Here is a 69,902-nt window from a genome sequence, read left to right on the forward strand (position 1 = left end):
CCAAGTGCACCCATTGAATAAAGGCAGAGGTACCCAGACTGGCTTCAGCCACCACATTTGCTAAATTTCTCTTGCCAGGGCCCTGGGGAGTGGCCTCTAAGGCGGGGGCACTCACCCCTGGGTGCAAAACAATTACCTGGTTGGGGGGAATATTCAAATTTTGACTTCTATATAAGGAAGCTGGGCTTTAGAAATACTTAATATTTAGATTGCTACTAGTGCCCTCACTGCCTTCATGTCAGATGGTCCCGGTGCACTGACAGGAAAGTGTCCCCAGGAGATGTGGATGGAGGTCCTGAGAGGCCGCACAATATATTTGCTTGTTTGTTGCTTTTCTATGGGGTATATCTCAAACAGGGTCTTGGCAGGAAACAGGAGCACTCAGTGGAAATTATTGAGGAGAGTTTAATAAAGGAATTTTACAATGGATTGGGCAGGGTTAAGGGAAATTGATGAGAACAGGCACACTCTCCGGGTGGCGGCAGTTACCACCCCAGGGGGAAGGGGCTTAGGAGAGGACCACAGTGCAGGGCGAAGGGAGTGTGCAGAGTGGACGTGGAGGGGCTGTGGGCCTCTCCCCGGCTAGCTGAGTAATGTTACCTAGTTTTAACAAAACTAACCCACACAGAATAAACCGTGGCTGCAAAAGATTGCTGAGAAGAAAGCAGGGATTGATGACAAGGCTAATACTGCGAGAAGAGTGAAAAAACAGAGCTGGCATTTCCATCCCTAGTTGGAGCTCCTTGTCAGCAACATTTCCTGGTGAAACTGGGGACCGGCTCGTCAGACCTGACATATTCAGTTACATTGCTCATACAGGTATTGTCTTTTTTAACTGGAAGCAAAAGGTGTGTTTATCTCATCTTTAGAGCACTCCTCTTAAACTCTTTTTGTATTATTATGTGGTGACTATATTTTATTATTTGTATAGTCAAGTATGTGTATAATTTATAAGCGAATATGTCTACCTGTGTGTATTACCTAGTTTTAAATTTTAATTTGGGTGCCATTTGCAATTCAAGTGGCAAATTTATATATATGTATATATATATATTTCTTAAAAGTTATTTTAGTGATGGGATTTGTGATAAAGTTTTCTAGACAAGGGGTTAAGAGGCCTGTGGGAAAGGCTGTATGACTCCAGGACAGTGACTAGGATTTGACCAAACTGGTGCCTGGTTGAACAGAAGCTGGTGACAAGAAAGAGGCTTTGTGAGGGCACTGTCACAGGATGAGCCCAAGACTGTCACCCAGGACAGGGTTCAGAGCCTGAGCTGTCCCAGCCTAGGGAGGAAGAGGGAGCTGCATCATGGGATCCCTGCTGTCAGATGCAGTCGGCCTCATCCGCACCCAGACACACGGCTCCGTGGCTCCCTCACCCTCTCCTTGAATTGCAGAAACGAGGACCCAAATGCCTACTTGACATCTTCATTTGGATGGCAAATAGGCACCTCAAACTTAGGGCATCCAACCAGAGCTCTTAATTAGTTAGCCTGGATCTTAATTAGCCTGGATCTGCTCCTCCCCAGGTGTTTCCAATCTCAACAAAAGCCACCCCTGTCATCTGAGCGGTTCAAGCCAAAGCTTGCAAGTGTCCTTCACTTCACTCACTCTCCTTCTCTGCTCCTTGCGTCTGATCCATCAGCAAATCCTATCGGCTCTCTGCACAGAATATATCCGGAATTCTGCCACTTCTCCCTGGTCTAGCTGGATTTTCAGTGCGATCGTCCCAAGTCTGCGCCCCTGGTGCCCTGCACAGCCTCCGAGCACATGGGTGAACACCTAAGATTTTCTCGCTTTCAAATCCAAAACCCTTTTTTAACCCTTATGGGATGTAGTCCCTGGCTACTTCTTTGCCCTTATTTTTTCACTTCTTGCTCACTTTTGTTAACCAAGGTGCACCTCTCCGCTGTTCTGGCTTCCTAGCCCTGTGCCAGTGTCTTTAGCCCGAGGTCAGGTGTCCCCAACTATCCCAAGTTTCTTAACATTCTTTTTCATTCTCTGTCTCCTTCCGTGACTCTTAATCTTCACAGCACGGATCCACCTGACATTAGAGTTAATCATCTGTTTGCTGTGTTAGTTTCCTGTGGCTGCCATAAGAAATAACCACAAACTCAGAATCTTAAAACAACAGAAATTAATTTTCTCACAGTTCTGGAGGCCAGAAGTCCCAAATCAGTTTTCCTGGGCCAAAGTCAAGGGCCACACTCCTTGTGTAGGTTCTAGAGGAAAATCACTTCCTTTCCTCTTCCAGCTTTTTTCTTTTTAAATTGCGGTAAAGAACACATAATATAAATTTATTATCTTAGCCATTTTTAGGTATGCATTTCAATAGTGTTAAGTATATTCACATGATTGTGAAACTGTAATGCAGAAGGTCGAGCCCAGGGAGCCGAGAAACCACATGGAGGACTGGGTGGAGCAGACACAGCCTTTATTACTCACATTACAGGGAGCGCCGACAGCGGCACATGGGCAAAGCAGGACCGCACCTCCCTGAGTCCGAGACTCGTTTCAAGGGGTCCCACACAAAGGGGGCGTGTGTCTTGCGCCTGACTCTAAACCGCATTACCTCAGTGTGTACGTGCAGAGAGAAAAGGTCAAGAAGCAGTCACACGGGACGAGACGCTGCTCCAAAAGGAGATAAGGTGGGAATCACAATCCATTTCCAAAGCAGTACACATTCCTCCGGGCCGGCGCCCTGCGGCCAGCCTGCCATTATGGGGGTTGGAGGAGCCGTGTCCAGCACGACCCCACAGAAACAGATCTCGAAAACTTTCTCATGATGCAAATACAAAACGCAGTACACATTAAACAACATCTCCCTTCTCCGCCTCCCCTAGCCCATGGTGACCCCATTCTACTTTCTGTTTTTATGAATTTGACTGTTTTAGACACCACATATTAATGGAATCACACAATATTTGTCTCATGACTGGCTTATTTCACTTAGCATAATGTCCTCTAGGTTCATTCATGTCGCAGCATGTAACGTTTACTTCCTTTTTAAGACTGGTAATATTGCATTGTATGTGTGTATCACAGTTTGTTTACCCATTAATTCATCTGTAGACATTTAGGTTGCCTTCACTTCTTGGCTATTATGAACAGTGCTGTTAGGAACATGGGCGTGCAAATATTTCTTAGAGACTTTGCTGTCCATTCTTCTGGGGATATACCCAGGGGTGGGAATGCTGTATCATAGGAGAGTTCTATTTTTAATTTTTTGAGGAATCTCCACACTGTTTTCCATAGTGGCTTCACCATTTTACATTCCCACCAAGAGCGTCCAGGGGTCCCAATTTCACCGCATCCTCATCAACACTTGTTATTTTCCGCTTTTTTTGACAGTAGCCATCCTAACGAATATGAGATGATACTTCTTTGTGTGTGTGTGTGTGTGTGTGTTTAGAGATTGATTCAGAGTTTTTATTCCCCTATAATCACAATGTACATTTGCAAATGTGATATAATTTAAATATACACATCAGAAAATATAGCAAATAGGTTAATTAATATGTAAGTATCTAATGAGAGAAAAAGTAAATAAGGATGTTTAACAGAGGAAAAGGTTTAGTGGAGATGGGTTGTCAGTTTAGACAACTTCTTTTCATCTTTTTTTTTATCTTGAACTGTAGAGATTCTGTAGAGATAGCTGATAAGCTTTAATTTTTTCCTGCAATACTTAGGCTATTTTTTGAGAGGTCAATTAGTACTTTGTGCTTTTGATTTGCGTTCCTCAGCTGATTGGTGATGCTGGGCATCTTTTTACTTGTTTGTTGGCCATTTGTATATCATCTTTGGAGAAATTTCTATCCAGGTCCTTTGCCCATTTTTTAATTGGGTTGTTTGATTTACAGAGGGCACCCACAAAAAAACCCCAGAATTTTCTTCTGGAGGGCCGGCCCCTTGTAAGATAGATAGGCTTCCCTTGCTAGGTAAGTGTTCTAGGAACACATCTGTATGAGTGTACCAGCTGGTGTTGTTGTGAGAGGCTGCATTCAGCTTCAGTGATTTTTTTTTGAAGACTCTTACAACGTGTGTGCCCAGTTCATGGTGGGTGATTTATGAGCATACCTACCCATACTGTGCTGAGTGTTCAGCAGTTTTTGACCAAAAATGGCATGACCCCCATGCCCCACTCTCCTTATTCACCCAAACTTGCCCTGAGTGACATTTTTCATGTTTCCCCAGATGAAAAAAGTCCTGAAATGGAAATGTTTTGCCAAGGTGGAAGAGGTGAAACAATAACAGCAGAAGCACTAAAAGGCATCACAATCAACAAGTTCAAAAACTATTTTGAGCAGTGCAAAAAGCATCTCGATACACATTAAACAATAGCTCCCTTCTGCTGCCTCCCTTCTCCCTCATTGGTCTATTTGTCCCTTCAGTTACATGAGCGATGTAACTGAATATGTCAGGTCTGACGAGCCGGTCCCCAGTTTCTCCAAGAAATGTTGCTGACAAGGAGCTCCAACTAGGGATGGAAATGCCAGCTCTGTTTTTTCATTCTTCTCGCAGTATTAGCCTTGTCATCAATCTCTGCTTTCTTCTCAGCCATCCGAAAAGATTGCTGCAGAGGTGCACTGCATCAAATGGAGAGTACTTTGAAGGTGACTGGAATTTAAACATGTAAGAGTAAATACACAATTTTTTATAACTAAATTCTGGGTTTCGTGGGTCCCCCTCTTGTACTGTTGCTGAGTTGTAGTTCTTTGTATATTCTGAATGTTAATCCTTTACCACATACTGGGCTGGGCAAATGTAGGTTTACAGTTATGGGCACACGAAGCAGAGTTTTTTCTTGTATTAGTACTTGTTAGTTATTGTATTATTCTGCATAGGAACAACTGTAAAGCTACTTTTGCCCACCCCTGTATGATTTGCAAACACTGTCTCCCACTGTTGGTCGTCTGTCCACTCTGTCGGTCACATCCTTGGATGCACACGAGTTTTAAGTCTGAGGTAGTCACATGTGCTTTTTTCTTTTGTTGCTTGTGGTCTTGGTGTCATACCTAAAAAATCCCTGCCAATTCCAACGTCATGAAGCTTTTCCCCCCGTTTTTTTCTAGGAAACATAAAATTTTCCTAGAGGAAATTCAGTTTGGAGACTTACGTTTAAGTCTTTGATCCAGTTTGAGTTAATTTTTGTCTATGGGGTAAGCTAAGGTTTCAACACCCTTTGCAAGTGGATATCCAGTTTTTCCAACGCAATTTGTTGAAGAGACTGTCCCTTCCCCATTGAGTGTTCTGTCGTCCTTGTCGAAAATCCTTTGACCAGCCCTGGCGGGGTAGTTCAGTTGTCTAGAGTGTTGTCCTGGTATGCCAAGGTTGCAGGGCAGTTATTTGGTCAGGGCCCCTACAAGAAGCCACTGCTGAATGCATAAATAAATGGAACCACAAATAGATGTCTCTCTGTCCCTGCTTCTGTCTCTAAAATCAATCAATAAAAAAAATTTTTTTTAAAGAAAATCATTTGTCCAAATATGTGAAAGTTTATTTCTAGGCTCTGTATTCTATTCCATTGGTCTATTTGTCTGTCTTTATGCCAGGACCACATTACTTTGATCCTTGTAGCTTTGTAATATGTTTTGACATCAGGAAGTGTGAGTCCCCCAACTTCATTTTTGTTTTTCAAAATTGTTTGGTCCTTGATATCTCATATGAATTTTAGGATGAATTTTCTATTTCTGTAAGAGGTGCCATTGGGATTTTACTGGACATTGTATTGACCCTGTAGATGGCTTTGGGTAGTGGGAACATCTTAACAATATTAAGGCTTTCAATCCATGAATATGAGATATTTCTATATATTTGTATGTTCTTTAATTTTTTCAGCAATGTTTTGTAGTTTTTAATGTGTAAGTCTCATTTCCATGGTTAAATTCCTAGGAATTTTATTCTTTTTGACATTATTATAAGTGGAACTGTTTTCTTAATACCCTTTTGGATTGTTCATTGTTAGTGTATAAAACCACAAATGATTTATTTTTAATTTTTTATCATTTTATTTTACATTTTTTCTGATGTTTTTGGAAACTGATGTTTTCTGTGTGTGTTAAGTTTCTATCCTGTAACTTTGCTGAATTCATTCATTAGCTCTAACGTGTTGAGGGTGTGCGCTTATGTACACGTGTATAATCTTTAGGATTTCCTCCATAAAAGATTGTGTCATCTGCAAACAGAGGTAATTTTATTTCTTTCCAATTTGGATGCCTATTTTTTCTTTTTCTTACCTAATTGTCCTGGACAGAACTTCTAATACTATGTGCAGAAGTGGCGAGAATGGGCATCCTTGTGACATTCCTGATCACAGAGGAAAGCCTTTGTCTTTCTTCAGGGAGTGTGTTAGCCCTGGGCTCGTCATATATGAACTTTATTATGTTGAGGTAGCTTCCTTCTATTCCTAGTTAGTTGAGTGGTTTGGTTTTTTTTTTTTAATAATGAAAGGGTATTGAATGCTTTTTCCACATCTATGAGATGATCATGTGATTTTTGTTCTTCATTCTGTTACTAGGTGTGTTATATTGGTTAAATTTTATATGTTGAACCATCCTTGCCTTCTAAGAATAAATCCCACTTGGTCATGGTGAATAATCCTTTTAATGTTCTATTAAATTCAGCTTGCTAGCATTTTATTGAGGATTTTTGCATCAGTATTCATCAGGGATATTGGTTTGTAGTTTTCTTTCCCCTAAAAAAATCAATCAATTAATTAGTCAATTAAATATCTAGCTTTATTGAGATATAGTTGCCAAATAAGATTGTATGTATGTATGTATTTATTTATTTTTAGAGAGAGGTGAAGGGCAGGAGAAAGAGAGGGAGAGAAACATCAATGTGTGGTAGCTTCTTGCGTGCCCCCTACTGAGGACCTGGCCCGCAACCCAGGCTTGTGCCCTGCCTGGAAATTGAACTGGTGACCCCTTGGTTCGTAGGTTGGCACTCAGTCCACTGAGCCACACCAGCCAGGGCATGCATTTGCATTTCTTGGTGATTGGTAATGTGAGTTCCATTTCCTATAACTCTTGGGCATTTGTATGTCTTCTTTGAGAAATGTCTATTCAGGGTTCTTTGCCTATTTTAAAATCAGGATATATATATATATGTATGTATATATATATATATATATGTATGTATATATACACACACATATATACATATGTATGTATATATACACATATATACGTGTGTGTGTATGTATATATACATATATATATGTATGTATTTACTACTGAGTTGTTTGAGTTCCTTATATGTATTAGATATTAGCCTATATCAAATGTGTAGTTTGGAAATATTTTCTCCCATTCCATAGGTTGTTTCTTCATTCTGTTGAATTGTTTTCTTTTGCTGAGCAGAAGCTTTTTAGTTTGATGCAATCCCACTTGTCTATTTTTGCTTTTATTATCTGTGTTTCTGGGGTCATATTTAAAAAAAAAAAATCATTGCTGTGACCAATGCCAAGAAGCTTTTCTCTATATTTTCTTCTAGTAGTTTTATAGTTTCAGGTCTTCTGTTTGTCTTTCATCTGTTCTGAGTTGACTTTGTGTATGGTATGAGGTCAGTGTCCAATTTCATTCTTCTGCATCTGAATATCCAATATCCAATTTTTCCAACACCAGTTACTGTAGAGACTATCTTTACCTCATTGTGTGTTTTTGGTACCCTCCTCAAAGATCAGTTGATCGTAAATGCATGAATTTATTTCTGTACTCTCTATTCTGTTCCATTGGTCTGTATGTCTGTTTTTATTACTATAGCTTTGTAATATACTTTGAAATCAGGAAGTGTGATGCCTCCAGCTATGTTCTTACTGCTCAAGATTTCTTTGGCTGTTTGGGGTCTTTTGTGGTTCCATATGAATTTTAGAGTCCTGTCTGTAAGGGAATGTGGGCTGAAGACCTCCTATTCTGCCGTCTTGCTAATGTCACTTCTCTACAGGTTTTTCTTCTTGTGGTGTCTTTGTCTGGCTTTGGTATTAGGATAATGCTGGCCTGTTAGAATGAACTTCTAAGTGTTCTTTCCTCTTCGATTTTTGGAAGAGTTTCAGGAGGATTGGTGTTAATTCTTCTTTAAATGTTTGGTAGAATTCACCAGTGAAGATATCTGGTCCTGGCGTTTTATTGGGAGGTTTTTTTTTTTTTTTTTTTTAAATTACTGATTCAATCTCCTTAGTTTTTATTGGTCTATTTCTGCATGACTCACTCATGGTAGATTGTCTGTTTTTAGGAATTAATCTTAATCCATTTCTTGCAGGTTATCCAGTTTGTTGGCATAGAACTCTTTCAGCTTCTTATGAGAATGCATGTGATTGCATTCAGGGCCCACCCTGATAATACTGGATATCTCCCCCAGCTTAAGATTCTTAACTTAATCACATATGGGCTGAATTGTGTCCCCGCCCCCGAATTCATATGTTGAAGTCCTAACCCCAGTACTTCAGAATGTGGCTGTGTTTGTTGATAAAGTCTTTAAAGAGGCAACTAGGTTAAAATAAGGTCAGGAGGGTGGAACCTAGTCCAACAGAACTGATGTCCTTATAAGGAGAATTTAGGACACAAACGCACAGAGGGAGCAGCATGTGAGGACACAGGGAGAAGATGGCCATCTGCAAGCCAGGGAGAGACGTCTCCGAAGGAACCAACTCTGCCAACATCTTGATCTTGGACTTCCAGAACTGTGAGAAAATAAATTTCTGTTGTGAAAACCACCCAGTATGTGGTCCTTTGTTGTGGCAGCCCAAGCAAAGGAATACAGTAATATTTATAAGGCTCCAGGGATTAGGAACTGGATATCTTTAGGGCTATTATCAGCACATTATCTCTCTACCAGAGTGTATAACTAATGGAAGCAGGGAGTTTATCTATTTTGTTCTTAAAGCAGTGTCTTTCCTCAGGGAGTTTACATTCTGCTATGGAGAGTCAGATGATAAAAAAAAGAAGAAGGAAGTCTACTTTGCCACATGGGTGCTCTGGAGAAAGAAAGGCAGGGGTGTGTGAGAGACTGCTGCACAGGGAAGGGAGCAGTCTGCTGTTCTAGAAAGGGGATAGGGAAGGACCTTCTGAGAAGGTGACATTTGAGTCAAGACCTGAAGGAGATGAGGAGCGAAGCACATTGATGGCTGAGGCAAGAGCGTGCTGGGCGGGAGGGACAGCAGATGTGGCGGCCTGCAGTGGGAGGCCTGCTGCCTACAGAAAGAACAATAGGGTCGGTCCATGGAACCCCATGGCCTGCTGGAGGGCTGGGTAGCAGGATGTGAAGTCGGGACAGCTGGTGCAACTCAGGTAGGGGCTTCTAGCCATTGAAAGGCTGCTGGCTTTGTGCCCGGGCGAGACGAGAGCCACTGCAGGATTTTGAGCAGACGCGTGACCTGAACTGACTTAAGTTTTGGGAGGATTGTTTTGGCTACTCTGTGGAGAGAAGGCCGCTTGGAGAGCCAGGGCAGAATCAGGGAGCCCACTTAGGAAGCCGTGTCAGTAATTCAGGCACAGGCTGCTGGCGGACCAGAGCATGACCCCTGGAGGTTGTGAGAAGCGGCTGGACTCTGGATATCTCCTGAAAGTAGATTCACTGCAGGATTTGCTGGTCAATCTCCTATGGGGAGTGGGACGAGAGGACTCGGATGGCTCCAAGCTGCCGGCCTGATCCAGCTGCTCATTTACTGATCTGGGGAAGGCTGGGGCTGGGGGTGGGAGGGGGGACCATGCTATGCAGGGAGATGAGACCTCCAGGTAGAGATATTAAGAACTGGCCGTGGGCGGGCAAGTCCGCAGCTCAGGGTAGAGGTCTATGCTTGAGGTGTCAGTTTGGGAGTTGCCAGTTCATAGATAGTATTTAAAGCCATGAATCATAAGAAACCAAAGCAGGGATGCCCCCACCTGGGGTTGGCCAAATTTTGGAGGCCAGAGAACTTAAGAGGGATCACAAAGGGATATTTTTGTTGAAGGAATAAATGAATGAGTGAATGAGGGAATGAATCTCCTTTGCCACTACTCAAGCTAGCTGTCGTCCCTCCTCATGGATTATCACAGTGGCTGCCTGTGGGTCTTTATGCATCCACCCCCTACCAACTTCCGATCCTTCCTCCGTCTTTCTGGTCCCCCTGGGGCATTCTCACTGTCCTACCCTCTAGGCCTCACACAGGCAGCTCTCCCTGCCTGAAAGGCGTGACCCTCTTCTCTGCTTTATTCTTCGGGTGATAAATTACTCTTTGTGCTCTACTACCCTTTAGGAAGCTGCCTCTGAGCATCATCCATCCCTTTTCTCTTTTCAGCCCGACTCCCTCTGGCACTCCGAGGGCCCGTGAACAAATACAAGATAGTCAGTCTGCCTACTCCACCCACACTCCTGACAAATAGCTCCTGTGCCGCCCTTCTGGCTTAGGAGCGTGTCACTGGCCACGGGTCTGCCCTCAGGAGGCCACCTGTGGCATGAGACCATGTGGTTCCTGGAAGTGAATTTGGTGGTTTGGGGAAGGAATTCCAGAGTCTGGTATCCAGAATAGTCCAGGAGGAAGTTGTAGGCCTGTCCTCAGGCCCCACGGGTTTTTGGCTGCAAAGGGAGGGGGATATCCCTGGGGATGGGTACATCTAAGAGTGGTACTGGGTCTCCCAGTGCCGCCTGCAGGGTGACATTTATTACATTTTATAAATGGCTGTGCGTGAGAGTGGATGTTTCAGGGGACCATTTTCTCCTCTCTGTATGGCTGTTCTCCAAGGCCAAGGGTCTGGTCTGGATAGAAGGGTCCCTTTTGTTCACTCTACCCCTCCATCTGCACCCTTAGTGCTCAGAGGCCCTGTGTTCATCTTAGTCCCGTGGGGCAAGGGCTGGGGCAGGTGTGGCTGGGCAGGTGAGCCCCCCTCCGGAGGAAACCCACTGTGGGCAGATGTGTGTGTGGGGCTGGCTGGCCCCGCTTCCCCTATAGAGAGGCTTTAATTGTTAAAGGACAGTCTGAACTTGGAGAAGGACCATACACCGGAAGCCTACGGCAGGGGACTCTGGTAAGCAGCCCCCCAAATACACCGTGAACAGTGGAGGTTCCCCAAGGCCAAGGCCCGTTTCCCTGCCTGTGCCAGGAGCTGCCAGCAGATGAGGGATTGCAAAGGAGGCCAAGACACAGTTTCCTTTAAAATGTTTTCATTTATTAGTCTTTTTTGAAGCAGTTAATTCTCTTTTCTTATTTAAAAAAAAAATGTGTGTTTCATCCAGAGTTATACCAAAGTGATTAAAATGAATTTTCTTCTGGGCTTATAGCTCCCCAGATCAGAAAAAATATATATTTTTTCAATTAACCACAAAAGTAAAACCAAGAGAAAACATCAACAATCAAAAATAATCCCCAAATATCCAGGACAAAAAATAAAATATTTATTGATCTATCACAGCGAGACACAAAGAGATGGGCGGGGGCAGGGGCGGGAAGTGCTGTGAAGTACAGTGGCTCGAGGGAGGGACGGGGGATACAGTACTGCGTGGGGGAAACCCAGGTTCGGGAGGGGTTCCTGCACCCCAGCTGGCACAGCCCCCACACCCCGGGCCCCTTCTAGGGGTGTGTGGAGTGGGGCGAAGGTGGGGCACAGGCTGCCATGACAGGTTAACCAGGTTGATGGTGGGGTGCCTGGCCAGCTTGTGGTGCCAGGCGGTCAACTGGGGACAAAGATGGATGGACGGATGGACGGAAGGATGGATGGATGGACAGATGGGCGGATGAATTCCACAAGAGAAAGAGGGTTATTCTCTTTGGGGTTCTTCTGATCTGAAGGTGCCTGGGGCATGGGGAATAGCGATTGGTAGGGGGAAGGGTCATTAAAGGGGCCAAGAGATGGTGTGACCGAATGCAGCCTGAGGTTTTTCGATGGTTGGGTACCAACTGGACCGCAGCCAGGGGTGGGTCCTGGTGGGCAGGGGAAGGTAAGACTGCCCACAAAGTGTCTGCACCATTTTCAGAGGAGCCCCAGGGAGGAGGCTTCCTGGGGGGCTGCCCTTCCCTCCTCCCTCCCCCCGGAAGATGAAGCACCAGCACTTAGCACCAAGCCCCCCGGAGATGGAGAGTGTGTGGGGGGAGCACCTTGGTGGGAAGGGGTGGGGGCCGGGGGCCAAGTCCACCCACCCCTTGCCTCTGAAGTAGGGGGCTTCCCGGGGCCCACTTGGCCACCGTTCTCTTGTTTCCTTGTCCTGTGGATTTCCAAGTCCGCCCGGCCAGCCCTGTCCCCTCCAGAGGTGGGGACTTAGGAGGGGGCGTGGGGGAGTGGGTCACAAGGGTTTACATTCTCCACCAAGCAGTAGCACCAACGTTGATGAGGTCGTGAGTCAGGGGTCCTGGGAAGCTCACTTTCTCTTCCGGCCACAGGATTTCCCCAGGCAGGCCCCACCTGGGTGAGGGGAGGCACGCGCGAGTTAGTCCAACCCCTCCTCATCGCTGCTCAAGCCACTGCCCGCTGATCAACATCATTGCAGTGGGGACAGGGGCTCCAAGAAGCCACCAGAAGCCTGGACTGCACCACACTTGTTGTACAAACTCCCACTAGACAGACAGGTGGGCGGGACCAGGGCTCAAGATGTGGTTGATGAAACCAAGGGGCAGAGAAGGGAAAAGGCCAGGGGGCCTGGGGTCAGGTCCAGGAAGGGATGGGCCTGGACAAGTTCTCTATCCTCTGAGTTCAGTGCATCTGGGAAGCCTATAACAGTGACTCAGGGCTGCCCCCCTCAAGGGAAGTGGTGTGATTGAGAAACGTGACGGTGCCTTGGACCAGTGAATAGAGGCCGGCAGAGAAGGGGGAGAGTCTTACTCATCCACAGCCAGTGGCTGACCTGGGACAGGAACCCGGAACTCCTGTCCTCTCCTGGGGAGGGTCTGAATGCTAAACCTTGTTTCTAATCAAGGCACCACTGCTTGGTAGCAGGGCCCAGTGTAGTTCCTATCCCTTTGGGAGATAGGCATGGCTTGTTACTGCCACCTGGTGGCAGTGAGAAGCCAAGTGGGGCAGGGACAGGCATCTCTGTGAAGCTCATCCAGGATGTTCGGAAAAGCAGTGGGATAGGGCCACAGGCATCACTAGGCACCCGGGAAGGATCAGGCTGCTCTTGCCTCTGCTCTCCCAGCCCTGGCCTGGCCTCAACTGCCTCATCTGTGAAGCGGGAAGCAGGTGGGGGTGGAAGGGAATCCACAGTCTGAGCGACCCGCAGGGGTGGAGCTGGGGCTTGTTTGGGTCTCCTTCAGGTGTTGTTGGGAGGAACTCGGGAGGTGGTGATCAGGATCCAGCCCACACACTTCCAGAGGCACGTTCGCATTTTTGAGTGAGGGTACGTACTCTGCCCTGCCTGGGTAGCTGGGGGCCCCCTACTGCCCTTCAGATCCCCTAAGTCTAGGGCTCCCGTTGTTTCACCCATTGTCTCTCTCTTTCTGCTCCTTTGAGCTCTTCCCTCCTCCTCCTCCCTTCTCTTTCCCTTGGATCCTTCCTGCAGGGCATGTGTGGCAGCAGGGAGGCAGGGGGCTGCTGGGGCTGGCCGCCGGGGGTGAGCATGAAGGGCCCTGGGCCTACTCCCAGATCTGCTCATCTGTGTCGGAGGCAGAAGAAGGAATGGATGAGGTGTCCAGCTCCTCCAATCTTCCTGCTCCCTGCCAGGCCTAGCCCGCCGAGCCCCCCTGGCAGCATGGGCCTCGCCCGAGCGGGGCCAGACTCTGGGCTTAGGTGCTGAGAGCCCTGGCTCTGCCTCAGTCACAGCGTGACCTTGGGTGAGTCCCTGGTGCTCTATGAACCTCAGTTTACCCCATCTGGAACACGGCATTCTAGAAAAGCTGATGCTCCCTGACCTTGCAAGGGAGGAAGAAAAGAATCAGGGGGAGACCAGCCTGGTGTAACTGAGGTTATGAGGTTTGCACTGGGACGTGGCTCAGGCCTCCCGTGCAGGAGATGAAGTGGGGGAGGGGAAGGATGGAGCCAGAGCTACAGCACAGGGCCTGGGGCGGGAAGCCGGGGCATACCTGGGAAAATAGGGGATAATCCGAAGCCAGGTCTTGCTCCTGCAGGAGGGACTTGTGGTTAGCACGGGGCAGGCTCCCCTCTGGCCTCATCCCTCTTCCTCTCTGCCCAGCACCACCTCCTCCCCATCCTCCAGAGTGGCTTTCTCCACCAACCTTCTCCCTGCCTGGCATCCCGGTGTGGGGCCCCACAGCTTCAGCTTGTCAGCCTGGCGCCTGAGGCCCAAGGTGCACCCCCATACCCCTTTGCCCGGGATGTTTCCTCCCTTTGACTGCCCCCCTACCCTCTTGCTCATGTCCCTGTGCTAGCTGCAGCTCTAGGGTTTCCCCTGCCAGCACAACAGGCCTTCTCTGGGCCCAGGCAGAGCTGACGACTTCACAGCAGAGATGGCCCCTACCTGCACCTGGGAATGGCCTGGCAGCTCCTAGGACTCCTCCAAAGCCAGCAGCACCTGAGAAGAGTGCAGACAGGGTTGGGGACAAGGCACAGTCTAAGGGGCCCTGAGCACCCCCTTTGGGTTCTAGGGTCAAGAAAATCCTAGACAGGCTGTCATGGGGGCTTCGAGCAGGATCGAGGCCTGAGGTGGGTGGGATGGGGTGGTCAGGACAGGGAGGGTAAGCAGCCTTCAGGCCTGGGCAGGAGGAGGGCAGCAGGGAGCGACTCACCATATTTAGCTGCTTTAGCAGCTACAGCTGGGGACACACCTGGGGAGATGGGGCACACAAGGGCTCAGGACAAGGGCTTCCCTCCCAGCCATGTCCCCCTTCTGTCCCGTGTACCATGTTACCACCAGCCCACTGACTTGTCCTTCCACTGTCCTTCCACCCCTCCTTCATCCATCTTTCCAAAAGTCTTTATCAAGCTCCTAGTGTGTGTCCAGTCTCGTGGTGCACACAGGAAGAGGCTTCAGGTGGGTTTGTGTAAGGAGATACAACTATGCCCCAAGAAAGAGTGAAATGTCAACGCAGGGCCCGCCAGGACGGCAGGAGCTTTGGAAAAATGAAGCCCCCCGTGCTCTGCTTTTCTTCTCCAGAAAAGGGGCATAACCACCATTATCCTAATGAGCTCCCACTGGAAGTGGTCATGTGAGTTGAAGGAAAGAGGGGAGGGAGAAGGTGGGATCCCAGCTGCAAGAAGCAGCCTGGCTTCTGCTTGCTCAAGGCCCCCTCTAAGTGCTGTAGGAGCCCAGAGAATGGGGCCGGCCCTCCACTCACTTGAGTGGTGGATGAAGTGGGGTTGGGGTGGGGGCAGAGAAGACAGCTTGAGCAAAATGTGGCAAGGTGGGAAGGAAAGTGTCTCTCTGTCACACACACACACACACACACACACACACACACACACACACACACACAGCATAAACTCACTGATTCCTGAACAGCCCCTTACCTCCAAGGCCCCCAACCCCTGGGACAACTCCACCAGGCCCAAGCCCTCCAATTCCCAGTCCTCCAGCTCCGAGCCCGCCAGGTCCGAGCCCACCGGCTGCCCCCAGGCCTGTGGAGAGAGCTGTGTATTAAAACCCGACCAGTGGGGCCTGAGCTTCCAGGGCCTTGTGGGTGCAGTGGGGCCAGGAGGTGGGCTGGGCCTTGGGGAGACAATGCCCCTGAGGGCCTTAGGGGCAGGTCAGGGAATAGTACTCCACGGTGCATGGTCAGTTGGAGGCTCCCCAAATCCTGGGACTTGGTGGCAGCGCCCACCTCCACACAGTGCTCACCAAATTGGGCAGCTTTGGCAGCAGCCTTGGTGGCGGCAGCCACGGCAGCAGGTCCAGCTCCTGGGGACACAGAGGGAGCTCAGAAAGCAGTGCTCCATGGATCAGTCTCCCTCCCTGCCCAGCCCGTCCTGGGGTTTCAACTCACCTGCCACACCTGGGACACCTACTCCACCAAGAGCTCCAGGCACTCCGAGCGCCCCAGGTACTCCAAGGGCTCCAGGTACTCCAAGCGCCCCAGGCACCCCAAGCGCCCCAGGTACCCCAAGCGCCCCAGGCACTCCTGCTCCTGAGGAAGGGGGCAGAGAGTCAATCCCCTCATTTCCAAAGGACAGAGTCTTCCTGACCCAGGGACATGAGTCAAGCTGACAAGTGGTCGAGGCCATGTGATCAGTGGAAGGAGCACTGGTCAGAAGGCCATTCCCAGACGCCTGGGCAAGAGGAGGCTCCCTGGAGCCTCGGCCCGCCCATTGTTTTCTCCATCCCCCTGGACTAGCACTAGAGCCGCAGGTGGTCACAAGTGATGGCCACATGCTGCCGAGGGGAGAAGACTAGTCTCAGGCTCTAAGAGCCCTGAGTTCAAATCCTGGTCTCTCCACTCATCAGAGCTGCCACCTCTCAGCTCCAGAGCCGCGCCTCCCTAAAGGAGGTGAGGATCCTTAGCCCGCTCACCCTGCAGGTGTTTGGAGAGTAAAAGAGCATGGCATCTGTAACCGTACTCTGAGTTTGAAGCACTGTCTGGAGCAGAGCTGCTGGGAGTAGCAGCGGCAGGAATCCCGCAGTTCTCAATGCTTCTCACAGTTAGCATGCTTATTATTCATTGCAACAGGAAAGGCGGGCACTGTTATCATCCCCATTTTGCAGGTGGGAAAACTGAAGCACAGTAGAGGTTAAGCAATATGCTCAAGGTCCCACAGGCAGGAAATGGCTCTGGAGCCTGTGCCCTTAACTGCTTTGTTTCCCTGGCAATGTCTGCTAGACTCAGGCTGGCAGAGCAGCCAGCAAGGAACAGGAGAAGGGCCTGTGGGTCACCAGGCCCGCCAGGGGTGGGGGCTGAGGAAGCTGGGATTTTCCGAGGTGGAAACTGGCCCCAAGTGGACCGGCCGGGGACTGGTTGGTGTTTCCCTAACAGAGGCCCTGGCCTGGCTCCCAGGAGGCCAGGAATTCGGGGGCCACAGACAGTGTGGGTCTGGCCAGCCAGGGCTGCTGCGCGCCAAGTGGAGGGGCAGGCATGTCTGCCACGTCCTCGTGGCTCGTGGCAGGCGCAGTCGTGCTGACAGGGAGGTAGGTGGGGGACTGGGGCCTTTGCTGGCTAGGAGGCAGAAGCCGTCTGGCTGACAGCAACCCTGGCCCCTCTGTGGCCCGGAGGCCCATGAAACTGTGATGACCAGAGGTGCCTTAGGGACCATGGTCTTCACCAAGGTAGAACTGCCCCCAGGAAGGTTGAAAATGTGAGGGGTATGTTTGGTTGTTCCAGGGCTGGAGGCTCAACAGGCATTTGGTGGGCAGGAGCCAGGTCTGCTAAGCTGTCATGAATGCGTCCTAGAAACTGCCTTTTTTCCATCCTGACCATCCCAGCCCTGTGCCGCGGGCTCCGGGCATGGGGCCCTGGGCCAGGGGGAGGGGAGATGAGTGACCAGGTGCTTCCAGGGATGATGGGGCGGCAGTAGAACCAACCATGGTGGTCAGTGTGGGGGGTACTCACCATATTTGGCTGCTTTAGCGGCAGCCAGAGTTCCAGGTACTATAGAAAAAGGAAAAAAGGAAAAGTGGGGTGGTCAGTAGCTAAGCTCTGTGCTTAAGGGTTCTGCTTCCTCCTGAAAGCCCTCCTTGCCTTCCCTGGACTTCTTTGCTTCTTTCAAAGCCCTGAAGCTGTGGCTCCCCAACCAGGAGCCCACCCTGACAGGTAGATCTCCAGTGTCTAACCGTGCCTCTGTCAGTCTGGTCTGGGGGTGCTTGAAGGCTGAACTGTGCCTCCTCCTCCCACCTGCCCCTCCCGTCCCCTTCAGGTCTGGTGTGGTCTGCCTGAGGCTGGATGCACAGCAGGGTCAGTAACCACCAGGCGAAGAACTGGAAGCTCCCTGTGGCCCTTGCCATAGAGCACTACTGAAGGGGAGCCAGGCTGGCCCACTCATGGCCATGGGGTCCAGGGACCTCCAGCTTCATCCCCTGGATGATGGGCTCCTTTTCGGTTTGGAGGCCTGTGACCCCTCCCCTGGGGAGGTAGCGACTGTGACATCTGTCAGCCCAGGACACTCTTGCCTGGTCTGTCCTCCATCTGTCACTCTAGGCATCTCTGACTGCTCAGGAGAACCTAGTGGGGAATTTACTATGAGCCCATGGAATTTACTAGGGGCTGGGGGCTGTGCTGGGAGGGAGAGGTCTCCCTCCTCTGAGCTCAGGGGTCATTTCTGCCCAGCTTAGAAGGCCTCTTACCTGCTCCAAAGCCAGGAACACCAGCACCAGGCCCAAATCCAGGAACGCCAGCACCAGGTACAAATCCTGGAACTCCAGCACCAGGTACAAATCCAGGAACGCCAGCAGGAAGGCCAGCTGCGGCCCCTGGGAAAGATCAGCAGTGGGGTGGCCAAAGCAGGCATGAAGCATGCCCCCGTGGGGGTGTCCTGCCCAGGGAGCTGAGTCGGGCCCCAGGGGAAGGGGACCCTCTATGCTGCCCCCAGAATGGCCTTCCTAAAACTCCTAGTGAAGGCCAAGTCCTGCCCCTCCCCCAGCCGGTATTCGGGGCTGCATGCTCACTAGGCCACTTTCTTTTCCAGCCTAACCTCCCACTCTTCCCTCTTGGGTGAGCTCATCTAATGCTCCAAAAAACCTTCTGCAGTGGACGCCATCAGCACTTCACTTGTCGTGCACAAGGTCAGGAAACTCAGAGGCCAGGCACTCGGTTAGTGTGAGGCCTAGGATTCGACACTAAATCTGCTTTTCCAACCCCTCTGCCTGCTCCTTGGGGATCCCCCAGCCTGTATAGTAGGCCTGAGAAGCTGTGTATCGTGGGGCACAGCTCTTGCTTGGGTTGTGCTGGGCCAGCCTGGGCTGGGTGGGGTGAGGAGGGAAAGCCAGGCAGGGCACTCACGGAGCTGCGCTTTGGCGGCCACCTTAGCAGCAGATTTGGCTGCACCTGGCACCCCTGCTCCTGGAAAGAGAGGGAAAGGACATCAGGGATGTCACCCATAGAGGATTCAGAGGCTCCTCAGGCCCACTTTCTCACGCAGCTCACCTGCAACACCGCCGGGGCCAATGCCAATGCCGGGAACTACACCAGCACCGGGGCCAATGCCAATGCCAGGAACCACGCCAGCACCAGGGCCAATGCCAACGCCGGGAACCACGCCAGCGCCGGGGCCTAACCCTACAAGAGTGAGAAGAACTGATCCTTAACCCGGTCCCAACCAAGAGGGACAGAAGCTAATGGAAAGAGCAGTGAGCTGGGAATCAGGCATGTGTAGGATCAGGAGTTCTTAACCTCTGGAGGGATAAGGACCTGTTTGAGACTTCTGAGGGTAATGGAGGCAGAGTTCTGTAGTAAAGGGTGCTCTGCAAGACAGACAGACATGGGTTCAAAGCCCAGCTCAGCCTCTATTTAGCTGTGTGACAATGGGCAAGTTACTTAAGCTCTTAGAACCTCAGTTACCAATCTGTAAAATGGAGATAACTGTACCAACTTCATAAACTTGCTGTAAAGATTGTCTCAGCAAATAGCAGCTTTACAAAAAAGCGGTCGTCATACGTGAGTTTGGGGGTTAGTGGAACTGAAATTAAGATTTCTGTGGCTTAGACAGCCCTAGATTTTCTGATCTGAATCTTGCTGCCCACAGGTCCCTAAAGCTAAGGTGAGCAGATGCCCAGGTCCAGGCCTGGCAGACAGCTCAGCCCTAAGTTGGGGCTACTGCCGTTTGCTATATTCAGGAAGGTGTAGGCAGCTAGGGCTGCCCAGGTGGCCCTCAGACGCGTTGGGAGTCAGAGAACCTTGTTAGGGAACAAGAAATACTGCTACCAAGGGGGTGGGAACCAGAGGAGCCCAACTTGAGGTCCAGAAGTGGGGTGGGCCCCAGCTAGACTCAGGGGCAGCAGGGGCTTTGGGAAGGGTGGGGAGGTTGGTCCTGGGGGCGGTTCCCCAGGGCCTGTTCTCACTTTGCTTTCCTAATCAGAGACTTTGCCCACACCCTAAAAGTGGAGAGATGGGTCAAAAGGCCCACGGTGAGAATGTGACAGCTTGAGGGGGTTCCCAGACCCCAGAACAGGGGGCATGAGAGAGCAGTGCTATAGGATGAGCACTGGGAGCAGAATGTGGGGGGGGGGCACTTACCATATTGAGCAGCTTTAGCGGCTGCTGCAGCAGCTGCAGCTGCTGGGGTCCCAACACCTGGAAGGGTAAAGAGAGGGGATTGGGAAGGGGGGTCTTCTGTACCCCTCCTCACTCTCCCTCACCCCCATTTTGGAAAGACCTCCCAGAGTCCACCTCTGGTGAACTATCACCTCTCCCAGAAGACCCTCTCTGAGGCTGCGTCTTCACGCTGGAGACAGAGAGAGAAGCATGCAGAGCCCAACCTGAGTCGGGCTGCCTGGGTTCCAGGCCCACTCGGAAGGTGGCCCACTAGCTGCCCTGGGCATACCCCTTCCTTGAAAACAGCCCACAGACTGTGACAGTCTAGCTTGGACTATGGTGGTGGCAGCCCAAAGCTGTGACTGGCAGAGGCCTAGGTCCTTTCCAAGCCTTTGCCTCAAATAGTTGTGAAGCATTCTGCTAAAGATGATGTTAATTTTAAAAAATCTCCATTGTGTAAGATGGCGGCGTAGGTGGACACACTGCGCCTCCTCGCACAACCAGAACTGACAGAAAATTGAACGGCAAGGAAGCCCGACACCAAGGAAATAAAAAATAAACATTCATCCAGACCGGTGGGAGGGGCGGAGACAGGCACCGGGGTGCAGAGGATTCGTGTGGCTGTGGCGGGACCGAGACTGGTGGAGTGTGGGACGAACGGCGCAGGCAGTTCGAGCACTAGCAGACCCTGTGACCCCACATTCCCGCACAGATAAACTGAGAGGGCAGGACTCAGAGTGGTGGACAACGGGGAAGGCAGAGCGGCAGGTAGCAGACCCTGCGGCCCCACATTGGCGCACAGATAAACCGGACAAACAGCAGGGAGCGAAGCAGACCACGCAACCCAGGGCTCCAGCTCGGAGAAATAAAGCCTCAAACCTCTGATTGAAAACGCCCATGGGGGTTGGGGCGGCAGCAGGAGAGACTCCCAGCCTCACAGGAGAGGTCGTTGGAGAGACCCACAGGGGCCTAGAGTGTGCACAGGCCCACCCACTCGGGAACCAGCACCAGAGGGGCCCAGTTTGATTGTGGGTATTGGAGTGAAAGATTGAAATCCGGAGGAGAGTGAAGCGGGTGCCATTGCTCCCTCTCGGCCCCTCCCCCACGTACAGCGTCACAGCACAGCAACCAGCGTTACCCCCCCACCCCAACATCTAAGGCTCCTCCCCTTTAAGTAACAGACGTGCCAAGACAAAAAAAAAAAAAAAAAATGGCCAAAATGATAGAACACTTCAAAGCTCCAGAAAAAATACAACTAAGCGAGGAAGAGATAGCCAACCTATCGGATGCACAGTTCAAAACACTGGTTATCAAGACACTCACAGAATTGGTTGAATCTGTTCGAAAACCAGATGAAAAAATGAAGCCTATGCTAAGAGAAACAAAGGAAAATGTACAGGGAACCAATAGTGATGCAAAGGAAACTGGGACTCAAATCAACGGTGTGGACCAGAAGGAAGAAAGAAACATCCAACCAGAAAAGAATGAAGAAACAAGAACTCGGAAAAATGAGGAGAGGCTTAGGAACCTCCAGGACATCTTGAAACGTTCCAACATCCGAATTATAGGGGTGCCAGAAGGAGAAGAGGAAGAACAAAAAATTGAAAACTTATTTGAACAAATAATGAAGGAGAACTTCCCCAGTCTGGCAAAGGAAATAGACTTCCAGGAAGTCCAGGAAGCTCAGAGAGCCCCAAAGAAGCTGGACCCAAGGAGGAACACACAAAGGCACATTATAATTACATTACCCAAGCTTAAACGCAAGGACCTACATCCAAGATTACTGTATCCAGCAAAGCTATCATTTAGAATGGAAGGGCAAATAAAGTGCTTCTCAGATAAGGTCAAGTTAAAGAAGTTCATCATCACCAAGCCCTTATTATATGAAATGTTAAAGGGAGTTACCTAAGAAAAAGAAGATCAAAAATAGGAACAGTAAAAATGACAGCAAACTTACAGTTATTAACGACCACACCTAAAACAAAAACAAGAGCAAACTAGGCAAACAACTAGAACAAGAACAGAACCATAGAGATGGAGATCACATGGAGGGTTGTCAATAGGGGAGGGGGGGAAAGGGGGGGAAAGGTACAGAGAATAAGTAGCATAGATGATAGGTGGAAAATAGACAGGGGGAGGGCAAGAATAGTGTAGGAAATGTAGAAGCCAAAGAACTTTTAAGTATGACCCATGGACATGAACTATAGGGGGGGAATGTGGGAGGGAGGTGGTGGGCAGGATGGAGTGGAGTGGGGGGGAAATGGGACAACTGTAATAGCATAATCAATAAATATATTTAAAAAAATCGCCATTGTGCCTGCATCCAAAACTATTAGAGGAAATATCTCATTTTGGAGGGAAACTCAAAAGGGGAATTTTGTCCCAGAAAGAAGAAGGAATCTAGAAGAGAAATCTTCTGGTAGGAAAAAACAAGCAAGGAAGGCTGTAACTTCATCTCAGTATCTCTCTTCATTTCTTCCCTTTGGCCTGTGACTGGTGGGGGATAAAGAATGCAGGGGAACCAAAGGGTGACACGCGCCCTTCCAGCTGGTCAGCAACAGAAAGGACCCTAAAGTAAATGAGGCCACCCCACTCTGAGAGAGCAGAGCTCCGCCGCTCAGCTGGTTGACATCTGGATGTCCTGAGCATCCCTGAAGGAGGGACTTGCCAGGTTCGTTCGACAGACTGGAATCCTATAAGGGGTCTTCCCTCCAAGGTAGGGGACATTGCTTTCCCTCCTCCCCATGTCTGGGCTCAATCTTGCCATCTTTAAAATGGTGCACTTGACCTGGATCAACTCCAGGGCCCCTTCCATGAGACAAACCAAGCCTGACTCTAGGTCGGGGACACAGCTCACCTGGCACCCCTCCAGCGCCTGGCACACCTGGTACTAAACCTCCAGCTCCTGGTACCAACCCTGCCAGGGCTCCTGCTCCTCCAGCACCTAGAGAAGTAAAGAAAGAACATCCAGCTGTGCCCTTGAAGCTCCCCCTCCTTGAGGGAGCAGAGTGGTAGTGGTGGGGTGGGGACCAGAATGGCTGCAGTGAGCAGCTTCAATTCACTGGTTTGGGGTGGGGTGGCAAGCTGGGCACCAATAGTCCTAATGGTGGTGAATTGAAAAGGGCAGAAAAGTTCAGTGCAGCTTTGGAAGATGGGGTCAGGGGCTTCCAGTCTTAGCCCAAGCCATTTCAGCCCTGGAGGCCTGAGTGTGAGCTTGCTCTGTCCTCCTGCTGGGGAATTGCTCTGAGCTCAGAGCCTGGGCCCCAGGGCAGGGCAGGGCTGGGGTGGAGAGGAGGGAAAGGCGCTCCGCAGGAGAGAAGAATGCTGCCCTGGGCATGCCCTGGACACGGGGGCAGGCAGGGCGGGGGCACATACCAAACTTGGCTGCTTTAGCGGCTGCTGCCCGGGCCGCAGCTACAAGGAAATGAAAGAGACCCTTAGAAACCTCACTGGACCTCAGTGGGGCTGTGCTGATTGCTCTCCTGCCCAGAGAGGCACTGCAAGCCCTCACTGCGCTCTCCCCAGATTCCCCCTGAGCACACTGAAGCTCAGTGAACAGTCCCCCTTGAGCCCTACAGAAGAGAAGCTCCCATGCCTTCTCCCGGTTTCCCCAGATGGAACTAGGGCTCACGGGAAATGCCAACTCCAGGGATAGCTCCAGGGATAGCTCCAGGGATGGCTCCAGGAACAGCTCCAGGGATGGCTCCAGGAATAGCTCCAGGGATGGCTCCAGGGACAGCTCCAGGGATAGCTCCAGGGATGGCTCCAGGGATGGCTCCAGGGATGGCTCCAGGGACAGCTCCAGGGATGGCTCCAGGGACGGCTCCAAGACCTGGAAAGCCCCCAACACCAACCCTGTAAGTGGGAATACCTCCAACTCCCACTCTGGTTCTGCCCCTTTGGAGGGAGGAGAATTGGATAGAAAAGGAGCTCAGTGAGAGAGACTGGGAGGGTCCTGGGGGATGCTAGTGGCCTGGGGAAGTGGGTGAAAGCCTCACCCAAATCTGGTCCTTGAAGGACAGTAAACCACAGACTGACTGGGCCCCCACCAGCCTTTTTCAGGAAGCCTTTATTGATAACCAGCCCCCCGCCACCCTCCGCATTTCCCCAACCCCTCTCTTCTCTGATAGGGATAGGGCCCTTTTGTTGGCTATGAGGAGACTGTGGGCAGGTCCCATCTCCCCAGCCAGGCTCAGGCTCCACAGAGAGGGGCCCTGGCTGAGGCAGGGAAGGTTAAAGACACAGTCCCCACTGGGAATGCCATAGATGACTGTCCCATCACTCAGCTCCATGACCTCATGGTGGGAGTCCCCTGGGGGAGACATCATCGTGGAGCCCAACAATTCCAACTTCCCAGCTCTGTCAGTGACTTTCTGGGTAACCCTGGGCAAGCCATGCCCTTTCTCTGGCCAGAACAGGGTAGGATGAGGTAGAGCTAGCAGCACACTCACCATATTTTGCTGCTTTAGCAGCTGCAGCTGGTGACACAGCCCCTGGAGAAACCCAAGCGGACCCAAGTGATTAGGAGAGAATGGATGATAAATGCTCAATATACGTTCGCTTTTCACTCGTCTGTCCAGTCTATCTCTATCAAGCCAATCCAATGGATGTCTATTTATCTATTCACCCACTCACATCTCCATCTATTCATCTGCGTACTTAGCCACCCATTCATCCACCCACTTACCTATCCCTGTGTCTGTCCATTTGTCTGTCTATCCTTAGACTTCAATCCAATTACTCAACCACTTATCTTTCTGTCCATTCATGCACCCATCTATCCATCATTTATTCATTCATCTACCCATTCATCGAACTATCTATCCAACCATCCATTTTACACTTGCCTCCTACCCACCTATTTATTCACCTGCTCATCCAATCATGTGCCCATCCATCCATCCATCCATCCATCATTCTAACCTCTTATCTAGTCCCTCACTTGCTTTTCCACCTGTCTTTCCATCTATCCATTCATCTCCCCATCCACCATTTTACCCATGTATCTATTCATTCCTGTATTTATCCATCCTTGTATCTGCCCATTCATCCTCTTATCCATCAATATCTCTACTCATCCACATGGGCATTCACCCACATACTCAGCTGCCCATCTGCCCATCTATCCATCCATCCACCCACCCACCCATTTACCCACCAGTCACTGAGCAACTATTAGCTAAGGGCTGAGAACATAGAGATGACAAAGACATGATTCCTTCCCCCAGGATCATACTGACAGCCAGAGGTGAGTTGGAGAAGATAATGCTGGCAGTAACTAGTTAGGAACTTGTTATAGCCCAAGGAGAGAAGAGTTATGGCCAAGGGTATGAGAGAAGATGATAGATGAATGAAGAGTTAGGGAGAATCTAAAAGTCTTGGCAATAGTTTCAATATTCCTCTTACACACACACACACACACACACACACACAGCCCAGCCCACCTGGTCTACCCACAATGCCTGGAACTCCAATACCTGGGACTCCAACACCTGGGACCCCAACACCAGGGACTCCAACACCAGGAACTCCAACACCAGGGACCCCAACACCAGGAACTCCAACACCAGGGACTCCGACACCAGGAACTCCAACACCAGGGACTCCGACACCAGGAACTCCGACACCAGGGACTCCGACACCAGGAACTCCGACACCAGGGACTCCGACACCAGGAACTCCAACTCCTGGGACACCAGGCACCAAGCCTGCAGCAGCTGCTGTGGAAGGAAAGGATTTTTCTGGCCCGGACCCTGTGGGAACCTCAGAGGGCCCCCAAGGGCATGACTCTGGAGAGTTGTGGGAGGGGCAGGTCCTGAGTGCAGACTCCCAGGGGGGCTGGCATTGCCTGCAGAGCTCTAAGGGTTTGGGTCTGTGGATGGGAAGAACACAGTCTGTGTCTAAAACAAAGTAGGGGCGTACCACTAGCACCCAGGCAGTTGGTGCAGCAGCTATGGGTTGGCCTTTGGAGTAGGGTGGAAGGAGGCAGGTGCTCCGCAGCGGTACCCCCCACTGCTGGGCCAATCAGTGGGGAACAACAGAGAGGCCCTGGCAGAATGGCTAGAATGGGTAAAGCCATGTTTGGGGAGGTGGAAGTGAAGTTTCCACAGATGGATGAAGGCAAAGTCCATCCAGCCTTAGAGGACTGAACAGGCCCCAAGGGTCAGAGGGCAGGCTGGAGCCCCAGGCCTGCCTTCCCTGGGGGCACTCACCATATTTAGCTGCCTTGGCAGCTGCAGCAGCAGCTGGAATCCCAGCCCCTGGAGAGACAAGACAGCCACAGAGGGTGAGGTCTTTCCCCGGGGGGCCTTCTCAAGGACACCCCACCCTCTGCTGGAACAGACACTACCTGCAATGCCTCCAATCCCAGGAATTGCGCCGGCCCCTCCAATCCCAGGGAGAACTCCAGCTCCTCCAGCACCTGCTGGGATGGGGACAGTGCAGATATAGCTTCCAGGGCCCCTCCTGAGGCCAGGAAGAAAGGCTACTTAGATGCTGGCATTTAAACTAGCACGATCTCCTCTGGGAATGAGGCCCAGGCATCCCTGGCTGAGCCTGCTTGAGAAGGCCCCCACCCCACTGTTCATTGACTCACCCCTAAAGTGTCCGTTTCAACACGATCATTAAGGGACTTGTATGTTTTCAGACAAATCCCATTCTAATCACTGCCACATACTGAGAAACCACAAGCGGCCGCTCCCCGGGCCAGAGGGGCCCCTGTAGGAATGTTCAAGGCTTCCTCTCCCTGTGTTCCGAAGACGCGGCCAAGTTGTAATCCAAGTGCCTGGCTGCCTGGGTCTGGCAGCCCCTTTCGGCCCCACTCTCCTGCTCCCACATTCCACCCTTAGGGGCCTAGAGGGAGGGTCTGTGGGGCCTGCTTGGGGCAGGCCTCCAGCCTAGTCCTTCCCTCCACATTCTCATCCCCTTGGCTGATGGGCAGATGTTTTCTGTCCCACCTCGGCTATGGAAGGGCTTCCCTGGCCCTGGGGGCGTGAAGGCAAGGACAGTAGCCCTAGTGATCTGACTCCAAACTGGGACTACCTGGGGCAGGGGGACAGATGCCCACTCTGCTCACTTCATGGGTCCAGGGAAGGCCATGCCGTGTCTGCCAGCCAAGGCATCAGGCATCGTGAGCTTGAGGAGCTAGTTAAAAATTTTATAGTACACACTAAATTGGTACTAAACTATTAAATTTTTTAAATGCTCATATAGGTCCCACCTAAAATAATTTCTCTAACCACCATAGTCCCCATTCCCTCTGCACGGGCTCCTTCTTCCTGTTTTAAGCACATGACAAACTCCACTTATATTTTAAGGCCTCAATCAGTATCATTTTCTCTGAGAAGCCTTCCTGATCTTCTTTTCCCAGTAGGAATAATATCCCCTCTCCTTGACTCCCACACCAGAGCCTACTGTCTCCAGCAAAGCTCTCACCTGTCCCTGGTCTGTAAAATGGAAAGAGGGATAAGTAGTTGGGTGAGTGGATGGATGGATGGATGAAAGAATAGAAGGAGGAAGAAATGAAGGGATGGAGGGTGAATAAAGGGATGGATAGAGGAATGGATGGATGGATGGGTGGATGATGGAGAGAGGGATGGGGGAAGAATAAATGAAAGGATGAAGAGAAGGGGGGGGGATGGTTGCTGTTGAAAAAGCTGGAGGAATGAGGTAGGTTGTGGAGGAGCTTCCTTGGTTAGTTTTCTGTGAGGCAGGCTCTCAGTGGTGACAGGGATGGAGAGGCTGGGGGGCTAGGGACGAGCGGTTAGGGACTCCAGAAGTACTCACCATATTTTGCTGCTTTAGCTGCTGCCGCTGCTGCAGCCTGGGGGCCAACCCCTGGGGGAGGGGACAGACAGAGACTGAAAACTGTGCCCCTGAATCTCCAGAGCCCTCCTATTCTAGCCCTAAGAGAACCAGTGGGTGTAGGTGGGGCGGGGCAGGGGGGCACTTCATAGCCAGCAGAGACTGACAGAGCTGTCCCACCCAGGATCTTTCTCCAGGCAAAGACTGGGGTCTGAATGCAGGGCAGGCTGGCCTGATTTCTGGCAGCCTGGCCAGCTCCAGAGCTCTGGAGCCTGGGTAATCATGGCCCCTTTGGCTGGCAGTGGGGTGAGGCTTTCCTTACCTGTCCCTGTTGGGTACCCGGCCTTGGCCGCTGCACCAGCAGCTCCTCCAGGGCCATAGCCTGTAAAACAGAGAGGCTCACTGGGCATCCATGCAGATCTCACCGTAGCTGCCCCCCTGCCCTGCCCTTCAGGGCTGGGCTGCCCAGAGTCTCTACCCTGTGTCCCCCAGTCAGGGTTAAAACAAATTCAAATGTGTGTGAGGGATGCTCACTCCTATGGTACAGACTAGGACACCAAGGCTCAGAGAAGAAGCTGGTTCTCCCAAGGCCTGGTGATAAGTGTGAGGGCCAGGACTGAGAACCAAGCTGTCCGAGTCCAAGTGCCACATTCCTTTCTTAGGGAATTCCCTTCCCACCCCCACCTGCAGCTGGTGCTCCCCTAGCCCAGAGCTGGGGCTGCAGCCTCCTTGCCAGGACCCTGCATGTGGAAAGAGCTGGTCTAGGAGGGCCTTACTCACCATAGGGCAGTTTCCCTGTGCTGTAGGGTAGTCCATAGCCACCTGAGGAGAGGGTAGGGTGGGCTCAGGTACTGCATGACAGCAGCCCCATACCTTGGTGGGCTCCCACTACCTTGGTGGACAGATCTAGTCCCACAGTTGCAGAGGCCTGAGACCCTCCCAAGGGTCATGAGCAGCTCACAGAGGCTCTCAAGAAAGCAGAGGCCCTGGGTGGGAGAGGGAGATGGGGTGCCCTGCCAGGTCCCTAGCATCTGAGTAGCTTCCTTACTCCCCTACCCAATAAGAAACAGCTCATCGTGTGAGCTGATGGAAGGGTGTGGATGTTAGAGGGGTCTTTCCAATGAACAGTGTTTCTTCCCATCCACACAAGTGGTTTCCTGTCAAGGCTGTGGGTCTCTGTGCCTGTGCTTGCATGTGTATACAGGTGTGCACGTGTGTGAGACCAGCCCCTGCAGGATGGCTGACCCCAGTTTTCCTCTGCTGGCGATCAGAAGTGAGGTTTGGTACCCAGGTTTCCTGACGTCCCCCGCAAGAGACGCTGGTAGCCTGAACAGTGCCCCCCACAGGCTGGCCTCTCGGCAGTGAGACCCGGTGAGTAGTGCCCCTTGAGTCCTCCTTCTGACTTACCTGGCAGCTTGGGTGCCTTGATGGGGTACCCCAGTGGGACACCAGGCTGCTGGCCCCCAAACGGCCCAACTCCTGTGGGAACAAGGAGAGCAAAATCGGGTCCTAGCAACTTGGGCCAGCAGCTCCTGCCGAGCCCCCAGCCTCACTCTCCGCTTTCCGCTCAGACAGAATGAGCTCCCACTGCATCCAGAAACCATCCTGCCAGAGGGTATTCCTGTCTTGCTGTCACCCGTCAGCTGAGCCCTGCCACTGTGGGGCCATTTCCTACAGAAAGCTGCAGAATCCACTTCCCTCCACAGTTGGGGCCTGCAGCCCTTGCAGCATTTGGCACAGACTGGCAGGTTTCCTGGGCTCTCGCGGGCTGCTACACTTGAGGGGCTGGGACTGGGGAAGCAGACCTACGATGGGTGCCACTTGTGCTGCAGCCACTTCAAGGCCTGGAGCAGTAGGCATGAGGGCACCTGGACAGGCCTGATGGAGTTCTGAATGCTCAGCCCCTCCTAAGGCAAGAGCCCCTGCCTGGCTGGCCACCCTGCTGGCCTCCCACTCACTGGGGATGCTTGCCTTGCCTCACCTGGGATTCCAGCAAAAGCTCCGCCTCCACCTGCAATGACAAGGAGATGTCACAGTAGCCCTTCCACCATGGGCACAAGGTAGAGGCACCAATGGCTGGCGCCAGGCAGCACAGAGAGGTGGGCTGGCCCAAGTAGTGGCCTGTTCTGCCCAGATCTCCTGGCTTATGCTGCCCTCTCACACACTTGGAATTTCTGAGAGGTGTTCTGACTACCTCTGCCAGATGGATCAGGGCTGGAGGACAAGGGGTGCCCACCCACAGGGCACTGAGCCCAGGGCCCCAGCCCCACTCCCGCTCTCCCTCCTATAGGGTCCTGAGAGTGGGTGCAGATTCCCATCATGGGTCCCCAGCCCACCGTTCACATACCTGGGGCCTTGGGCTTGACTCCTGTTCCAGTGGGAACCCCAGGGAGCACCCCCACACCTGGGAACCGACCTCCTGAGGGGGCAAAAGGGGGGGTCAGGCAGTGAGGGTAGGAAAGCAGGCCTCAAGGTCCTGCCAGCCTGACACCCTCACCACCCCTTGGGTCACACAATTGACCTGCTTCTGCACTGACCACCAGTGACAAACACAGCTCATGTGGGATGGGGGCTGTTTAGTGATGACTTTTCCTCTTTGTCTGACAGAAGAACTGAATTTTAATCCCATTTCCTAGCTATGTGATCTTGTTCCTCAGATGGCCTCCTCTCTAAGCTGTAGTGACTTTCCAGTCCCCCCGTCAACCTCACCAGAGAAGACAGACAGTAAAAGCTGGCACGAGGTGGGAGACTGTGCCCTTTCAGGGCCCTTGCTTGACATGCATTCACAACCAAACACACGCAGCCAGCTGCTGTGTCTGGAAGCTCTGCATTTGCCAGTGTCTGGCGCTCCTACCTCTCCTGTGTCCCTTGGGACTGGGCCACCTCGGCCAGAGGGACAGAGGGAGGGACACTGTCAGCAAATTATCTTGCAGAACAGCATAAGTCTGGGCTTTTGGGGGAATTCAGGAGGTCACATGTTTGGTGGGGCGGCCAGACCCTGGCAGGGAGAGGAGGGTGAGAGGGCAGTTCTGAGGGTCTCCTGCAGGGTGGATGCTCTGGGCGGGCTCCCTGGTGACTCATGGCTTTTGGGAATTAGCTGGCTACATTGGTGCGTCCTCGGGGGCCCACCTCAGGCTGTGTCAATGATCTGGGTCTGGGCCTGGGGTCAGGGCTTGGGTGGGACAAAGGGAAGCTGACTGGCCTTCATGGGGAAAGATGACAGGGGTCCTGTGTCATCAAAGCCTGAGCTTTGATGTTTAGGGACCCAAGGCTTCTGGTGGCCTCGGCTTGCAGGGGGTAAGTGGCCACCTAGGAGGCTACCAGAAGATGGTCTCCTTGCAATAGGGTACATTTCTCCTCTTCAACTTTACCTGCGCCTGGGAGCACTCCACCTGGGAATACACCTGGTAGCCCCACACCTGTGGCCAAAAGAGGGGGGAGCCATGAGCAGCAACCCAGCCTCCAGGAACTCAGCCCTCCCTGCCCCTTCCTTCCATGGCTCCAGGGCTCACAAACCAGCCACCCCAGTACACAGCACGGGCAGCCAGGAACACATGTGTGGTGGCTGCAGCCTTCGTCGAGGGAGTTTCAAAAGTCATCTGCTGACCCTTCTGTGCATTGATTTATCTTGTCTCCTGGAGCATGTTTACCATGGCCAGCCCAGCCCACCTCTGGGCTAACAGCTTCCAGATGTTCCCTCCTGCTGTGTGGACTCAGGCAGGCTTTTGTTTAACCTGAAGTCACTTTGTCAAGGGCTTGGCACAGAGGAATGAGCACCAGGTGGGGAGTCAAGGCACCTTGGGCCACCCTGGCTTTGCTATGACCACCAAAGGCCCTCTGCACTGACTCTCCATTCTGAGCCTGTGTCCCCATCTGTCACCTGAATGTTGGCCACAGAGCCTGTCTCTGAGGTCTCTTTCTGTTTCAAGATCCTGGCAGAAGGGCCCAGAATGCAAGCTGGGGCCCTCCCTGATTTTGAACAAGGCACCACACTTGGGCCTGGCTCTCTTCCCTGCCCCACTGCAGCCAGGCCCCGCCTTTCCCACCCAGTAAAAAGTAGGAGCCTCAACGCCTCCCTGACCCTGTTGTCCAGCCCTAGGGACTCCACACTTACCCGGCACTTTCCCAGGCTTTACTCCAACTCCGAGTCCTGCTCCAGGCTGAGCCACCACTCCACCTGGCGTGGAAGGGACCGCATCAGAGTGGGTGTCACCAGGTCTTTAGCCTTCACTTGGGCAACCCAGGGCTAGTCACCATACCTGTAGACACTCCTAAGCCATTTAAGAGACCTCCAACGCCACCAACACCAACACCACCGAGTCCGCCGACACCGCCAAGCCCAGCACCTATAGAGCCAGGAATGGGAGAGGCGAGGAGTCATGCAGGAGGGGCGGGAGTGCACGTGGAGAGCCCAGGAAGGATATGAGTGCATGCCGAGAGCCCAGCGTTGATATCTGAGTTCGCCACCACCTCACTAGAAGACTGGCTGCCTCCCTGAGCCCCAGTGGATTAGAGATGAGGATCCCACCTGCCTGCTTCCCAGGCAATGTTTTTTGCAAAGTGCAGAGCCCACAGACATGAAAGGGTCTTATAGCATGTCCCAAAGAATCCCACTCACCAGCCTTGGCAGCAGCTTTATAGGCTGCAGCAGCGCCAGCTGCTCCGCCAGGCACTAGAGCCCCCGGGAAGGCGCCTGCAGGAAAGGCCCCAAGCCCTGTGGAGGGAAGGATGGGGTGAGGTCTTGAGCCTACCCAGCCCTGCCCCCGAGGCACATTTGAGGTGGATCTTCTGCTCTCTGCAGGACTTCCACGCCAAGCAGCAGCCTTTGCTCTCAGGACCAGGTTTGGTGTTGGAGAGCAGTATGTGCCAGATGGCTGTGCTCAGCCTGACAGAACTGCAGGGATCTTTTGGGGTCAAACTTCCACAGGCCCTCTTCCAAGAAGCCTTCCTGAAACCCTGCTGAATAGAGCTACTCCTCTGGGCTCCCTTGACCTCTGCAGCCACTTCCATTCCGTTCTTAGCACTACATTATAATAGCGCTCAGGACGCAGCAGAAGCCACTTCTTTGAGTTCGCGGCAGCTACTCTGGGCAAGTGGTCCCAGCATCACCCCCACGCCCATGCCCAGGACTGGCCTGGCCCACATACCAGATGCCCTGGGCTTGGCTCTGGCCCCCAGATGGGCATCTTGTTTGGGTGTCAACACTAACCTGCCCCAGCGCCAACTCCTGCAAGCCCTCCAGCACCTGTGGGGAGGAGACAGAGTCAGGTGAGAAGAAGAGAGACTGCTGAGTGGGCATCATTCCTGGATCCTGGGTAGGAAGGGTCTTGTGGAGGGCAGGCAGGAACCAAGCAGTGCTATGGTTGGTGTACAGCCACTCATGACCCTAAGCCAGACTGAAGCCTTTGGTTCTCAGGGGCTGATCCTGATAAAACAACAGCGACCATTTAGCGACTACCTGCTATGTGCTATGTAGATGTAACTGCATTGACTTCTCACCCCACGTGCCTCATAATGTACCTAGGCCCGGCCTTGCTTCTCCTAGAAGGCCTGCCAGCTAATGGCGGACTCAGCAGGGCTTTCTGTGAGGGCGGAAGCTGAGTAGAGTCTGCCAGCAAGCCCCCACCCAGGCCAGGCCCTGTCCTGCTCCCACACTGGCCCCTGCACCAGACCTCTCTTCTATTTCCTTTCAGGTGTCACCTGGCTCAGCCCATTCCTCCTTCTTTGTATCTGGAGACCCTTCTGTCCCCTACCATCTGTCTATCTGTCTGTCCAGCATGCCTGCAGTCTAGGAGCCTCCTCAATTTCAGACAGATGCTAAAATGTTTATGAAAAGTCAAATGGGTCCCTCTGGCTCTCTCTTCCCACATCTGGGCCCAATCGCTCTTTCTCCCCCTCCAGGAGACATTCCATGACTTCGGCCAGGACTGATGGGCAATCAGGTTGGAGTTCACAAGCGTGCCAGGGTTGTTTCCAATTATGTGAGAATCTCTCTTGCAAGTACCAGTCCTGGCTGCCAGGGTCCTGAGCCCAGGGAAGCCCTCGCTGGAAACCGACTGCCAAGCCCTGGAGGGTCTACCTGGCTTTCGCTGGGTGTGGTTTCCCTTCCCCCTACTCATTTCCTACTTGTGTGAGTTGGCCCCACCTGAAAATCAGCCAGCCCCTCTGAAAGATGGGTCTCTAACTCTGCCTAGTCTGCCTTCCAGGCATGCAGGGTGTGAGGCAGGCCTGGCCTGGGGCTGGTGGAGTTCACTTCCCAGAACTATAGGCCCTGCCCTTCCCTAGCTCTCTCAGTGGCTTCCTTCCAGCCAGGCCTGTTTCCTGAGCTCCAACAGGGCACGGGCCATGCCTGCTCCGGCCTTCCTGACCACAGAGGGGCTGGAAAGAGAAGATGGGAACTGAACTGGAGGTGAGAAAGGCTGGGGTAGTGGGGGTGGGAACAGGCAACCTCTCTGCAGCCACCTGTCCTTTTCCCACACTCCCCCTAGCAGTCTGGTCCCGACACCGCCCTCCAGCACGACGTGCTCCACCGCTGTTTGCCCTCCTCCCTTTGGACTTACCTGGCCCAAATGCCCCAAGGAGTCCAGCCCCTGGAAAGGAGGGGAGGAGGGGTGAGATGCTGACCACAGCTGGGAGCTGAGGGGCCCGGCCAGCCCAACCCTCTCTCCTTCTGGAATCAGAGAGCTCTGGATTCAAATACTGCTGCCCCTGCCGACTCTATGCATGCAGGAGCAAATCACTTCACCTTTCTGAGGCTCAGTTTCCCTACCTACAAGATGGCCATTGTGTCCCTGACCTTCCTGGGACCCGTGAGATCATGAGCAGAAAGCACCTAGTGTGGGGAATATGCCAGGGTGCCCAGTGGGTGTGCTCTGCTCCTTCCGGTCCTCTCACACGGGTGGCTGGCCTCCAGCTAGTGCTGAGGGTGTGGGTGTTGCTGGCTCCCAGCTGCCTGGTCCCCCACAGAGAGCCCAGGCAGGCCAGCCGCAAGGCCCACAAGGAGCAGCTGCCAGGCCACCCACCCGCTACTCGCCAAGGGATTAATTGTTCCGAAGCACGACACACACGGCCTATGCCCTGTTCCATCTTGCCTGGGCAGGCCCGGACATCCCCATGGCCCGGATGTGGGGAGCTGCATGGGGGAGGGAGGGGGACTGTGGCTTTGTCCAGGCCTTTGTAGTCCAGAGCCCTGAGGCTAAAAGATGACCACAGGGAATTTGTGAGATCCAGCCCTCTTGCATCAGAAAGAGAAAGAGATGCCCTGACTTTTATTTATTTATTTATTTTGGTCTACTTCTTCACCCTGAGCTGAACATTCTTTTGGAAGTCTAAACTAAATCATTACTAAAAGCCTCACTTTAGCAACCAGCTATTATGGGACTCTATGCAGTTCTCTCAGTCCTCCCTCCTGTGTTTAATCACAGCATGACATGTGTCCCCTGCTGCCAGTGGGACCCGCCAATCTCCCCTCTAGCTTTGCAGTCATGACCTCCACATTTTGGGTCTTCTTGGCTAAGCACAGACCTACTTCTACACATTGGCTTACCTAGTCTTTCCCTCTATTCTTTCTACCATCAAAGACCCTGGGAAGGTCCCTCCAAAGAGGCAGAATACAGGTTCTGGCAGGAAAACCAGTGAATTCCAAGGGCTCCGGCCTTGCAGAACCCCCAGACTCCAGGAAACCCCTCACCCTAGCTTCCTGCCCTTCGGCCTCTCTCTAGCCTGGCCCTAGCCCTGGAGTTTCAAAACACAGATGGGCTTGCAGGGAAGGGGAATCTGGGTCTTGCAGATTCATCTGCAATTGGATCATCGAACAGCAGGATTTCGTAAGAGTTGCTGGACATGCAAATTGTCCTAGAGCCTTGGGCTTCAGAGCCAGGGAGACACAGAGTATGGTTGGGGGTGCCAAGGCCACATGTGGAGTATCTCACACCAGCGGGGTCATCAGTCTGGACAGAGACACCATTTCCTCCACCTGCTCCTTATCCACTAGTGCTTTCTGGGGGGGACACACCCTCTGTCTTTCCGGGGGGTATGTTCTTTGGAACTGGTGGTGGAACCCGGTGGCCTACTCGGCAAGGCCAGGACAATCCAGTCACATCTCCTGCCTGGAAAACTCCATGGTCTAGACACAGTTAGAGAGGGCCTGGGATCAAGAAGGATGATCATTTGGGGCCAGGGCCAGGGTCCAACCTGGGGTTAAGTTTAGGGCTTGGTCTGGAGTCAGGGTTCAGTGCGGGATCAGGATAAGGGCTCGAATTGTCAGCAAGGTCAGGGATATTGGCATGGGATTATAGAGGACTCAGTCTGGAGTCAGGGGACCATCTGGGTGGAGTCTGGAGCCTACCATCTGTGTCTGAGACTCAGAGTGACATTCATGGGCTTGGGGACACTGGAACATCAACCCTTACCTTTGCCCGGAGCACCAGGCTGTTTCTGAGACACTGTGCGGAAGGGACAGGGCAGCTGGGCACAAAGGCACTTATAGGATAAATGCTGGTCACTCCTCACACAAGCTGCTGCCAGCTTCCTGTCCCCAGAGCCCTTCGGCCCAGCCTGAGACTGCTCATACCTGGGGGACTGGAACTGCCTACCACTTCCTTCCTGCCTTTTACCTGGAGGCTCCACTGATAGGTCCAAAGTTCTGTGGGCCCTCCCCTCTCCTCCCCTCGCCCTTGGCCCACCCTCAGTGCCCTAAGACCTCAGGTCTTACCTGGCTTGGGTGGTTTGCCTCCAGGCCCCAGTGCTGCAGAGGAAAGAGATGGTAGTGAATGGGGAGCCCCAGTCTACCTCTCTTACAATTTATCCCCCCAGGGCAAAGCAAGGGTATTGTGGGGTCTTACTCTCCAAGTCCTAAAAACAGCTGGGAGCTGCTGGGAGCCCAGCGTCTGGTGGGAAGCCCAGCTCCAGCCCTGATCTGTGGTTCTTACTGTCCGGGACTCAGTTTCTCAGCCTCTGAAGGGGACAATAGCACCCACTTGGCCGGCGTATCAGGAATGTTGGGGAGGATCAAAGGAAATTCAGAAGAAGGCAGGGCCTCCAGGGAAGAGACCTGTGGGAAGTGCTCGAAAGGCCGGTGTGTTCCAGTCCTCGGACAAGTCTCTCCCCATTGGACACTCAGCCTATAAAACGAGGGGGCCCTTGATGCCTGGGCCTTCCGGGGTTCTGAGGTTTGAGGACCTGTGTGAGCCAGGGTGACACTGAGTTCCCCTCAGTGAGGAACCACATTTGGCTTCTGAGCTCACCTCCTCCTCCCAGGCCTCTGAGACCAGTCCCTGCGGGGGATGTATGTATACACACACACACACACACACACACAGTATATACACAGAGAGAAAGAGAAGAGAAAAAACAGTGCTCCTGCCAGAAAGCCACCCATCAGCCCATGGTCAAATCCATCACTGCCTAGCTACATGACCTCAGGCAAGCCTTCGCTTTGCAAACCTCAGTTTCCTCAGCTGTCTCATCGCACCAATTGTCCTGTGCCAGTTTATGCCTGAGAGTGTGCTGGTAGCTGCCCTCACTTCCGTGTCAGCTCTGGACAGGCAAATACTTTGTAAGTGTTGAAAATATTACCTTGATCTTTCAATCTATATTAAAGCCTTAGGCTTTTTTTCTAAATTAAAGGAAAATATGGCCCTCCAATGGCATTGCTCCAACATTCTGCCCATTTTCCTCTGGTGAGGGTGGGGGTTCCCAGTCTCCATCTGCACATGGTTGTTGCTTTTATATTGTTTTTACTTGAAAAGCCCTTCGCCGTATTGTACAACAGATAACATCCTCATAACTTTTTAGCAACTGGGTAATATTTCAGAGTTTTTGTCAGTCACACTCTCCAGTCAGGTGGGTTCTTGTTTCACGTTTCACGAACACCACTCCCGTGGACCTTGCTGCAGATCCTTCTTTTTCTCTCCTTGTCAATCATTTCCTTTAAATGGATTTCCAAGAGTGAGGTCAATGGTTTGAAGACTGTGAATGCGCAAAGACACCCACTTTCCTGTAGCCTCAAAAGCACTGTTTCAGCTTTCAGAAGATTTATGCTCTTAACAGGTGCGAAACAGTGTCATGTAAACTGCTTTTCTAAGTAGGAGTGACTTGTGGGTCCTCTGTGGTAGGTGTGATAACGTTCTTCCCTTCAGCAGTGTCAAAATGTGCATCTCTCAAGGATGGACTCGCAGTCTGCCTCACCTGGGTTTGTGGAAGTTTTGCGTACATTACCTGGGTAGTAGACTCCTCCAGGAACTGCTCCGGGAATGGCTCCAGGAACTCCTCCGGGAAGGCCTCCAGGAACTACTCCGGGAATGGCTCCAGGAACTCCGGGAATGCCTCCAGGAACTACTCCAGGGACTACTCCAGGAACAGCCCCTGGGACCCCTGAAAGGAAGTAGGTAGAGTCCCCTGTTAACCAGAACTAATAAAACCATGGTAACAATAATGACGACAATTATGGTAATAATATTGCACGTCCACAAAGCAATTTTTGTTTTCAAAGCTTTTTTCTTTTTTCATTTATGCTCTGCAAAATGACCCTGTGAGGTGGGAAGGGCTGGGATTACTATCTTCATCTTAACAGATGTGAAATCAGGCTCAGAGAAGTTAAGGGACATGCTTGGGGCCACACAGCTGGAAAGAGATGGAGCCTGGATTCAAACCCAGACAATTCTCTCCCTGGAGAGGGCCTGGCGTGAGGCTGGGTTTGAGCGCCTTTCACTGGGCAGCCAACTCTCTCCAGCCCTGAGCAGCATGGGCAGGGGCCAGGGCTGTGGGAGAGCAGGCTGGGCTGTAAGTGAGCGGTAAGGAAATGCGGCCGCTGCCAGTAAAAATGCAGCCATTCCCACACTGATAGGACGGCGTGAGGTCAGCGTCCTCAGCCACTGGGCAACAGTGGAAGGGTGGGGTTCTGGCTGCCTGACATAGGGCTGTCTTAGGAGGCGCCGGGCCCCAGAGGGGGACACCATGAATGAGCAAAGTGAATAGTTTCCTAAGGAAAAGCTAATTCACTGGCCAGGCCAGGGACTGTCTGCGCAGCCAAGATCACGAGTTCAGTCCCCACAGAGCAGTGAAGCTCTCACTGGGGAATGTTGTGAGGCCAGGCCCCAGCCCCAGGCCTGGTCATGGCAACAGATGACTTTGCTGCAGACCAGGCCCTAACTCTACCACCTCAGAATGGCCCCGACTTTGACCAGCCACCTTGCCGATGCCCCAGCCCAAGCCCCAGCAGCACCCTGCCGAGAAGGGCACGGGCAGGGCTGGGGGACTGTGTTGGTCAGCTCTGTAGTGTATCCAGAGGCCTCAGGGACAGACATCTGGCCTCTGTGCCCTGGCGATGCTGCACAGCTGGCCCGTTGGCCCCAGGGCCCTGTCAGCCCTAGACACAGGCCAGCAGGACAAGGGATGCCAAGCTGTCACAGCCACCCTGTGCCAATGTCCTGGCGCCACCACCCGCCCCAGAGCCTGAGGTCCCCCAGGAACTGCAATCCAGGCCTGGAGTGTGCAAGAAATCTGGTCAAAGCCCCGGGGCTTGAAGTGGTGGCCCCAGGAGGGCGGGCCTGCTGGGAGTGAGTGCTGCGGCCCTGTCATCCGCTGCCAAGCACACACATGGCCTGAATTGAGCCTTTGATGCCTTTGCCTTCCCCAGCTCTGGCCTCCAGCTCCTAGCACTGTCTCTTATGTCCTTTCCCGGGTGCGCTCTGGGCCTTTCTCTGCCTCGGCCTCGCTCCTTCCTTTCCAGGTCCAGCGCAGACGGCGAGAGCAGTGTTGAGGGGTAGAGGAAGCAAGAGGTTCAGGACAGACCCATCTGCCTCCACTCCTGGCTGTGCCACTTCTTACCATCAGTGTGACCTTGGGCCAGTCACTTAACCCCTTTGAGCCTCAGTTTCTTTCCAGCAATGTGGGGCCAATAGCCACTGCCTTGCCAAGTTGTTGCGAGTTGTCAAAAGGTTCAACTAAGAGAGACCTGTTCTGCCCTGGACCTGGAAGTTAATTTCTCAAAAAAAAAAAAAAATATGGTGACTCTTTGTATCCCTGTCTCTGCACAGCACATGGCCTGGGGCGGGGTGTACAGCGGGTGTTCAATAAACAATGGGTGCATTAGGTGGAGGGGAAGCAAAGACGCTGTCTGCGGGTCTGCATCCAGCCTGTTCTATCCCCAAGCAGCCCAGGGGTCTCCCCCCTTGGCCTGGTCTAGCCCTCGGGTCTGGCCGAACCCCCACTTCCTCTCTTGGGGTTCTGCTGTCCCACACCTGCTTGTGACCCCGCCCCTCCCGGGCCTGCCAGCTCCTCCTCTGCTTCCTTTCTCCCCAGCGCCTACCCATCTCCTCTCCCCCCTCGCCACCCCCATGATTCAAATCCCAACAGCATGTGCCGAACTCCGTGCCTGAACCACGACAGCCTAGGGAACTATGGGTTTTGATCCCCATTTGGCAATGAGGAAATAGAGAAGACTTGGTGGGTATGAAGGGTCCCTGCCCTGCCTTCTCTCTTCAGGTGCAGGAGCAGTGAGAATATAAAAAGACAGTAGCCAGTCAAGGGCCTACGAAAAGGCAGCAGTCACTTCTCATGCTCCAGCAGGTCATCTTCATTCCTTAGCCTGAGCAGGTCCTCCTGCCAGGAATGCCTTCTCCTCTCTCCAAATCCTACCCTTCCATCAAGACTGAGCTCAAATTCTCTCTCCTGCCTCTTCCGAGCCTGTGACTCTCACTGCTTTGCTGACCCAGAATGGTTGGCCTGTTGCACGCTTGTCTTGTTTTATGTGGGTTTGGCTTATTTCACCGGCTAGTCCAGGGTGAACTTGTCTCTTGCATCTTGGAATCATGATCCTAGACTCTCAGAGATCATAACAGTCTTCTGGCCTGGGCTGAAACCTCCTTCTGCAAACATCCCCTGGTGTTCCTGCTTGCACGCCTCCAGTGATGGGAAAATCACCACTTCCTGATGCTGTCCCCTCTACTTGCAGAGAGGTCTTCCTCCTATCAACAGAGAATCTGCCCCTCTATCTTTCTAATTCTGCCTCCCAGAGCCCTATAGACCGAGGCTCACCTGTCATTCAATAATAGCCCCTCAAACATTGACCTTTCTTTAAACTCTATCTCAGATGTCACTTCTGCTCCCTTGTGAAACCTTCCCAGAGTTTCTGGAACGCCTCTGGGCATCCCCTGCCTCAGTCCTGTCTGCTTCCTCCATCACTGCACTCTGCTCCCCACTAGACAAAACACGGCAAAAGGGAAATGAAAGCTTATAAATGTGCACTAATTACAAAGGTTGATCAGTCCAAGTTAGCAAATTCTAAATAAGAAGATACATCATTTTAAAAATCTATGTTTCCACAGTTCTCTTATTTGATACAGTTTTGGCAGATGTTTCATGGCTGGAGCCTGCCACCAGCCCTAGGAGATAATAGGGCAGGGATGTTTCTCCCCATTTTCCATCCAGGGAAACCAAGAGCCAGTGAAATTAAGTGCCTGGCCTAGGACTCATAGCTGAACCCAGTCACATGCGGTGCCTTCTGCCTGGGGCCTGGGCTCCAAGTTCAAAGATCTGGGAGAAGGCTGTTTGGGAGCAAGCAGTGGGCAAGCGGTCCTTGGTAGGGGTTTTTGCCAAGCCCAAGTCCAAAGGGCTGGCCTGGGGAGCAGATAAGACCACACCAAGCTGTTTGTTGCTTGTTTGGAGAAAGGCTGCCAAGGGCTTTTCAAAAACAATCTGTCCTCCAGTGAATGACTCTAGTCCCTGTTGCCCCCCAGGCATGTCTGCCCTCCTGCATTGGCCTCGTGGATGCAGAGAGCAGGATCAACCCCTAAGCCAGACGTCCCCGGCCCTGGAGGCTCACTGGTGTCACTTGGGCAGCTTTGACAAAACCTCTGTGTCAGGGTCCCACCACAGACCAAATAAAACAGGAATTCTTGGGTGGGACCCTCACATCAGAATTGTTTAAAATCCCCTGGGTAACCCCAATATGCTGCCAGGGTTTAAAACCTGTCTTCCAAATCATCCTCAGTTCCAGAATAAATTAAAAAAAAAACAACCCTGATGATATCTCTGGGGGATGGGAGATGACTGATTTAGTTTCTCTCTCGCTCTCCCTCTCCCTCTTTAAATGGTATGGGAGTCTGGGACTCCCGGTCCACAAAGCTACTTTTGACTCATTCTAACTGGGTCTAGACAACCTTTTCCATTACGCAGTCATCCCGGGGAGCCCCTTTCTTGCCTCCACTGATAATGTGGCTCTTTGGAGCTGGGGAACCCATGGGGGTGACAGTCTCTTGGGTTGGGGGCAACCGGGCTCCCCCAGGACAGCCAGTCAGGTGGCTCTGGGTGTGCACGTGTGTCTCAGCCCCTCCCACTTCGTGACCTCTCTAGACTTTGGTAGGCTCTGGGCACAAACCCCTAAGGACCTCATCAATCATGCACCCCTTATTTGGACCCAGGATTCATTCTACCACCTGGGACAGAACTGTGATTTACGTTTGCAAGGGAAGAACAAGGCCAGCTGAGCATTTCCCAGTGTCACTGAGGGGACAAGGAGGAGAGGGTGCCTTCTGCCCTGGGGCTTGCCCACCCTAGAGGACTCAGCCCGAGGCCTGAACCTCCCCCGATGTTGCCTTGCACCTGGCCCCCACTCCCTCATCCTCTGGCCCAGGGCAGAGAGCTGGCTGGTACTGAAGCTCCTGGGGCTGCCGTAGCCAGTCTGTGCCTCAGTTTCCCCATTGTAAAGTGAAGGTAGTAATTCCTAACTGTCAGGGCTCCTGTGGGGCTTAACTGCCATGCTCTAGGTGGGAGCTCTGAGAAGGCAGGCAGGTGTTCAGGGCCACGCCTTCGAGGGGGAGGTTCAGGCAGGTCCAGAGCTGCTGCTCTCAGACAGTGGGGTGCTCGTCCTCTGGGTTGTCTTGCTTCCCACCCCTGGGCCCTATCTGATGGCGCACACACCCCATAGTGCCGGTCAGGCCGGGAGCTGACGACCTCTGTGCAGGAAGCCCCTATTACAGCAGCCCTGTCCAGACGGTCAATCTCACGGAAACAGCTGCTGCTCCTGCCCGGCCCCCTGCTACTGCCCTCCTGCCCGGCCCTGCCGCCCCACCCCGTGTGCTCCCATGGTGGTCCCCACCGAGGTCGAGTTCTCATGGCAAGGAGACCAGACCCTGCCCCAGGCCCCCCACCACATGACTCCTGAGTCTTCACCTCCCTCTGCCCATGTCCAGGAGCACCTACAGGGGTCCCTGGTATGTCCCTCCCAGGGGCCCCCAAAGTGTGTAGCAGCCCCATGGGGAGACCCTTGGGGCCTGGGGAAGGACACACCCTGGATGGTCCAGACCTGCCCCGAGGTCCACTCCAGCCTCTGCCATCGGACACACTCCCTCTGCCAGGAGGTAGACACCTTACCCAGCTTCTGTCCTCCCTTGTACTCCACACTATGACTGCTACACTCTCTCACGTGCACCGTCACGTGCACAGTGACGACCCACACCTGAGGACACACCTGGGTGCCAGATCTCCCGTGTGTACACGTCTGTCAGGTGGCAGACTCTTGTGAATGCCAATAGGCACTTTCACATACCCTACAACCTCCTCCCCCAAACACACAACTACACACACGTGTACACACACACATACACCTGTCCAGGGATGAACCTGTGAACAGAGATGTATCCCAGGAATCTCCTCCACTATTTGGTGGTGTATTTGGGCATATACACCCATGCACACCTGTGCAATAGCATGCAACACACTCATTTCTGTTTGCGTGTGTATGCAAGTGTGCACACATTCCACACACTCCACACACTCAGAAGTCCCAGCCCTTTTCACCAGCGACAGACCACAGAAGCGGCTTTCCAACCGGCAACCCCATAATCAACTAACCCTGACCTTCCTCAGAGGGGTTCCTGACTTCCCACGGGACAAGAAACCTGCTGAAGTCACATAGCTCACTTTGGCTGGCCTCTAGCTCAGGTCCCCTGCCTGCAGGGCACACGTGCTCACTGGGCTGGGTCCACAGGTATGCAAACTGCCGGGTGCCCCGTCCTTCTGCAGCATGATCCCAACACCCCCACTGGGAGAGAGCCCCGACAGAGCAGGAGCCCCTCAGTCCCCTCAGGGCAGCAGAACCTGCTCACTGCTGGGACCATCCCACATCGTGGGGTATCTATGTGACAGGTTCACATAGGAATGGGCTAGGTCCAGGGAGGGGAGGCAATAAGGATCCAGTGACTGCAGGGCTCCTGCCTTAGAACCCCTGGAGAATGCCGGGGGTGAAGGGTGCCCTCTCATCCATTAGCCCAGACACCTGGCCTGGAGGATGGAGGATCTGCGGGCAGCTCCGGGAACAGGGTGAGGCCTACCTCCAGGCTGCGAGGGGTAGATGACGGACAGCAGGAGCAGGAGGACTCCGGGCCGCAGGGCTGCAGCTGTCGGACCCGCCATCTCAGGGAGAAATGCCCCAGCCTGCTCTCCGCGCCTCGTTTTATCCCCAAAGCGTAATTGCTGCCTCCTCGGCTGCGAGGGAAGAAGGGAGGGAGAGAGGGCGGGCAGGAGGGCCTGAGAAGGGGGAGGCCTGGGGGAGGGGGCTGTGGGGAGGGGGGCAATTACGAAAGGCCGGCTCGCAAGTCTCCCAGGCTGGGTCTGAGTGGACTGGACTGTGGGCTCTTTTCCTTAAAACACACACTCGCTCACGCGTGCGCATACACACACACACACACAGAGTTTTCCCTCATCTCTCTCTCTCTCTCTCGCTTTCCCTCTGTGGCTGTTCTCTCACTGCTGGCCCTGTTCCCGCCAGAAAGTGTGAGGGGGGCCTCTGCCAGGACAGCCCTCGGGAGAGGAAGCAGGAGGGAGGGCCCTGCAGCCCAGCCAAAAATCCAGCCCCAGCCAAGGCCCAAGTGGCCAGGCCCCCGCCCCTCCGGCTGGGCCCCGGGCCCAGTGTGGGGACACAGGCCAGCTGTCCCGCGCCTCTGCCCCCACCCTGGCCCTCCAGACTTCCCCAACACCCCCAGGCCTGGCCCGAGACAGGTCCTGCTTAAAGCTGGGGAAGTGGGGTGTTGGGCAGGTCTGGGGGCTCCAGCCCAGGGTCAGTGCCTACAGAGGTTGAGGTTGCTACAGGCAGAATGGCCTGGAAGGTAAAATCACATTGTTGTTATTCCCTGAGGCATCTGGGAGCTGGACAGGGGACCCTGACACAATACATGGCCCCGTTCTGCTGGAGCTAATAAGGTCATAGCCTCCCACCTGAAGCCAGGGTGGGGTGGGGGTGTCTGTCAGGTCTGTGGTCCATGTCTGCAGAGGCCAAGGGGCTGCACAGGGGAATGGCCTGGGAGTTGAGACCATGTTGGTGTTGTTTCCTGGGGCATCTGGGGGACATGTGGGAGACCCTGACACACCACAGGGGTTCCCCTTATATGGATCAAGGTCACAGTCCCACATATAGGCCTGTGCAGTCCACAATGTCTGGCAAAGATCAGGCTGGATCCCCAAGGTGCCTGTGGGAGAACAGGGGCTTGGGGAGCCCACCAAGACTGACAGGTGACCCAGCCTCCCTTTACCACTTGGGCCCCACCTGTCCCAACACTGAGCACTGCTAGTACCCGGCCCGGCCAGATGTGGGAACTCCTCGACTGCTGCTTCTCTCCCTGCCCTAGACTGCTCAGGGCCGACATTCCTCGGGTGGCCAGAAGGGGGCGGCCCTGTGCTGAAACATCTGGGACCAGCATTTCCAGAAGGACTGGGGTTATTATACCCGCCTAACTGGGAAGGATGAAGACCCTGGAGATTTTGGGGTTGCGGAGAGGGAAGAAATTTGGGAGCCACAGGGTAGGAGGAGGAAAGTGGTACTTGCCCTCATCATAGCCTAGGAGGGGGAAAGTCGAGGCCACAGGATCTGAGAACTTGTCCCCACCTTCCTCACCCAGAAGGAGAATGAGGGGAGGACACAGCCACAGCATCAAGGGAAGGAATTAAATGACCCCTCCTCTGGCCAGGAGCACCGTGGCAGTCTGGAGGGCCACCAAGGGTGGCCAAGAGTGGAGATGCCAAAGGGCTCAGGGACCTGGGACTAGGTCTCAATTCTGGCTCTAGCACTTTCTAGTGGGGCCACCTCTTGGTAGAGCTTCAGTTTCCTCATCTGTCAAATGGTGATTACTACCCCTACTTAGGAGGGTTATTGCAAACGTGAATAACATGTGGTCGTATGTTTCTGTACTGTGCCTGCTTGATCCAAAATGCTCTGTACTCATTCGGTGCTGGTACGGGTCATATGCCGCTGTCACCACCACAAGCTCTGCAAGCAGCACTCCTGTTTGTACAGTGGCTATCAGGCCGGGCTCTCTGCTGGGCCACCTTGGCACCCTGGGCTACCCCTTCCTCTTTCTGCTCTCAGGTGGTGGGTGCTCCAGGGGTCTGGAAGGGGTGGGCATGCCATAGGATTGCCTTATAGCTGTTTGCACAGCAAGTGTGCGGCTCTTAGATCCGGGGGTGTTTTGGGGGTAGCTGATGGAGATCGTGAGCCTGAGCTAGCCCTTGTTGGGGAGGTAGAGGCTATCCAGGTCAGGGTCTGAGGCTCAGTGCCTGGACGCGCCTGCTGGTGGGGAGGGGAGACCCGGGGGTACATCTGCATGCCTGCCCCCTCCCAGGAAGGGGGAAGGATGGAGTGCCGGGGAGGAGCTGGGCCCCACTCGTCTCAGGGCAATGACGTGGGCAGGAACCGGCTTTCAGACTTGCAAACCGCAGTCTGCTCAGTCTTTATTAATTCCAGGACCGAGAGAGAGGCTGCAGCCAGCTGGAGAGGGCTTGCTGTGGGGGGATTCCGGAGAGGTGTGGAGGGGCGCTTGCAGGGATAGACTTGAGGCTGCTGGGCCAGGCCTCTTTCTGCAAAACCAGGGCCCTGCATCTTGCCCCTTACCAGTGTTCCTGCCTCTTCTTAGCATTCCATGCTCATTGCAGGAGCTCCATTAACTCGCATCCGACAAGGCTCTGTGTACCTCCAAAGGGGGCCTCAGTTCAGAATCCAGCCCACTAAACTGATTATCTGGTGCAATTTAGCCCAATGCATTCAATACATAATATAAGGACTGGGGGTTAGAGTTGTCAACCAACTTTCATTCATTCACTCACTCATACATTTAGGAAATCCAACAGTCCTCAGCTGTTCTGTGCCACCTCCCTGCCTAGCTGTACACAAGGTCATAAACATAGAACTTCCCACAGAGGGCTCATTGAATGCTGGGTGAGCCTGGCTTCACCATTATCATTGACAAGCCCTCACCTGCTGGGCATCCAGGGGAATCACTCACAGGCCATCTCTGTCCTCAGCCCCTCCAGGTGCACCTATCTGGGAAGAACAGAGCCTCCAGCCTCCACACAGCTCTGAGCATGTCATTGCTTTGCTCAGAAATCCTCAGTTGCTTCTGGATAAAGTCTAGACTTTTGAGAATGGCCTTCAAGGCTTTGCACGACCCAGCTCAACTTCTCTGTCACTTCCCTTCCTTCTGGCCAACTGGCCTCCCTTCTGGCTGGTGCAGCTGCTCCTCAGCCCCCAGGCTTGTCCTAGTGGGCTGGACGCTGGACCATTGTTGCCGAGGTTCCCTGGTCTCAGCTTCCCTCCCTGCAGATCTGTGCCCTCGGCATCCTTGCCCCCTGGGATCTCCCTGAGGATTCTCAGTGCTGGCCACCATAGGTGGAGCTTGTGGCTTTATCTTATCCCCTACTGGCCTGGCCATCACTGAAGCCAGATAAAGGACAGACTATTTCTGTTTCCCCCATCATCCGAGAGTGTCAGGTAATAAGCAAATGTGTGCTCTCCAGCAGATGGGGACAGGCCTCCAGAATCCTGGGGCGCAAGTTTTATTTTCTCCCTTGTCTGCACATGGTCCTTTTATCTATTGAGTGCAGGATGCCTTGTCTGCCTGGCACCTTGGACCAGAGAGAGACCAGCATGCACTGCCTGGGAAGATCTTGGTGTCAGCCGGACCCAGGGCCCTGCGGTGCTCCCCCCAAGTGCAGAAGTTTCTGCTGTCAGGCACTTATGCCTGTGTGTGAGTGAGGGAGGAACATGAATTTCTCATATGGACCCAAGTGAGGTTTGGGACAGAAATGCATGCTGATTGGGTAGCATGGGTTCAAGTGCAGATATTCCATGAGAGAACCAGCAGAAAGGTCTTTAAAGCATCCCTTCACACCTCCCCCTAACCCACCAGCCCTCATCCATTAGACCCAGCTGCAGACATTAGGGAGGAGGCCAGAGCCTTCTCCTCTTCTGATTTAAAGTTTTCTAGTAGCCATATAACATAAAAGAAAGAGTAAGTAAAATTAATTTTAGTAATATGCTATACTTAACCCAATACACCTAAAGTATTATCATTTGAACCTATAATTAAAGTTAAAATTATTAATGACCAAGCTCAATCAGTTCTGTGAGCATTTTGATTACCAGGGCTTTAAATTCTCCATCAAATAGGTTGGCGATCTTCTCATCGCTTAGCTCTCTTTCTGGAGTTTTGCTCTGTTCTTTCATTTGGGCCCTATTTCTTTGTCTCGGTGCACCTGTTCAGTTGTAAGGGGGTGAAAACTAGGCAAACAACTAGAACAGGAATTGCAGAAATGGAGATCACGTGGAGGGTTTTCAGTGGGGAGGGGGAAGGGAGGAATGGGGGGAAAATGTACAGAGAATAAGAAGCATAATTGGTAGGCATGACATCGACGGGGAGAGGTTAAGAATGGTATAGGAAAGAGAGAATTCAAAGAACTTATATGCACGACTCATAGACATGAACTAAGGGCAGGGGAAGAATGCTGGAGGGTTGGGGGATCAAGGCAGAGGGGGGGAAGGGGGAAAATTGGGAAAACTGTAATAGTATAATCAATAGAATATACTTAAAAATTATTAAGGAGATATTTTGCATCCTTTTTTTGTACTAAGTCTTAAAACTGGTATGTAAGTTATACTTAGAACACACCTCAATTTGGACTAGTCGCATTTCAAGTGCTCAGAAGGGCCATGTGGCCAGTGGCCACCGGAGGGGACAGCACAGGTTGAGACCATGAGGGGACTGGTGAGGATGAGCCTGACTTAGGACGTGTGAGGAGGAGACAGACACCAAATGGTGGCTCCTGCTGCTCAAAGCTTGCAGGAAAGATGGCCCATGAGGGTGAGGGAGAGGAGGGATGTCCTGGGGGGCTGGCTGGGAAAGGCCTGGGCGCACCCACAGCAGGCAGCCCCAGGGGAGAGGCCCTGCCTCCAGCTGGTGACCGAGCCAGAGAGGGCACTGCCTCCTGAAGGGCACCAGGCAGCAGCGGCCCAGAGCCAACACTGCGGCTAGAACATGAGCAAGGCCTTCTGCAGCTCGTCTTGTCCCAGAGGATGAGGGACCTCTTGGCCAGGGACCCCTCTGAGAGCAAGAAGCCAGGAAAGGAAGGGACCTGCAACAGGACAGGTAGCAGGCTTCGTTGGAGGTAAAGGGTCTGCAGGGACGCTGCTGGTCTGGGCCACTTGTTGGGTCTCACTTCATCATGCAGGACTGGCTTGAGGGAAGAAGAGGCTGTGCTCGGAGAGGGGTTTAGAAGTTGGGATGGGGGCTGGAGTTCCAGTACAGGCTGCTTCTGCAACCCCCAGGCTGGGGTGCCGGGAGCAGAGGAGGGGTGCAGGGGGGATGCAGAGGGGGCCAGTGGTGATGATGGGGATTAACATTGATTAGCATAATTAGCAGATCACTTAGTCATACCTGATAATGGTGGCGTAAACAGTAATGAACCCAGGGAAGCCCCTGTTTCCTCTTACGGAGACAGAGGTTTTCACAAGCCTTTAGGATTGAAGGCTCATGTCTTAGCAAGTCTGGTACACAGCAAGTGCCCAAAAGTGGAATGAGGTCCATGACACCACCCAGGCAACTGGAGCAAACAGTTGAGGCTGGGGGCGGGTGGAGGGGGAGGAAGCCCCTCCCACAAGTACCAACCCCACTACCGCCCAGGACACCCCAGCTCCTGAGCTGCATCTCTGATGTGGCGGCCTTTGCTCAGGCCGGGTGTTTGCATGTCTGAGTCATTTGTCAGTCTGGGTCCTTGGCGGGTGCAGGCCCGGATGGGGGGTGGGTGTCCTGGACCGGTCGTTCTGCCCTGTGCTGTTCCCACATCGCCTCCCGGGCTGTCTGCTGCGGTCTGGGGGGAACATCGTGAGCCGGGTGCTCCGAGCGCCCCTCCCCAGGGGACTTAGGATGAGTAGTCCAGAACACGCCTCTCCTTTGACACTTGACAGTTTACAAAGCACATCGCTCTTTGCGATCACAGATATTATTATCCCGGTTTATAAACACAGGGTTGGGAGCCCTGTCTACAAACTCTGGCCGCCAGAAAGAGCGCTCGTCGTATCTCCTTTAGATCTATTTAATCTTCACTTGGAGCCCCTGGACAGCAGTAAATTCCACCCCAGTTACTGGGTCTCTGCCGCCACCCCTGACCAAAACCCAGGCATCAAGAGCGTGGGGCCTGGAGGTGGGGGCCCTCGCTTTGATGATCCCCTTATTGGAGCCTTTGTGCACCCCGAGAGTGAGGCCAGGGAGCCTGGCCCTGGGCTGGCCCCGGGGATGCTTGCAAGGAGTGACCCGCTCATGGGACCCACTCTGCCGGGTGGTACACTATCCCCCTGAGTCTCCTGCCCCTTGAGGGTAGTTTCTCAAAGAAAAAAAGGCTTCAGCCTGCTTTGGCTTGCAGCCTGGTGCGCTGTGGGAGGGCAGGATGCAGGATGGGCACCCACAGGGGCTCATGACTTAATAAACCACCCTGCTCCCCAGGTGAGGGAACAGAGTCCCATGAAAACACAACTGGCCCATGGTCACCCCAAGGCACTGTGGTCTGGAGCTGAGGCTTCTGGGGTGTTTCACCCTGCCAACCACACTGCTCTCCAATGCGGCAACAGCCCCAACTTTGGGCACACAACCCCTGGAGAGCAGGGCCTTTTCTTCAGTGCTGGGCACCCCAGAGGTTTCTGCGCTGACTCAGGGACCCGAAGGGCAGAGCTGTCCAAGCTCCCACATCGCCCCCTTCCCCGCCTGTGATCTCTCCGCTCCCATGCTCCCTCCTGCTCTCCCTTATCACCTCCCCTCCCCCAGCCCGCTGTGCCCTGGAGCCCTTCTAAGAGCCTGAACTGGGAACACTGCTGGGCAGGGAGCTCTCTTCCTCCAGGATTCTGTCGGTCTTCATCCCTACACCACGTTTGGTCACTCCCTGCCCCGGACAGACCCCTCCACCCATGCCCGGAACCCTCAGCTGGCCTGATTCCTGTGGCGCCGGGTGGGCCCCACAGGGCGGGCAGGGCAGCTGCCAGGATGCAGGGTGGGAGGCAGGCAAGGCTGGGCCAGGGGCTCCCACTGGGCCTGGGTTATCTACTCCCTCATTTATTCTGCTCTCCACATTTCTGAGCTGCCTGGTCTGGCTAGACTTTGGGCTTTAGGAGGGGGTACAGACAGGACATCAGCACCTGCAGTCCTGGGAAAGGAGGAGAGGGAGCAATCAGGAAGACTTCCTGGAGGAGATGATGCCAGAGCTGAATCCTGTTCCCTTCTCTCAAAGGAAGAGGTGTCTGGGTGGTGTTGGCAGAAGGAGGAGGGCTGAGGGCAGCTCTGACTGAGGCTGGCCTTTGCCCATCAGGCCACCCACAGGCTGCCTGCTCCTTTCCAAGCTCCTGAAAGCACAGATCTCAGCTGTCGCCACCCTGCTTGGAGCCCATGGGTCACTGACTCTGGGAAGATGTTGGTCCATCCTGCTCAGCCTTTCGCATGCCTCCAGTAGTTTTCAAATTGCAGGACGTGACCTATTGGTGGGGTGTGACATTGATTTAGTGGGTCAGGAATAGCATTTAAAAATGAGGGAATAGAATAAAATAAATGCAAATGTAATACAGGTGACCAAATCAGCCTGTGTCTTGAACCTTTTGTCCGAGTTACATGTATTTGCACACGAGCACTGGATTACGATGAATATTTTTTCCTCCATGTCACAGTCAGAAAGTCCGGGAGACACTGTTGCAGTAACTGTTTCTGGATTGTTTTTGCCCTTTCCACCGGGGCTGCTGTGCTGCTCGTGGGGAGGCCTGCTCGGCAGTGAGCACCACAGCGTGGCCGGGTCAGCGTACAGGTGAACAAATGAATTAGGGGGAGGGAGACTCCTTTGCTATGTGCTACGAACCCCCCTGACCCCTGTCCTAGGTCAGCCACAGGTTGTGCCTCTGCCAAGCGGATAAGAACTGGGTGCTGGCACCCCAGCTCCGGTCACCGTTGTTCTGGGGGGAGGTATGTGCTCGCTCCTAACTCCAAAGCCCCTCAGACTCTCCGGGCCCCCCTGAGAGGACGTCCTGGGAGAGATCAGGGGTTTCAGGGCATTTTCTCAGGATAGAGGTGGGGCAGCTGGGTGGGCGGGCAGGGCTCCCGGCTTTGTGTGGTTTATACGGATACTAGGGTTCTGAGTGACATTTTAGAAGACAGGCTTCTGACAGGTTTCTGGGGCTTGAAAAAAATCACAAAACCACCACTCTGCTGGGAAGCCAAGGTCCTCAGGAGACTGGTGTCCCACTCCCTGACCTGCCCCAATTGCTGTGGGATGCTGGGTAACTTCTCCCATCCTCTGGGCCTGGAGCTGCCTCTGGACAGTGGGGGTGCAGACTGGAGCAGTGGTTCTGGCCCCTGGCCGTGCATTAGAACTCCTGGGGTTCCACTGCCACGGTCCCACTGCCCGGGCTGTGGCCCATACTAAACCCTCTGGGGTGGGGCCCTGGTGTAGTATTTGTGCATATGCTAACTCCCCATGCATAGCAGAGTTTGAAAAACGCTGGGCTAGATGGCCCATCTCTACAAGGGACCATCCCACAGGGGGCTCAGGCTGTTCTCAAAGTTTAACGAGCATCCTAATCAACATTAGAAATACACATTCCCAGGCCCACCCTAGATCTTCTGGCTCAGAAACTCGGGAGTGGGACCACTGACCTGTGCTCTAACAAGCCCACCAGGTGCTGCTGATGCACACTCCAGCGTGAGAACCACTGACCTAACCTTGGCCGTCAGACTCCTCTGCATGGAGGTCACCTGTGCCCCCCAACCAGTGCTTCTGCTTCTGGAGAAAAGACGGAGCCACCAGTGGTTTCTGGTGAGTGCGCCGCTTTTCCCAGGCTGCCACGGCAAAGTTCCACAGGTGGGGTGCCATCGTTAGAGGGAACTTACTGTCTCACGGTTCTGGAGGTTGGAAGTCTGAGATCAAGGCATTGGCAGGGTTGGTTTCTCCTGAGGCCTCTCACCTCGGCCGGCAGACGGCCTTCTTCTCCCTGTGTCCTCATGTGGTCGCTCTTCTGTGTCACTGTCTAATTTCTTATTAGGACACCGGTCACACTGGTTTAGGGCCCACCTAAGAAACTTACTGTAACTTAATTGCCTCTTTGAAGACCCTATTTCCAATTATAGCCACATTCTGAGGTGCTGGGGGTTGGAGCCTCATCACATGCATTCTGGGGGGACGCAAATCAGCCCGTAATAGGGGCTTGTGGGGTCCTGAGAGATGAGCATTCTGGAACAAAGCCCTCCAGATTCCCTGGCTCCTGTCCTGACCGCCGACATGCCCACTGCCCTCCTGAGAGCAGACCCTCTAGTTCTGGTTCTTGAGGGGTGCACTTGGGGAGGTGTGTGCCGTTCTTGAAACAATATGCAAAGAAGACCCCACCCCTGCACTGACTTCTCTGAGGGGGCCTTTCCTGGTCACTTCATGTTACCAGGTGGTCTGAGTATCCAAGCAGGTGTATGACTGTTCTCATCTATTTCCTTCAGAATATTCTTTGAATCACACTGAGCTGCCCACTCTTTCTCCATCAGCCTGGTGAGATCCCTGGTCCCACAGACGTGTGTGTGAGAGTTCACTGGTGTAGGAAAAAACCCCCTGACAGCACGGGTCGGAAACCAAGGGTGGCGGGCAGCAGAGATGCCAGGTGGGGCTAGTCTGGGAAGGCTGCTTAGAGGGGGTGAGGTGTGGCTTTGGACTCTAGCTGGTGTGTGCCCCCACCACCCGCTCACTGTGTTGGGAGCTTCCATGAAAATAGCTGGTTCAGTTCCCGAACAAATGCAGAGGTGTTCTTATTCCCCTGTATTAATCATATCTTTTTATTCTGTAGTTTTGATGACTTGGCATCTTAGAGCCTTGCTGACTCTGGAGGGACGGCCCCTCCCAGGGCTAACGAACTCCTAGAGAAAGCAAACAGCTTGCCCGGAGCATGCCAGGCTCCACACCCAAACCACCTCCTTTATGGCTCTCACACTCTGGCCCTCCTCCCGCCCTTGCCCTACTCACCCCATGGCCAGGTATCAGGCAACCAGAGACAGCCCTTATGCCTAAGAACACGCTGGGTTTGAAATTATTCAAACTGGCCAATCCTAAATCTGCTTACCCTGCCTTGCGGGTTCCTTGCCACAGAAGCAACAATGAAGACTCTTGCCCACGTTTCCACCTCCTGCTCAGGCTATGGTGCAGATGCTTTGGGATGCCCATCACTTCTGTTCTCTGGGCTCTGTCCCATCTCTGGATTGTTGAGGGGGTTTGGAGGGAAACGAATGAGACACACACTCTCTTGAAAGAGGAGGAGGCAGACCTGCCCTATGCCTGGCCCCCTCCCTCTGGATAGCTGGAGTGTCTGCTTCCGATCTCCAGGAGCTCCTTGGGGGCTGGTGCTGTGTCTCAGGCCCTCTGTGTCCCCAACACGCCCACGGCCTGGCCCAGAACACATACCTGGGTGGTAGGAAAAAAGTGAATGGATGCATGTTCCCCGCTCTGTCCCCTTCTCTCCACCTCTCTTGCTCTGAGTCTCTGTCTCTGTCTCTCTGTGTCTCTGTCACTGTGTGTGAAGCTTTTTCTCCAACTAGTCTCTCTGTTCCTGCTGGCATCTTTCTCTGTCTCTTGGGGGCGGGGGTCTACTCCTGCAGGGCCTGAGGCTCTCAGGCCACTGGGTTTGCATTGAGTTGTTTATCCTAAGCAGACCGAGCTCCCTGAACTCTCATTCCAGGCCCCAGAGGAGGAAGTGTGACCAGTGGGGTGGTCGCCGTGTTTCCCCGCATGGCTTTCAGCTCCAGCTCAGGCTCATCCTTCCTCTGCCTCATGCTCCACGCTCGAAATCACCAGGGCGGCCTGGATGGCCCTGCTGCCACCCCTGTTGATCACAGAGGAGGGGACTGAGGCCTGCATGGGAGGCGACAGGGAGGGCCGGAGGGTCCGCCTGTCAGTCTGCCTATGGACATGTGCTGAGAGTGTGTGTTGTATCGACTTACACAATGATATTGCTTACCCAACAGCTAACTCAATTCCACAAGAGCGTTTTAAAGTAAGAATAACCCACACAGAGTAAAGTGCACAAAGCTTAGACGTGCACTTTACAGGTCTGTGTACCCGCATCACCATACCCACAGCAACACAGAACATTCCCATCTGTCCTGGGTCTTCTAAATTGCGTCTTCTAAAATGTGTGTTCAGATCCTAATCCCTAGTACCTATGCATGGGGCCTTATTTGGAAATAGAGTCTTTGAAGATACAGTCCAATTAAGGTGAGGTTGTATTGGATTACAGTGGGTCCTAAATCCTATGGGACGTGTCATCATAAGGAGACCAAGTGAAGACCTAGGACACAGAGACACACAGAGGAAAGGTGGCTGTGTGAAGATCAAGGCAGAGATTGGAGTGGATCACCTATAAGCCCAGGGACACCAGCGATGGCCATTAACCACCAAAAGCTAGACAGAAGCAGGGAAGGGTTCTTCTGCAGAGCCTTCAGAAGGAGCATAGCCTTTCCAATGCCTTGGTTTTGGACTCTGGCTTCCAGAACTGTGAGAGAATAAAGTTCTTTTGTTTGTGATGATTTGTTATGGCAGCACCAGGAAACTAATACAATCTCCATATAAATGGAATCCCAATGTATGTACTCTTCTGTGTCTGGTTTCTTTTGCTCATATTGTGCCTATGATATGTATTCAGGTAGTGGGTCATTCTTTTTCATTGCTGTGTAATATTCCATCTTAGAAATATATTACACCTTATTTATCTATTCTAATGTTAATGTACATTTGTTTCCTTTTTTGTTATTACGAATAATGCTGCTAGGAATATTTCCTTCTTTTTATGGACACATGTTCTCATTTCTCATGGGTATCGAGCCAGAAGTGGAATTGCTGGGTTTTATGCTAAGTATGTGTTTAGTCTTTTGAGGAACTTTCAGACCACATTTAAAGTGGTTGCACCATTTTACCTTCCCGCCAGCAGTGGGTGAGAGTTCTAGTTGCTCCACATCCTGTTGACAGAATTGTCTGTCTTTAACCTTTAGCCATTCTGGTGGGTGTATAGGGGTTTCTCATTTTGTTTAGACTCTGCTTGCCCTGATGGCTAGTGATGGTGAGCAGTTTCCCCATGCCTTTTGGGCATTTGGACATCTTTGTGGAGTGTCTACTCAAGCCTTGTGTCCATTGTTGAAAATTTGGTTGTTTGGTATTTTCCTATTGTTTTGTTGCAGTTCTTTATATATGCTGATACAATTCTGTGGTTAGTTAATGTACTAGAAAGACCTCTTGTTCTGTGGTTTGCGTTTTTAAAAAATGTTTTGGAAAATGAACGGAAGTCCTTGATTTTAATGCAGTAATAAAGTCAAATTTATCCTTCTGTTCTCTACTGGTTAGTGTTTCTTCTGGACTGTTTAAGACACCTTTGCCTACTAACAGATCATGCAGAAATTCTTCTAGAAGCTCTGGAGCTTTACCTTTCACTTTTAAGTTTCTGATCTACTTTGATACAGGAGCATTTTAAATCTCAGCAGAGCCGGGCCTCAGCCTGCCCACCCAGCCCCTCTCCATCTGCACTTCTTGCCCCCTTTTGTTGGACCATCTCACCCACTCATACAACGCTGAGGGTCCGCAGACTGGGACAGGAAATCTCCAAGGAACCTCACCTGATCCTCCCCCACCCCTCGCTTCTCTCCCTTTGTTCATAGATTTACGGACTGGAAGATCTCGTCCTGTCCCAGGATAGAAAACAGGTTCCATCACCAACCATGTTTGACCAGCAACGGCTGCCTGAATGGCGTCAGAGAGGGTTCTGAGGATATCCAGGTGCTTGGCAATGCCGGTCTGGGCGCAAGAGGTAGGCGTTGCTGCCCTGCATATTGTGCCTTTAATGCCTCTGATCTAGTCTAAGTCCCTCATTCAAATTAATCCAAAGTAGATTTTTAAAAATTGTTTGCACTGGTACAGGTGTTCTAATTTTCCCCCTTTGATACCTCCCCCCGCCCCCCTCACCACAGGCAGTTCGCTCACCGCTGCCCAAGTCCATGGGCGCTGCAGGCGTGTGTGTCCTGTGACCAACCCCTTCACCTCTTTCACCCAGTCCCTTCTCTCCTCCCCTTTTACTGCTGTCCGTCTGTTCTGGGATTCCATGCCTTCGATTCTATTTTGCTTGTCAGTTCATTTTGTTCCTTAGATTCCAGTCATATGGTATTTGTCTATCACCGCCTGGCTTATTTCACTTAGCATAATAGTCTCCAGTTCCATCCGTGCTGTCACAAAAGGTAAGAATTCCTTCTTTTTTACTGCTGTGTAGAGTCCCAATGTGTAAATGTACCACAGTTTTTTGATCCACTCATCTACTGATGGACAATTAGTCTGTTTCCAAATCTTGGCTATTGTAAATGGTACTGCTATGAACATAGGGGTGCATAGCTTCTTTTGAATTGGTGATTTTAAAGGACTCGTTCAAGGGTGCACTCAGCTATTAATTGAGATGGCTTAGAGGCTCAGTATTATCTATTCAACAGAGGCACTTATTCATTTAGTTGACAAACATTGACTGAGCACCTATTGTGTTTCAGTCACAGTATATTTCAGCGCTGAGCAGGCGCGATGGCGAGTGAGACCAAGCCCGGCCAGTGCCTAGGTCCGCACAACTTCCTTCGTGCCGATGTTCAATGTATATTGAACAATGAATGAACCACAGTCTCATGTCTTGGTCATTTGCCATGTGCCGAGCCGGCTATTGCTCACTCCTCCACTTCCAGCCCCAGTCCCTGGGGTGAGATTACTACACAATTTTTTTAAAAACCAGAAATTGGTGGGTCACTGGGGTTCCATCTTTGAAATATTTCTCTCCAAATAACTTTTCGGAAAGCAGGTCACAAATGAGGCCTGCAAAGAACACCCCGTGGACCGGGGGCTCTGGGACTTCTAAAATGGGACTGCTCAGGGACTGCTTGGGCACCGTCCCGGGCTTTCACCCTCAGAGCTGGCCTCAGGGCTCTCTGCCCCTCCCAAGTGTGCACGCACAGAGAGACATGTACACGGACACACAGACACACACTCACATAAGGACACACACCCACACAGACACATGCAAACATAGACATGGACAATACACACAGACACGAGCGTGTGTGGAATCTCTTTTTGTCCTACCCCTCCTGCCACCAGCACAGAAGTGAATAAAAGCCAAGGTTCTGGGCTCACGTAACTCAGGTTAGAGTTCCTACTGTCCCATTTTGAGCTATTTGACCTTGGGCAAGTTACCCTCCCTGCGCCTCAGCTTCCCCTTTATTAGAGAGGGGTGTGGGGAGGGGCTGAGCACACTGCACATGTCAGGCATGAGGTAGCTGCCCAACAAATGTCAGCTCCAGCCCTCCATTCGCCCCACTAAGGGCACCGGCTCAGGGCTATACCAAGAAACTGGGGCAGTGAGGCGTTGTGCGGCCTGAGCTCAGGGCTCCTTAGAAAACGTACCTCTGCGGCCCCACCCAGAGCTTGGCCCTGAGCTGGGGACATGGTAAAGACGCAATCAAGGCCCATTATGGGGGGTGGGGGAGCGAGGACCAGGGTTTTGCTCTCAATCTCCTGGTTTTTCCCCTCTGGGAAAGTGCTGATTTGTTTCAGGGGTGTGAAGAGCAGGGTCTGAATGTTTTCTGGACCAGGCAAGCTGGGAGCAGGCCACTGGGTCTCCTCTGGAGTAGAGGGACCCAGTAGGTGAGCCCCAACCCTTCTGCAGAGTCGCTGACCTGAGCCGCGCTGGGGCCCTGCTGCCTGCCCGGGCCCCACGCTCTGTGCTTTCACCATGTCCACCGCCCTGGCTGGGCCCCCGCCAAGTCCTCACTCGCTGGTGAGGGCCAAGCCGGGGCCGTGCCAGGCTCAGTGGAGGCCCTTGGCCAAGAACAGCAGAGCCGTTCTCAGGAAAGCTGGGGGATTTAGCCTCAGGCCTGAGGGGACTCAGGTATCTGCCTCCTGTCCCTGACTGGAGATGAGGGACAGGATGACCTCACAGCAGCCCAGGGCTGTGACATAAAGGGACTGATATAGCCTCCCACCCAGGGGTGTGGGAATGCAGCACCAATGGGGCCAGGTTGATTAGGGGACCACCTTTAGGGAGGGGCTGAGGCTGCATGCCCCCTGCCCCCTCCCCCAGATAGGCCTAGGTCTCACAGCCTCAGGTACCACTCCCCGGCACAGGCCCAGCTCTGACCCCACCCCAGATTAAACCCTGGATGACAATAGCCTAGCTCTGGTCCCTGTTCCTAGGCCAAGCCCCGAGTTATGGTGTGGGGGGTGGATGGCTGTCAGGGGGCTGGAGTAGGAGCTGTTCTGGGTTCTCTGTGTCTGTCCGCAGCAGGGTGGATATGCCCAGTTTGTCCTGAGGCCATGTCCTGGGCCCTCTCATTTTCCTCCCCTGTCTGGAGTGTGTCTCCTCTGTCCCTGTCCTGTCCAGTTCCAACCCGTCATTCCAGACTTCCTTGTCTCTGGGGGTGTTCTCTGACCGGAGGCTGGGTTTCAGGCTTCCTCCTGCTGCCCCAGCCCCTGCGTCTCCCTCTGCTATGACACTGACCACACCCGCCGGCATCTGCAGACACCTGTCTGCCTCAGACCCCTAGGGCAGGGCCCCTGCTTCCCACTGCCCCAGCCTCCCCCTGCTTGAACTCTACTAGTCTTGCTGCCCTCTAGGCTGGACTCATCCCCGGCAGGGCCTCGCTGGAGCAGGTGGCCGTCTGGCCTGGACCCGTCCTGTCTGGGCTGCCTCTAGGCCTCTCCCTGTGGGCCCAGGCGGGTGGGGGTGTCTGTAGAGATGCTGACTCAGATGTTATTTTGGGCTCCCCCTGGGCCCAGAAAGCTTTAGGGCCTAAGGCCTGTTTAGACGGCCGGGCCGGATGTGACCGAATCCAGGAGCTTGGGTCTCCACAGGGCTGGGTGAGAGTCAGGCCAAGGCAAACGCTAACTGGGCAGGGGGCAGGCAGAGGATGGGCCTGGAAGGCCAAGGGATCTAAGGACTGACCGAGGCCATGTTCGGTTTGGCCTGGTTCTTAGCTCCGGGGCCGCAGCTGAGACCCTGAGCCTGGGAGCTGGCGCACTAGGCCCTGAGAGGTCATTCTCTGGTAGATTTGCAGTCCCAGAACCTCCCAAATTAGAGCATCAGTCGGAGGGCATAGCCTCAACGTGCCTCACAGAGACACACACCTGTGTCCCCAAGGCAGGGGCCTGCGGCCCAGAGGGAGGGGCAGGCCCAGTTTATATGGAGAAGCCCACTTCAACTAGGGTCTCTGACCCCTGGGAGATAGGCTACCTTAGAGTTGCCACCTCAGAAGCTGCTCAGTCAAAGGCCCCAGGCAGGTGCCACGGGGTCCCATCTGGACTCTGTGCCCTGTGCCCTGTGGGCCCTGGGAAAGCTCCTCCCTTCCATGGACCTCAGTTTCCTCGTGTGTGAAAGAAGCCATTTGGGCTCTACCACCCTTTGGGCCTGGGCGCCCCATGAGCCTGTGAGCAGGACACCCCCAGGTCTGCTGTTCTGATGTGGCCTCTCAGAGAGGGGCAGGTGGTGCCTGACTCCTCACCCTGAAGCCCCTGCCCCAGACTCCAGCCCAGAAATGTTTAAGGAAACATGGAAATCCTCAAGCTCTGTCCACTACATCCAAATCAAAAGCAAAACACTTAAGTGCTGCTATACACTCCTGCAGAGCAAGCAGCAGGCCTAGGGCAGGGGTCCAGATGCAGCCCCTCTGGGGCTGCCCCTCAGCGGGCTCCATCACCAGCATGTTCAGGACTGGCCAGCACGTGGGTGCTTGGTGTCAGCCAACCTCATGCCTGGGCCCAGCGACACCCACACCTGCTGTCTCGGTGGGAGGCCTTTCTGAAGGGAGGTGGGGGGCAAAGGAGGGAAAGGCTGGCTGCTGCAGAAATGACACTCTTTCTCCTGCCCCCCTGGGGGCCCCAGGGAAGCGCACCCATCCCTGCAATGTTTCAGAGCCACCTGAGGGCTGGGCAGGTTCCCCACTAGAGAGGAAGGAATACAGACAGGAGCCCCCACCGCCCCCACCTTGCTTGGTCACCCACAGCACAAGGGTAGGGACAGGTGAGACCAGAGGGCCCTAGAGGAAGGAGAAGCTGGGTGAGTGATCAGGGAGGGCTTTCCAGGAAGGGCCCTGTGGCTGGCTCCCATGCTCAAAGTAGTAGAAGGAGAGACTTTGGGTGACAAGGCACCAGCAGGAACCAAGGCTGATGTGTCCCTGCCATTGTGGGGTACGGGAGTAGGGGTTCTAGTGGGCCCATTTCTATCCTGTTGGTGTGAGCTGCCCAGGTCAAGACATAAGGTTTTAATTGCAGGTCCCTCAGAGTTGAGAAGGCCTTGGGCTAGCCCATTGTATGGAGTGTAAGACAGAGGCTCAGGGAGAGGTGTGGCCCAGGCCATGGGTGTGGCCTGTGTGGCAACTGGCATCCATGTCTCTGTCTCCCAGACTCAAAGAGAGTGCTTGACCTGCAGGGCCTGGGCCTGGGTAGGGGGCCGTTGAGCTCTGCTCTCAGAAAACTAACCCCCCCCCACTAACCACCAGCCCCCCAGATCACAGCCCTAGAATATTCCCACCTGACTTCCCAGGCAGGTGGTGGTGGTAGTTGGTGGCTTCCCAGGGGCCAGGCCTCTCTAGACTGAGGACATAGCTGGCCTGGGCAGCCCAGCCTTCCGGCAGCTGCCCAAGTATGTGGACGGCAGTGTGGACAGCCGTTCTCGCCACGTTCCCAGAGCACGCACCAAGGAAAACATGGAATGTTTCTTGGATGACACATTCTCCATCCCAAGTCATGCATTCCTGTGGGAGGGCAGTGAGGAGGGGTCGAGGCTGTCTGCAGCCGTGGGGGCTCTGCTGCGGCACGCACAGTCCTGTCTGCAGATGTGGATCCCTGGGCTGTGCCCACAGCCCGGGAGGTCCGTGCCACACGCACCCCCAGCAGCTGTACCACGGGCACGCAGCTGTGTCCCTGCCTTCACGGGCAGTCAGCAACACCAGCCTTGTGCATACGGCCGATGCCCTGGTTCATCTGTTTCCTGCCCTGGGAACTCAACTGGTACCTATCCCTGTTCCCCGTGGACAAGTGGCATGTCCTTAGCCCTGAGCAGGCAGCCAGGACAGCACCTGCCCCTGCACACACCACCGGTTCCCCTGTCCCTGTGTTCTCTGCAGACACCGGCTTATGTGTGCCCTGCACTGCACTTAAAGTGGGCATGTCTTCAACCTGCTTCAGATATAGTGTCATTTAAGGCAGCCAGCTTGAGTATGACGTGGATAGATATGTCCTCCCAGGCCCCTAGCCTCAGTTTTCTCCTCTTTAAGTGGGCCTAGTCGCACCCTTCACGTGACCACCGTGATCGTGATAAAGGGCAACGGCCAGAACATTTTTTGTCCCTGGGCCCAGGACTGAGTTTGGTGAGAATGATGCTGAAGGCTGCTCTTTTGGCATCTTCACAAAAGAAGGAAGCCTCTAGTCTTGACCTGGAAGATTCTGAGTCCTCAAGAGTCCCAGGTGGAAGTCAGGGACCCAGAGGGGGCACTATGAGGCCTCTGCCCTAGAAAGCCCCCATCAAGGGCTGGTAAGAGTGCTGAGTACTAGGACTGAGAAGGCTGGGGTGGGTGGGGGTTGTGGGAGCTGAGGGCAGCCATTAGAGAGGCAGGAATGACTCTGGAGGAAGGGACCTATGAGATGGGTTTTGAAGGCTGAGTAGGAGTTTGGGAGTAGATCAGAGTGGAGAAGGACTTCAGAGTTAAGGCATTATGTGTGCAAAACCCCCAAGGTGAGGTGGCAGGAAGTGTGGTACACACTCAGGGAAGTGCAGGAGGTCTGGAAGGCTGAGCTTGAGGAGGGCCGTGAGGAGCCATGAAGGAGGAGAGCCTGACCCAACCAGTCGGTGATGAAGGAGAGACTGGGGAAGTCAGGGAAAATCCTGGAGCAGGTTTACCTTGAAAGAGAATGTCAGTTGGGCAGGGTTCAGTGATAAAGTAGGATCTCCGTGGAAGGGATGGTGTGAGCAGTGGTGAGGAGGTGGCAATTCGGGGAAGAAAGAGGGGTCCAGGTCTGCTGGAGGGCAGAGCTAAGACCAGCCAGGTAAGGTCCTGATGCTTCCTTCTGTCCAAGATGTCTGCCCTGGTCTCGATGTCTCTGGCTGGTACTGGGGAGCTGGGCTGTCTGCCACTCCCCCCAACTGTTTACATTGCTCACATACTTCTGGGCTCTTATCTGCAAGAGTCTGTCATTTGTGCCCACCTTGCCAAGTGGTCCCATCATTGCTTGCCTCATAAATCAGGCCTGCCTCTCCCCTCTGCCTCTCTGCTCCTGCCACACCCTCCCACGGCTGCCTGCCCCACCAAGTCTCACCCTGCCTGGGAGGCAGAGAGGGGCTCAGAGGCAAGCCTAGGCCCTGTCCAGGAGCTCTTGGTTCTGCAGAGCAGCTGTTCTGAGTGACCTGGTCCTCAGGAAGCATCCCCAAAGGTCTCCAAAGACTTCTCTAGTGGCCACCCAGCTTCCTGGCTCCTGGAGGGGAGGTCAAGCCTGTTGGCCCCTGCAGGGGACTGCCCCAGGGTAGGGTGGAGAACAGGCAGATCCCAGAGGCTGGAAACTAGCCTATACCCTTTACTTTTATTTTTATTTTTTATATTTTATTTATTTATTCTTAGAGAAAGGAAAAGGGAGGAAGACAAAGAATGAGAGGAACATTTGTCGGTTGCCTCTCACATGCGCCCTGACTGGGGACTGGCCTGCAACCCAGGCACGTGTCCTGACTGGGAATTGAACTGGCGACCCTTGCGTTTGCAGGACAACGTCCAAGCAACTGAACCACACCGGTCGGGGCTCGCCTACACCCTTGTAGAAACATGAGGGGCTGTGTCTGCCCTCCACAGCGGGTCGGAGCCTTCATCACTGCTCTCCCAAGCCTCACATCCCTTGTCCACGAAATGGGCGCATTCGCTCATTCACTCAGCAAACATTTACAGTAGTCCTTCCTTTGGCTTGGTTTCGCTTTCTGTAGTTCAGTCACCTGCATTCAGTCGTGGTCTGAGAATGTTAAATGGAAAACTCCAGAATAATAATTCATGGCTGTTAAACTAAGCCCAGTGCTGAGCGTGTGCTGGAATCTTGCCCTACCGTCCCCCCCCCCCACCAGGACATGAACCACCTTTTTGTTTAGTGTCTCCACATTGATACGCTCCCCGCTCATCGGTCACTTAGCAGCTGTCTCGTTTATCAGACCGGTTACCAGAGAAAGAGAGAGACCACGTTCACATAATTTCTATTACGGTATATTGTTATAACTGTTCTATCTTATTACTAGTTATTCTTATCAATCTCCTTCTGTGCCTCATTTGTAAATTAAATTTCATCATAGGAAAAACACTGTATATGTTATTTGGTATTGTTCGTGCTTTTAGGCATCCACTGGGGGTCTTGGAATGTGTCCCTGTGGGTAAGGGGGGGCAACTACACTGTGTGCAGAGCCCCAGGCACGGAGATGCACCAAGCAGAGCCTTGGCCAAGTGCACAGCCTAGTGGGGGTGACAGACAAGGACAGAGGAGTGCCCCAGTGTGTCTCCTGGTCCAGGACAGATGGTGACGGGCGCAGCAGGGGGATTCAGATGAACAGTCAGTCCTCTCTTGGGCAAACAGGATTGTTTAGAGAAGTGCCTGGGGACGGGTAAGCACGTGGAGGGAGCGCTCAGAGCAGAGGCAAAGGCTCAGGGGGGACTGTCTGAGGATCTGCCCATGGTGTACTCTGATGGAGTAAAGTACTGGGGGTGAGGTACGGGTGCTGAGGCATGAAGCTGAAGAGGTTAGCAGACCATGGGAATCAAGCCTGCCCTGAGGCACTAAGGAGCCATGGAGTGTTTAAGGCAGGGAGCATCACAGTCAGATCTGCATGTGAACAAGAACCCTCTGACTGCCATGTGGAGAGTGGGCCAGGGAGGTGGAGAGCCTTGGTAGGGGGCTGTGGAATCCTGAGGGGCAGCTGGAGGAGCAGAGGAGGTTCAAAGCAGAGGCGCTGTCCAAGACTGGCTTCTGACCCAAAGGGTCACACTGCGTTCACGGCTGCCTGGCCGGCTTGGAGGGGAGGCTGGCTCATCCCTGGGAAGACATCCTCACTAGAGCTCCACCATCCTCCTACGACTGGCCCCTTCCAGGGCCCTGTGCCAGCCCAGGCCGTGGGGACTGATGTTGGTAACAGTCCCAAATCTGGCTGTTGTGGCACACTTGCTGGGGCATAGTCCTGATCCCATTGGCCTTCCCACAGAGTGGAGGGTGTCTTTTCCAAGACCCAGACCCACATGGCCAGCTGCCTGCTGGATGCCTCCGCCTGGATGCCCTCAGGCACCCACCTGCCACAGGTCCACACAGTGCCCTTCCTCAATGCCAGCCTTTTCCCCCCAGAGGCCCAATGTCTAGTGAGGAAGCTATTACAACAAAGGAATGGGGTGCCCTGAGGGGAGCATAAGGCTGTAGGAGCCCAGAGGAGGTACTGACCCTGCCTTAGCAGTCAGAGAAGTCTTCTTGGGTAGGTGGGGGTTGGGGGGGGGGACTTTCCAGCAGAGTCTTAGAGGACAAGGAGAAGCTTGCTAGTTGAAAGAGACACAGTGGGCATTGAAATTGGGGTAACCACAATTCAGAAAGCACAAAGCAAGACATAGCAGGCTTGACTTCAGGTGGGGTGCCTGAGAGAGGATAGTGGAGAGAAACAAGGTGGGGAGGCCAGTGGGGCCAGATCCTGCCAGGTGTGAAATGCCAGACAGAAGAGTTTGAACAGTCAATGGAAGAAAATGGGAGCCCCGAGAGGTTCAACACAGAGAGGCGACATGACCAGGCTTGCATCCTGGAATGACCCTTGAGGCATCGCCTCCTATGGGCAGAACATACACTGGGGGTGCTGAGGAAGGGGCCATGGGGTCCAGGAGGGGTCCAGGCAGAGGGTCAAGGTAGCTTCACAGAGGAGGTAGTGCTCAGTCTGGGCCTCAAAAGAGGAGAGAGAGGATGTCTAGACAGTGGTGTCTGGCCCCCATTTGTCCCTGCGCCTGGCACAGACACAGGGCTTGGGGAGGGGCCCGAGTTGGTTGAGTGGCCCACAAAGGCATTCTCTCTTGGAGACAGGCAGTGGAACCTTTGAGTCCCCCACTTTGCCTAGGAGGTGCTCCATCCACGCCTGCCCAGCTCCTCTTGCCCAAGGCCTCAGAGCCCCCTCCAACAGGGCCTGGCCTGAGGGGGATCCCCATCCTCCTGGAAGGTGGCTGTTTGCCTCCAGCACCTGTACCAGGCTTGCTTTCCCTCTGTGTGTTTTTGGAAAGGCCCAGGGAAGGCCTGGGGGCCAACCCTCTGGTCTCTCATTCCCTGCTGCCCAGCACCAGGGGCATCAGTCTGGAAGCTCAGCAGAAGCCACTGATGGCCCTGGCCAATATGGCTCAGTTGGTTGGAGCATTGCTGAAGGCTAGTGGGTCCGATTCCTGGTCAGGGCACATACCTTGCTTGTGGGCTCCATCCCCGGTCTGGGTGTGGGCACGTTCGACCTCCAGTCTGGGTACATATGGGAGGCAACTGCCTGATGCTTCTTTCGCATCGATGCTTCTCCCCTCCCCTTGCTCTCTCTAAAAAAGCACTGAAAAAATATCCTCGGGTGAGGATAAAAAAAAGATGAAGAAGAAGAAGCCACTGAAGTCACACCCATCCCTGGGAGGGCAGCAGGCCCAAGGTGTTTGTTCTCTCAAAAAGGCTGCCTCTAGAATCTTCCCATGGTGTGCTCCTGAGAACTCAGGTGGGGGCAGGGGAGGAATGGAGGGGGCGTGGGTGTCGTCTGCATCACACACACACACACACACACAGAGTCAGCAGCAGGCGGCAGCTTTGAAGAATCTCCGACAGAAGGGACAGGCGTTCTCCAGGATTCCATGTACATCAAACTCAGAAACAAGCAAAACCTGTCCATGGTGAAGAATTCAGAAGGGTGGCTATTGCGGGTGGGACAGCAGTGATGGGGGGGTGCAAAGGGGCTTTCAGGGGGGCCTGACAGAGTTCTACATGTTGGTCTGGGTGCTGCCAGGGCAAACGTGTTCGGTTTGTGAGAATTCACTTTTGATTTGATGAACGCCCACATATGATCTGCGTACTTCTGTGTATAAATAATGTAATACTACGATTAAAAAGCTCAAAATTTAGGGCGTATTTTAGTATATGTATGTGTGTTTGTATGTGTGTGTATATACACACCTATGCCTGTCTGTATCTATCTACCTATCATCTGTCTGTCTGTCTGTCTGTCTACCTACCTACCTACCTACCTATCATTTATCTCTGTATATCTGCACATTTAGGGGAATTTGGCTAATGCTTTTTCTTGAGACACAGTTGGGTACCCTGCTGGGGGCGAAGGGTAGCAGGAGGTATGGACTATGGAGTAGGTACCCCCACTCACAGACCAGCACCCTGGCGAAGAGGAAGGGCTCTGGGGTCCCTCCAGCTGTAGAGACAAACAGTAGCATTTGTCAGAGGGGACAACTGCATCCCCTTCTCAGTCCCTACGAGCTGGCACGTGGAGGCAGACCAGTCTGTAAGCCCCCAGGGCTGACCTACACCCCCCTAAAGAAGTATTTGTTGACTGACTGCATACACAACTCACAGACCATTGTCCCCCACTGGTCAGGATGCCCAGAGACAGGCTGGGGAACACACAGTCTCCGGGGACCTTCTGGAAAAAGAGCAGGTGGCATAGCCAGCACTGATTCAGGGACAAAGCAAGAGGGACAGACGGTTGGACAATTGCACACACGTGCTCACAGACACATGTGGACCTTCACACACCAGGCTTGGATCTGAGGGTCAGGCAACCAGAGGAACAGCTTAGCCGTAGGACCCAGGAAAAAAGACACCACTTATCCTTCTGTTGAGAGGGACTCATTCCACCCTGGACCCAAAGAGCCTCGGGAGCAGGGCTGGTGGTGCCACCACAGGGTGACCTTTCATCGGATGACCCAAGGGAGGAGACACAGATGCCCGAAGTTCTCTAGGAAGACATCCAGGTGGAGCACAGACACACGCTGGGAGAGGCAGACACACCCTCAATTGTTCTCTCAACAGTGTCTGAGTCTGGTGTGTCTTGGCTGGAAGGGGCTGGCTCCGAAGATTAGAGAAACCGGAGAGGATTCTGGGAGGGGTAGGGTATGTGGATAGAGTCCCAGACATGAGATCTTAATCTAGAGCCCTCCGCTCCACTAGGCTGTCTCATAAGTCCCTGTTCGCCTGACCCCGGCCACCCCCTGATGACATGAACCTTTCACTGCCCCCAGCCCTGGAAGTTGGTCAGGGTCCCTCAACAGCCTGCTTGGCCTCCCACCCATGCCTTGAAAGGGCAGCTGCAACTTTGTCAGCGACCCTTGACCTCTCCCTGACCCCTCCACTGTCTCCCTCCTACCTCCCACCCTCATCACATCCCCAGCCCTGACCTCATGTCTGCAGGGCCTGGGCGAGGGCGAGATAAGGCGGGCATTGCACTCGGCTCCCTCTTGGGTACCGACGGGAAGGGCGGGCCAGGCCGACAGGCTCAAGAGAGCACCCATGACTCACCAGGTGGGCAGGGCCCAGGCTGGTGTCCGGGAGGAAAAGCCACTTCCTGTGGATAAGGCTAGAGGCCCACAGTTTTTGCATTATGGTTTATGCATTTCGGGTTTTGTTTTAAGAAGTCCTTCCCCAATCCTATGTTACAAAGATATTCTCCAACAGTTTATTCAAGCAAATTCAGTCTTTTTTTTTTTTTTTTTTTTCATGTTTAGGGTCTCAATTTAATCCATCTGGAGTCACCTTTTTAAGAGATATTAGGTAGGACCCAGGTGCAATTTTTCTCCACAAAGTAAGCCCACTTCCGCAACCCTGCCTACAGCGGACCTCTGCCTTTGTGCTTGGTCCTCTGCCCCGTCGCCCATGGTTCTGTTCTTGCCCTCATACCGCACTTTTTCCCTTCCAGAGGCTTTGTAGTAGGTGCTAACATCAGGCAGGGCAAGCTCTCCCTCTCGATGCTTTTCTCACACTCACCAGCCACTCACAAATGTGTACTCTTCTATATATTGTAGAGGAAGTTTATCAAATGCCTCCAAAGTAACTGGTTAACATTAGGGACTTCGGTTCAATGAAGGGCCATGGACAAAGTGACAAATGGGAGGATGATGCTATTTTGTGATTTTAAAGCAACAAGGAACTGAGATCTGGAATATCCTGGAAATGCCTGCGGAGCAAGGAGAAAAAGACCGTAAAATCAGCAGAAAAATGGGCTAAGAGTACGAACTGCAGTTTGCAGAGGAAAAAATTAAACAATTAGACAGCATAGAAAGAGAGACCCAAACTCACTTAGAATCAGAGGAGTGCAAATTAAAACCATAGTGAGACATTGGCGAACACCCATCAGATTTCTGGGCATCAGAGAGCGGGGCAATGCCAAATGTTGGCAGGCACGCGGGCGGGAGCAGCCCCACTGGAGTCCCACCTCCAAGTGCCTCGTGACCTCACAACCCCGCTCACCTGGCTTTCTCCTCGAGGCGCTCCCACCCAGGCCCACACAGGGACCTCCACGCAACAGTTCAAAGCAACAAGTCTGGTAGAGACGAGACTGTGCTGTTAGATCTTAAAAACGGAGCACCGAGTGGGAAACATAAAAAAGAAATATGGACCATGGCGCAATTCCACTCCTATAAATAAAAATCCCCCCCAAACAGCGATACACATTTTTAAAATTTGAGGTAACATTCAC

At 53.3% G+C, this 69,902-nt stretch overlaps 1 protein-coding gene across 8 annotated transcripts; it reads right to left on the reverse strand.

The window, feature by feature from the left end:
• Nucleotides 1–11,122: 11,122 nt before the first annotated feature.
• On the reverse strand, nt 11,123–44,525 carry ELN (elastin). 8 transcript variants are annotated; one of them, XM_045204579.3, is made up of 31 exons: nt 44,176–44,525; nt 38,060–38,215; nt 36,555–36,587; nt 34,402–34,431; nt 33,051–33,086; nt 32,460–32,555; nt 32,101–32,187; nt 31,956–32,018; nt 31,213–31,260; nt 30,189–30,260; nt 29,823–29,852; nt 29,249–29,320; nt 28,622–28,663; nt 28,164–28,223; nt 27,824–27,874; nt 26,388–26,459; nt 26,251–26,298; nt 25,516–25,758; nt 24,490–24,531; nt 23,670–23,870; nt 23,414–23,452; nt 22,896–22,982; nt 20,021–20,077; nt 18,932–19,063; nt 18,788–18,847; nt 18,133–18,258; nt 17,402–17,440; nt 15,845–15,985; nt 15,700–15,759; nt 15,372–15,479; nt 14,450–14,689 (listed from the first exon to the last, which is right to left on the reverse strand). In XM_045204579.3, the coding sequence occupies exons 1-31, from the start codon at nt 44,255–44,257 to the stop codon at nt 14,586–14,588; spliced, it is 2,517 nt and encodes an 838-aa protein (XP_045060514.2). In that variant the 5' UTR covers nt 44,258–44,525; the 3' UTR covers nt 14,450–14,585. The 8 variants fall into 8 exon arrangements, with proteins under 8 accessions (XP_053786082.1, XP_045060514.2, XP_045060513.2 ...); XM_045204578.3 differs by having other exon boundaries at nt 25,516–25,755; nt 26,388–26,462; XM_053930062.2 differs by having other exon boundaries at nt 26,388–26,462; nt 44,176–44,524.
• Between the last annotated feature and the right edge of the window lie 25,377 nt (nt 44,526–69,902).

The sequence above is a fragment of the Desmodus rotundus genome, chromosome 1, assembly GCF_022682495.2.
Source record: "Desmodus rotundus isolate HL8 chromosome 1, HLdesRot8A.1, whole genome shotgun sequence".
In the NCBI taxonomy this organism is placed as follows: domain Eukaryota; kingdom Metazoa; phylum Chordata; class Mammalia; order Chiroptera; family Phyllostomidae; genus Desmodus; species Desmodus rotundus.

Bases quoted from the DNA above. Each gene is read 5' to 3' on its own strand.
- ELN (XM_053930062.2), bottom strand. From the start codon at position 44,257: ATGGCGGGTCCGACAGCTGCAGCCCTGCGGCCCGGAGTCCTCCTGCTC. The intron at 32,019-32,100 runs GTATGGTGACTA...CTTCCACGCCAG, and splicing joins TGGCTTAGGAGTGTCTACAG to GTGGAGTGGTGGCTCAGCCT. The intron at 18,848-18,931 runs GTGAGCTGCGTG...CTCTCTTTCCAG, and splicing joins TGGCCCCGGCGGTGTTGCAG to GAGCAGGGGTGCCAGGTGCA.